The sequence below is a fragment of the Bos grunniens genome, chromosome 1 (assembly GCF_055505025.1).
Source record: "Bos grunniens cultivar Pamir isolate PY7600 chromosome 1, Bosgru_T2T1.0, whole genome shotgun sequence".
NCBI lineage: Eukaryota > Metazoa > Chordata > Mammalia > Artiodactyla > Bovidae > Bos > Bos grunniens.
In genome coordinates this window covers 144,105,708-144,177,796 of record NC_141165.1, presented here as the reverse complement: position 1 = coordinate 144,177,796, position 72,089 = coordinate 144,105,708, and the positions used below count along the sequence as shown (strand labels likewise).

Here is a 72,089-nt window from a genome sequence, read left to right as displayed (position 1 = left end):
TCCTGAGGAAGACAGTAATTATTCCAGGGCTTTTAGAATTCAAAGTTTTTGATATAGAATATTTTATATTCCTAATATGTGTTAAATATTAAGTTTTGTTTTTTTATTTTCAAAACAAGAATCCAGCAAATGTTTTAGATTTAAAATTCCCTGTTCTGTATCTCCTCTGGATCAAATACTGTGAGAGATGTTAGAGTATTCAAATATGGCTCCTATAGATGGTGCAGTGAAGGATCAAGACTGAGTTCTAAAGACTATGACTGAAATATGTGAAATGTCCACTTTTTAGTTGAGTCGTATATTTTCTTGTGTGTGTGTGTTAGTCATTCAATCATGTCTGACTCTTCGTTACCCCGTGGACTGTAGCCTGCCAGCCTCCTCTGTCCACAGAATTCTCTAAGCAAGAATATTACAGTTGGGTAGCCATTCCCTTCTCCAGGGAATCTTTCCAAAACAAGGATCGAAACCAAGTCTCTTGGCATTGCTGGCAGATTCTTTACAATATGAGCCACTAGGCATCACTTTTATTTTAAGAGTTATTTGGATAATTTAGGTGTATTTCCAAAGTTTTTCCCAGTCTGAGCTTATATAGTCCCACACATCTACTTAAATCATCAACACAGTCAGCTTTACTTTTGCCAGTTCTGTCATTGCTCCTTCATGCTGTTCCCAGGGAAAACTGTGTCCTGTTATTACTGTGCCTCAGAAAGTCTGTCTACTGTGTACCATCCATCTCCATGACTGTATCAATCGAATGTCATCACATAAGCTGGAAATAAATCCTGGGATCGACCTCCTCTCTCCATCTGCTCAACAATGACCCAGGTCTGATGACATGACCTGCCAGCTTATCATTATATAGAATATCCATGATAAACCTGACTCTGACCGTTATGAAAAAAACTGCACTTCGAGCACCTAACCGGTTCTCTGTCAGGGCAAAGGGCTTACTTGTGTACTCCATAAACTGTAACTTCAATTACCCTAACTGACTACACTTGCTCAAGAAGGAGCTCTAGAGTAAGACAAAGATCCCAGTATCACTTATTTGTGGAATATAAAAAATGTGATACAAATGAACATATTTACAAAATAAATAGAGTCACAGATGTAGAAAACAAACTTACAGTTACCAAGGGGGAAAAAGGGGTAGGTAAATTAAGGGACTGGCATATACACACTTCAATATATAAAATAGACCAGGCTCCTCCATCCATGGGATTTTCCAGGCAAGAGTACTGGAGTGGGTTGCCATTGCCTTCTCTGGGATAACTAATAAGAACCTACTATATAGCGCAGGGAGCTCTACTCAACAGTCTGTAATGACCTATATGGGAAAGAATCTAAATAAGAGTGGATATATGCTATTTTTCACAGCAATCTTGATTCCAGCTTGTGATTCATCTAGCCCAGGATTTCACAAGATGTACTCTGCATATAGGATTTCCTGGGTAGTGCTAGTAGTAAAGAACCCACCTGCCAGTGTAGGATACATAAAAGACTCGAATTTCATTGCTGGGTCTGAAAAACCCCTGGGAGGAGGGCATGGCAACCCACTCCACTGCTCTTGCCTTGAGAATCCCATGGACAGAGGAGCCTAGTGGGCTACAGTCCATAGCGTCACAAAGAGTCAGACACAAATGAAGTGACTTAGCACATACACACACAGCACTTTGCATATAAATTAAATAAGTATATAAATTAAATAAATACAGCTTGTCATACTCTTTTCCCAATTTTGAACCAGTCAGTTGGTCCATGTTAGTTCTAACTGTTATTTCTTGACTCACACACAAGATCTGGTACTTCCATCTTTTGAGGAATTTTCCACAGTGTGTTATGATCTACACAGTCAAAGGCTTGAGAATAGTCAATGAAGCAGATTTTTTTTTTTTTTTTTTTTTTTTCTGGAACTCCTTTGTTTTCTCCACGATTCAACAAATGTTGGCTATGTGATCTCTGGTTCCTCTACTTTTCTACATCCAGCTTGTACATCTGGAAGTTCTTGGTTCACATACTACTGAAACCTAGCTTGAAGGATTTTGAGCATAACCTTGCAGAGGTTAAAGCGTCTTCCTACAATGTGGGAGACCCGTGTTTGATCCCTGGGTCGGCATTATCCCCTGGAGAAGGAAATGGCAACTCACTCCAGTATTCTTGCCTTGAGAATCCCATGGAGGGAAAAGCCTGGTAGGGTACAGTCAACAGGGTTGCAAAGAGTCGGACACAACTGAGCTACTTCACTTTCACTTTGCTAGTATGTAAAATAAGTGTGAGAGTATGGTAGGTGAACCATTCTTTACCTTTGCCCTTCTTTGGGATTGGAATGAAAACTGACATTTTCCAGTCCTGTGGCCACTGCTGAGTTTTCCAAATTTGCCAACATATTGATTGCAGCACTTTAAAAGCATAATCTTTTAGAATTTAAATGCTTCATCTGGTATTCCATCACCTCTACTAGCTTTGTTCACAGCAATGCTTCCTAAGGCCCATTTGACTTCACATTCCAGGATGTCCAGATCTAGATGAGTGACCATACCATCATGGTTATACATGACATTTTTTGTATAGTTCTGTGTATTCTTGCCACCTCTTCTTAATCTCTTCTGTTTCTGTTAGGTCCTTACTATTGCTTTTATCTTATCCATCTTTGGAGTAATGTTCCCTTGATGTCTCCAATTTTCTTGAAGTGATCTATAGTTTTCCTACTCTATTCTTTTCCTCTATTTCTTTGCATTGTCCACCTTTGAAGTCTTCTTATCTCTCTTTGCTAGTCTTTGGAACTCTGCATTCAGTTGGGTATATCTTTCCCTTTCTCCCTTGCCTTTTGCTTGTCCTTTTTCCTCAGCTATTTGTAACACCTCCTCAGATAGCTACTTTGCTTTCTCGCATTCATTTTTCTTTGAGATGATTTTGATCACTGCCTCCTGTACAATGTTACAAACACATCCTCCTCAATCAGTAGTTTGTTTGTTTTTTACTTTACAATATTGTATTGGTTTTGCCATACATCAACATGCATCTGCCACGGGTGTACATGTGTTCCCCATCATGAACCCCCCTCTCACCTCCCTCCAGGAAATCTATCTGCCAGATCTAATCCCTTGAATCTATTGCTCACCTCCACTGTGTAATCATGGGCTTTCCTTGTGACTCAGCTGGTAAAGAATCCATCTGAAATGTGAAAGCCCTGGGTTTGATCCCTGGGTTGGAAAGATCCCCTGGAGAAGGGAACGGCTACCCACTCCAGTATTCTGGCCTAGAGAATTCCATGGATTGTATAGTCCATGGGGCTGCAAAGTGTCCATGGAGTTGGACATGACTAAGTGACATTCATTTTCACTTCACTGTATAATCATAAGGAATTTGATTTAGGTCATTCCTGAATGGTTAGTGGTTTTCCCTGTTTTCTTCAATTTAACTTTGAATTTTTCCAAAAGGAGCTCATGATCTATGCCACAGTCAGCTCCAGGTCTTTTTTTTTTTTTTTTGCTGACTGTGTAGAGCTTCTCCATCTTAGGTTGCAAAGAATGTAATCAATGTGACTTCGGTATTAACCATCTGGTAATTTCAGTTCATAGAGTCATCTCTTGTGTTGTTGGAAGAGGGTGTTTCTTATGACCAATGTGTTCTCTTGACAAAACTCTGCTAGCATTTGCTCTGATTCATTTTGTACTCCAAAGTCAAGTTTGCCTGTTATTCTGGGTATCTCTTTCCTTCCTACTTACGCATTCCAATCTTTGGTGAAAAGGATACCATTTTGGTGTTAGTTCTAGAAGGTGTTGTAAGTCTTCATAGAACTAGCCACCTTCAGCTTCTCTGGCATCAGTATTTGGGATATAGACTTGGATTACAGAAGATATTGAATGGTTTTCCTTGGAAACAAATGGAGATCATTCTGTCGTTTTTGAGACGGCACCCCAGTACTGCATTTCAGATTCTTTTGTTGATCTATTTCTGCTTTATTGACTATGCCAAAGCCTTTGACTGTGTGGATCACAATAAACTGTGGACAATTCTGAAAGAGATGGGAATACCAGACCACCTGATCTGCCTCTTGAGAAATCTGTATGCAGGTCAGGAAGCAAGAGTTAGAACTGGACATGGAACAACAGACTGGTTCCAAATAGGAAAAGGAGTTCGTCAAGGCTGTATATTGTCACCCTGTTTATTTAACTTATACGCAGAGTACATCATAAGAAACGCTGGACTGGAAGAAGCACAAGCTGGAATCAAGCTTGCCGGGAGAAATATCAATAACCTCAGATATGCAGATGACACCACCCTTATGGCAGAAAGTGAAGAGGAACTCAAAAGCCTCTTGATGAAGGTGAAAGTGGAGAGTGAAAAAGTTGGCATAAAGCTCAACATTCAGAAAATGAAGATCATGGCATCTGGTCCCATCACTTCATGGGAAATAGATGGGGAAACAGTGGAAACAGTGTCAGACTTTATTTTTCTGGTCTCCAAAATCACTGCAGATGGTGATTGCAGCCATGAAATTAAAAGACGCTAACTCCTTGGAAGGAAAGTTATGACCAACCTAGATAGCATATTCAAAAGGAGAGACATTACTTTGCCAACAAGGTTCATCTGGTCAAGGCTATGGTTTTTCCTGTGGTCATGTATGGATATGAGAGTTGGACTGTGAAGAAGGCTGATCGCCAGAGAATTAATGCTTTTGAACTGTGCTGTTGGAGAAGACTCTTTAGAGTCCCTTGGACTGCAAGGAGATCCAACCAGTCCATTCTAAAGGAGATCAGTCCTGGGATTTCTTTGGAAGGAATGATGCTAAAGCTGAAACTCCAGTACTTTGGCCAGCACATGAGAAGAGTTGACTCATTGGAAAAGACTCTGATGCTGGGAGGGATTGGGGGCAGGAGGAGAAGGGGAGGACAGAGGATGAGATGGCTGAATGGCATCACTTACTCAATGGACATGAGTCTGTGTGAACTCCGGGAGTTGGTGATGGACAGGGAGGCCTGGTGTGCTGCGATTCATGGGGTTGCAAAGAGTTGGACATGACTGAGAGACTGATCTGATCTGATTTGATCTGATGAGGCCTACTCCATTTCTTCTACGGGATTCTTGCCCACATTAGTAGCTTAATGGTCATCTGAATTCAATTTTCTCATTTCTATCCATTTTAGTTCACTGATTCCTAAGTTTTCAATGTTCACTCTTGCCATCTCCTGTTTGATCACTTGCAATTTACCTTGATTCATGGACCTAACATTCCAGGTTCCTATGCAATATTGTTCTTAACAGCATCAGATTTTACATTCATCACCAGATACATCCACAACTAAGTGCTGTTTCTGTTTTGGCCTACCCACTTTATTGTTTCTGGAGCTATTAGTAATTGCCCTGTACCCTTCCCCAGTAGTATTTTGGAAGCCTTCCAACCTGGGGGGCTTATCTTCTGATGTGTCATATCTTTTGCCTTTTCATGGGGTTCTCCAGGCCAGAGTACTGGAGTGGGTTTGCAATTTCCTCCTCCAGTGGGCTAAGTTTTGTCAGAACACTTCACTATTACCTGCCCATCTTGGGTGGTCTTGCACAGCATGGCCCATAGGTTCAATGAGTCATACAAGCGTCTTCACAATGGCACAGCTGTGATCCATGAAGGTATCTGTATCACCTAATCTGATGACAATTCATTATAGTGTGTTTCATTTTTGATTCTATTTTGTAATTCTGTATTTTTTTTTTACATTTCTTAGTTGCTTGTTAATATTCTCACTATGTTAACATAGTCTTTTCCCTAATTCATTTGGTATTCTTATTACAAAAGCTTTGAAATCTTCATCTGCTGAATTGTTTATTTCTGTTTCATTGCTAGAGCCTTTTTTCCAGATTTTTTTTTCTTGTTCTTTAAATTGAAATGAATTCCTTTGTCTTCTCTTTTTTGCTTAAATTTTCCTGTCTCTATGAAATTAGGCAAAACAGTTAACTCTTCTAGTCTTAAAGGCATGCCTTCGCATGGGGGCATCACTATACAGACTATGTATATCATAGAGCTGGAACTGACCTGAGCACAAGGCAGATCCTTCTAGAAGTGGTGCTGGCAGCAATCAGTCTGGTAGGACATGGGGCTGCAAATAGAATGCCTAGAGCCAGAAAAGTATGAGCTAGGGCTTCTTTTCTCGGTGGGTAACTCCTCTCTGTTGGGGATGGGGTCAGGTCCCAAGTTGCTGGAGCAGAAGACTTGAGAGTCAGGTCCAGGTTGACTCCATTCCTTCCAAATGCTGTTCTTTCTCCACCCAGCACTGGCACCTTCTTCCCAGAAGCAAGTATTGCTGGAATAAAAGAGGCTGACATAGGGTTCTCAGCATGAATCTGGGTGTGGGCTGTGGCAGCCCCAATCCCAATCAGTGTCCCAAAGCATTACTCATGCAATAATCACCAGTATGGCTACCCTTGCCCAACTGAGTCAGGGGTCATCATGGATCTGGGCTGGCACAGTATCTCACAACCAAGCACTTTCCTTAACCACAGCAGCCCTTTCTTTAGCAGGAAGTTGTGTAACTGAGCAAACAGGACACAGCAGGGACTCAGTGCAGGCTGGGGTATGCCAGACCAGTTGAGGAAAAGAGGCCAGGGTCCCAGGCAGTTTCCATTTTTTTTCCCCTGCCTTATTTCATAAATAAGCAATGTATGCACACTCTCCATGAACAGATTCTGGGTTTCCTACAGCCTTCTTGTTAGCCCACTGGTTTTCTAATGAGTTAAGTGGATTCAATCTCCGGTATCAGACCCCAGGGCTCTTGTGCCCAATATGTGACTCAAACAGTTCACTCCCCAAGGAGAATCTCTACTTTTACAATCCCACCACCTTTTGTGTCCCTTTCCAGGGAAACAGACTTCAATCTGCTTGCTTCCCTTCCCTTCCTACTCGGTTATGTGTGGCTCTTTCTTATAGCCTTGTTTGCATAGCAGTCTTTCTGCCAGTCTCCCATTAGTTTTCGGTGAGAATGACTCCACATGTTGATATATTTTTGATATATTTGTCAGGATAGGTGAGTTCAGTGTCCTCCTCCTAAACCACCTTAATCTCTTCTTACAAATGTAGTATTTTTGATACATTAAGAATAACATCATGGTGTATCTACACGGGATTTCCTTGGAAGGAATGATGCGGAAGCTGAAACTCCAGTACTTTGGCCACCTCATGCGAAGAGTTGACTCACTGGAAAAGACTCTGATGCTGGGAGGGATTGGGGGCAGGAGGAGAAGGGGACGACAGAGGATGAGATGGCTGAATGGCATCACTGACTCGGTGGACGTGAGTCTGAGTGAACTCTGGGAGTTGGTGATGGACAGGGAGGCCTGGCGTGCTGCAATTCATGGGGTCGAAAACAGTTGGACACGACTGAGCGAGTGATCTGATCTGATCAACACAGATTGATTTGCATATATTGAAGAACTGAAAACAAAGCAATTGGCAAAGGTTTAATCTCCCAAATAAATGAGCATCTCATAGAGCTCAATATTGAGAAAACAATCCAATCAAAAAAGGGGGCAGAATACTTAAACAGATATTTTTCCAAAGAAGACATACAAATGGCCAAGAGGCACATGAAAAGATGCAAATCATCACTCAGTATTAGAGAAATCAAAACTCCAATGAGATTTCACCTCACACTAGCCCAGAGGACCATCATCAAAAAAAAAAAAAAAAAAAAATCCACAAACAATAAATGCTGGAGAGGGTATGGAGAAGACAACCCTCCTGTACTGTTGGTGGGGATGTAAACTGATAAAGCCACTATGGAGAACAGAATGAGGGTTCCTTAAAAACAACAACAACAAAGCTAAAAATAATACTACCATATGATCTAGCAATCCCACTACTGGACATATACTGTGAGAAAACCACAATTCAAAAAGACATATGTACTCCAATGTTCACTGTAGCATTATTTGCAATAACCAGGGCATGGAAGTAACCTAGATGTTCATGGGCAGGTGAATAGATAAAGAAGACACGGTACATAATATACAGTGGATTATTACTTAGTCATAAAAAGGAAAGAATTTGAGTCAGTTGAGAGGTGGATAAGCCTAGAGTCTGTTATGCAGAGTAAAGTAAGTCAGAAAGAGAAAAATAAATATATATTAACACACAGATATGAAATCTAGAAAAATAATACTGATGAACCTATTTGCAGGGTAGAAATGGAGACACAGACACAGAGAACAGACTTATGGACACAGCAGGGAAAGGAGAGGATAGGATGAATTGAGAAAATAGCATTGACATATAGACACTATCTGTGTAAACTAAATATCTAATGGGAAGCTGCTGTTTGACACAGGGATCCCAGCCTGACACTATGTGACAACCTAAAGGGGTAGGATGGGAGAGTGAGAGGGAGGCTCAAGAAGGAAGAGATATGTATATCATTATGGCTGATTGTTTTACAGCAGAAACCAACACAACACTGTAAAGCAATTATCCTCCAATTAAAAAATAAGTTAAATCCCAGGAATACTTTAGAAAAAATGAATAACTATCATTTCATCTCATGATTGAGCTATTGTCTCATGCTTGATAGTTAAGGAACCTAAAATTATCTTAGACATGCATCAAAATAATTTTTCACAAGTCTTTTTCTTGTATTCTTTCTATATATGTGATTGTATACAAGCACATATAATTTATAAGGACTGCTTTTATTCCAGTGTGAGTAAAATATCATGTGTGTTTGTTAACATTAAATAGAAAAGGAAAACAAATTATGAGCTTTGTTCCTTGGTAGAAGTTTTATGTAATAAGAGTCATCTGCTTCATTACCTTTGATGTATATGAATACATAGTTTAATTAGTGCAAACTCAAAGTAAATAGTCAGCACTTTATCAGTATGGGAAAAAATAAATTGTGCTTGGCTTTAGTCATTCAGTGATGATGAAATTAACAAGGCCAACTCTGTTCATAAAGTAGTTGTGCTTTAAGTTAATAGAAAACTTGACTGCAAATAATTAAAATATTTTGAATTGAAAAAATGATTTATAAATTATTTTTAATACTTTAAAGACCAAAATAATTGCTATAAGTTGCAAAACAGGACATAAAACAGTATACTCTTAAATTTATATTTTGAATTCTGTGGTGAACATAATGTCTTAAAATAATTTCTCATTAAGATAATAAAACTTGATTTTGCCATACATCAACATGCATCCACCACAGGTGTACACGTGTTCCCCGTCCTGAACCCCCTCCCAACTCCCTCCCCAATACAATATTGTAAAGTAAAAAAAAAATAATAATAATAAAAAGATAATAAAACTTGAGAATAAAATATACAAAAAAAAAAAAAACTATTTTAAGACATTCTGAAATGGAAGTAAACTTTTAGAGTCTGAACTCTAAATGGCAAAATAAATGTTATGAGGTTAGCCTTGGGAGATCTGACTTTCACCTTTAGATGTCTTGATAAGCTCTGATCCTGACAAATATACTAAGTGAGGCTGAAAAATACCCTAGTACCCATGAGATATGTAATCTGACGAAGAACAAAAAATATTTCTGAGATCTATAATAGCTGCATTTTTGGTGTATATGTATTTGATATATAGTATCCATGCAAAAAAGGAAGAAAACAAAATTCAAGTTGAAAGGAAACACTATTTTAAAGGAAAAGCAAACATGGGTTCACCAAAAAAAAAAAAGTTACACAAGTGGATCTCAGAAAAGTATTTTCCCTCAAATTAACAACACACAGTGATTTTTTTTCTTTAATGAGCAAACAAAAATATGTTCAAAGCAGATAATTAAATTTAAAGCAACTTTGTTTTGGTTATCCTCTCACATGATCTGTGGAAACAACAGCAAATTCTTAAGAATAAAACTGCAAGTAAGTTTTCAAATAACCCACATTGGTTATGTTTTTCAAGAAAGAAATAACTTTTATGCAAAAATAACAATGCATATAGGGAAATGAGTCGCCATGAATGCAAGCAGAAAAAAAAAACACACAATATATTAAAAATACAACATTTCAGATATAGGAAAAATCAAATACTATGAAATAAACACAAATTTCATATATAGGAATTATAAAATAAACATTAAATTTGTTTAAATAAATAATTGAGAATCAAAAATAAGTCAGGTGAAAGTGAAAGTCGCTCAGGAGTGTCCTACTCTTTTCAACCCCATAGACTGTTGCCTACCAGCCCCCTCTGTCCATGGAATTCTCTAGGACAGAACACTAGAGTGGATAGCCATTTCCTTCTCCAGGGGATCTTCTGAACTCAGGGATTAAATCCAGGCCTCCCACATTGCCAGCAGATTCTTTACCATAGAGCCACTGGAAAAGTCAGTTACTAGAGTCTAAGAAGAATGACCCATTAAATGTCTCAAGATCCAAACAGAGCTTTTAAAAATGAAAACAAACAAACAAAAAATCCATAAGTGAATAAAATAGCATATTAAAAACAAATAAGAATCAGAAAACTAGAAGATATTGGTGAAGAAATTATGTAGGACAAAATATAGAACAAGACAGGGAAATTATGAGGGATTAGGCAATGTTGAGACTACAGCAAGAATGTCTAATATACATCTATTTCAGAATTCCTAAAAGAAATAATATAGAGTTAAGGTAGGGTGATAATTAGAGAAACAATGGTTGTCTACTTCCAATAACATGTATAGATAATAAAATTGCAGTTTTTGAAGCCATATAACAATCTTAAGTAATAAAATAAATATAAATCTATATAATTAGAGTAAAATTAGTAGTAAGTCAAGGACAGTAGAAATTTTAAAAGCATCCAAAGAATAAAGACATTATCTAAGACAGAAAACAAATGTAATGACAGATAACTTCACACAAACACAACACACAATACACATAGACAATAATAAAATGTCATCAAAATAGTTAAAGAAATTAACTGTCCTCACAAAATTCTATAAGTAATCAAATTATGTCTGATAAATGGAAAGACAAACTTTTTTTTTTAATTATTTTATTTTATTTTTTTATAGTTATTTCTTGTATTTTTTTCTTTTTTTTTTCTTTAATAGAAAATTATTTAATTAGTATACATGTGTTCCCCATCCTGAACCCTCCTCCCTCCTCCCCCCCCCACACCATCCCTCTGGGTCGTCCCAGTGCACCAGCCCCAAGCATCCAGCATCGTGCATTGAGCCTGGACTGGCATCTAGAAAGGAAGACATGGCAAATATGTATAGTGCCTAATAAATAAATATTAAGTAAAAAATAAAAATAGTAATAATAATTTTGTGTAAGGAAAATAACATACCTAATGCACTGGAAGATGTAATTGGAAAAATGAAATAAACAGTTTTGAAGATTAGAATATGCTACATTTTCAAGTTCAAGTTTCACTCAAAGTATTAGACAAGACAGCAGATGCAATGCTAACTCCTAAAGAAATAAGCACAGTGAGTAAAAATTCCAAATAAGTAAATGTAAAAGCAAAAGCACTCAAAAAGAAAGCTCAATTCAAAAGAAGGCAAGAAAGGAAGAAAATAAGGAAGACATAAAACTCTGTACAAAAAGAAAGACAACATGGAGATTTATATTTCCATTAATATAATATTAAAACATTAATTGACATATGATTAAAATATTCATTGACAAAATATGATACACTGATTTTTTTTAATTATAGAATAATTTAAAATATTGGGACACAAAGAAAAGCATGGAGAAATGAACAGTGAACAAATAACAATAAAAAATAGCATAGCTATATTGTTTAGATACTTAAGGCAGAAACATTTTGTAGTCATAAAATATATTATGATAAAATAATTAAATTCAGAAACAACTTGTAATTATTACATGTGCATAATTATATGGTCCAAATAAGCAAGTCTCAAATTGTCTGGAGTACAGATTTTCAGAAAAAAAGAATTGAGAAGAATACACTACTGAGATACACAGATTTACTATAAGAAATTAGCTCATACAAGTACAAAGGCTGGCAAATCACAAGAGCAAGAGTCAGAGAGCTGGAGACCCAGAAGACCCAGGAGAAATGATTACATAGTTTCAGTTAGATAGCCTATAGGCTCAAGACCAAGGAAAAGGTGAAGTTGCAATTTGAATATGAAGGCAGAAAAGAAAAGAAAAAAAAAACTTAAGGTCCCAAATTGATGGCATCGCACATTAAGACATTCTGTCCTGCTCTATCCTTTTGTTCTTTCCAGATCTTGAACTGATTGGATGAGGTTCAACCTCCTTTGGGAGGGCAATCTGCTTTACTCAGTCTACTAATTCAAATGTTAAGCTCGACCACAATCCCCTTCACAGATATACCCGAAAAAATATTTAAATAAATATCTAGGCACCACATGGCCAGTCAAGCTAATGTGTAAAATGATCCATCTCACTCTCTATGATATTTTAAAGAAAAGCAACTTAACTGGATGATCTTAGTCAGTTAGGGAGAAAAATACTATAGAGTGACTGGGTAGCTTAAATGACAGGCATTCATTTCTCACAATTCTTGAAGCTGGAAGTACACTTTCAATGCACTGGCAGATCTGGTATCCACTGAGAGCCACCTTCTTTTAGTATTCTCATGTCTGATATGTACAGCAGAGAAAGAATGGGAGAGAGATTGATCTGGTTTATTTGTCTTTTTATAAAGTCACTAATTCCATTCATGAGGTTTTCTCCCTCATGTCCTTGTTACCTCGCAAAGAACTCAGCTCCAAATAACAAACCACTGGAAATTAAGCTTCAAATGTAAATTTGAGGTTGGGGGAGGAAAGGAGATACAAGCATTCAGCACACATCAAAATATAAAGAAAAAAATTATATAATAAAACTTTATGGGGTTGATGGCAAAATGGATAGACCATTTGAAATTAAGTGTAGATAAACAACATAAAACAACAAATATGAATCTATTTATAGTTCTATATGAAACCCACTCCTGTCTTATTGCCTGGAGAATTCCATGGACAGAGGAGCCTGGCTGGCTACAGTCCATGGGGGCACAGAGTCAGACAGGACTGAGCAACTAACACACACAAATACATACATGCATACACACTTTACATATAATTATGATTATATACGAGCTTCCCAGGTGGTGCTAGTGGTAAAGACCTGCCTGCCAAAGCAAGAGACAAAAGAGATGCGGGTCAGATCCCTGGCTTTGGGAAGATCCCCGGGAGGAGGTCATGACAACCCACTCCAGTATTTTTGCCTGGAGAATCTCCATGGAGAAAGAAGCCTGGAAGGCTATAATCCATAGGGTTGCAAAGAGTCAGAAACAACTTAAGCGACTTAGAATGCACACACATGATTACATATACTTATAATTTTAGATAACTTTATACAATTAAGATTCTGATAGAGATAACAATTGAAATAAATGACAGGATACATATTTTCCAGTAAATGACATTGCAGCACTTGAATAACCATTTGGACTACAATTTAACTATATAGTTTTTCATAAATTATCATAAAATGTAAACAAAAAATATATATAAATGCTGAGTTACCAAGTTTCATTTCATATTAAAATACAGACTTTAATTTTGGGAAAAAAATGTAAAGATGGATTAAGTATTTGCATTTAAGAAATAAATATACAATGGGATTAGAATAAAATGGCTATATGAGGATTAAAAAAATCCTTCATAAGTATGATATTAATGTCTGAAATCATGGAATGTTGGATCAACAAATCACTAAAATTTTTTAATGTGCTATTATTGTATGTTATGTATGAATGTAGTGTATAATTATTGTTCAGTTCAGTTGCTCAGTCATGTCTGACTCTTTGGACCCCATGAACTGCAGCACTTCAGGCCTCCCTGTCCATCCCAAACTTTTCCCAAACTCATGCTCATTGAGTCGGTGATGCCATCCAACCGTCTCATCCTCTGTCGTCCTCTTCTCTTCCTGCCCTCAATCTTGCCCAGCATTGGGACTTTTCCAATGAGTCAGCTCTTCCCATCAGGTGGCCAAAGTATTGGAGCTTCAGCCTCAACATCAGTCCTTCCAATGAACACCCAGGTCTGATGGTCTCCTTTAGGATGGACTGGTTGGACCTCCTTGCAGTTCTAGGGACTCTCAAGAGTCTTCTCCAACACCACAGTTCAAAAACATCAATTCTTTGGCACTCACCTTTCTTTAGAGTCCAACTCTCACATCCATACATGACTACTGGAAAAACCATAGCCTTGACTACACGGACCTTTGTTGGCAAAGTGATATCTCTGCTTTTTAATATGCTGTCTAGGTTGGTCATAACTTTCTTTCCAAGGAGTAAGCGTCTTTTAATTTCATGGCTGCAATCACCATCTGCAGTGATTTTGGAGCCAAAAAAATAAAGTCAGCCACTGTTTCCACTGTTTCCCCATCTATCTGCCATGAAGTGATGGGACCAGATGCCATGATCATAGTTTTCTGGAGGTTGAGCTTTTTTTTTTTAATTTTACTTTATTTTTAAACTTTACATAATTGTATTAGTTTTGCCAAATATCAAAATGAATGTTGAGCTTTAAGCCAACTTTTTCAGTCTCCTCTTTCACCTACATCAAGAAAGACTCTTTAGTTCTTTTTCACTTTCTGCCATAAGGGTGGTGTCATCTGCATATCTGAGGTTATTGATATTCTCCCTGCAGTCTTGATTCCAGCTTGTGCTTCTTCCAGCCCAGCGTTTCTCATGATGTACTCTGCATATAAGTTAAATAAGCAGGGTGACAATATACAGCCTTGACGTACTCCTTTTCCTATTTGGAACCAGTCTGTTGTTCCATGTCCAGTTCTAACTGTTGCTTCCTGACCTGCATATATGTTTCTGAAGACAGGTCAGGTGGTCTGGTATTCCCATCTCTTTCAGAATTTTCCACAGTTTATTGTGATCCACACAGTCAAAGGCTTTGGCATAGTCAGTAAAGCAGAAATATATGTTTTTCTGGAACTCTCTTGCTTTTTCCATGCTCCAGCAGATGTTGGCAATTTGATCTCTGGTTCCTTTGCCTTTCTCAGAACAGCTTGAACATCTGGAATTTCATGGTTCATGTATAAGGAACAGAGGATGTGCTTTGGTGGAGGAGCCTTGAAGAGATACCACACCTCCAAGGTAAGAGAAACCCAAGTGAGATGGTAGGTGTTGTGAGAGGGCATCAGAGGGAAGACACACTGAAACCAAAATCACAGAAAACTAGCCAACCTGATCACAAAGACCACAGTGTTGTCTAACTCATTGAAACTAAGCCGTGCCATGTGGGGCCACCCAAGATGGACGGGTCATGGTGGAGAGGTCTGACAGAATGTGGTCCATTGGAGAAGGGGATGGCAAACCACTTCAGTATTTTTGCCTTGAGAACCCCATGAACAGTATAATTATTGTGCAAACAATAATTATAAGATATTTTTAAAAGTATATTTGTTACATATACATGAATCAGTGAAAGTGAAAGTAAAAGTCATTCAGTCGTGTCCAACTCATTGCTATCCATTCCATCGCCAGAACACTGGAGTGTGTAGCCTTTCCCTTCCTCAGGGGATCTTTCCAACCCAGGGGTTGAACCCAAGTCTTCCACATTGCAGGTGAATTCTTTATCAGCTGAGTCACAAGGGGAGTCCAAGAAAGGTGGAGTGGGTAGCCTTTCCCTTCTCCAGCAGATCTTCCTGACCCAGGAATCACACTGGAGTCTCCTCTGTTAGAAGGCAGATTCTTCACTAACAGAGCTATCAGGGAAGCCCATGATGAATTAGTAACACACTATTTATAGTAAGAGTTCTAATAAAATACAGTAAAAAATAACCCAAATAATAAAGCAATCTCGATTAAAAAATAGGCTGAACTTTGACACCTCACCAAAAAAAGATAGATTGCAAATACACACAAGAAAAACTGCTGCTCATCATATGTCATCAGGGAAATATAAATGAAAACACCAAGGGGATTCTACTGCACACTCATTAGAATGGCCAGTATCCAGAACACTGAGAACACAAAATGCTGGTTAAGATGTGGATTAACAGGAGCAGTCATTTTTGAGAGTAGCTCTGGCTACTTCTTACAAAAGTAAACAATTCTTACCTAGAGATCAAGGAATCTTGCTCCTTGGTATTTATCCAAAGGAGGTTACAACTTATGTCTATTCAAAACTTTCACATGGATGTTGTAATAACTTACTCAAAATTGCTGAAATTTGGAAACAATGAAGATGTCCTTCGGTAAGACTTTCAGTAAGACTGAGTACATTGTGCTGCCTCCAGAAATGCTATATAATTGAGCTATCAAACTATGAAAAGACATGGAGGAACCAGAAATGCATATTGCTATGCTAAGTCACTTCAGTCGTCTCCGATTCTGTGCGACCCCATAGACGGCAGCCCACCAGGCTCCCCCATCCCTGGGATTCTCTAGGCAAGAACACTGGAGTGGGTTGCCGTTTCCTTCTCCAATGCATGAAAGTGAAAAGTGAAAGTGAAGTCGCTCAGTTGTGTCCGACCCTCAGCGACCCCATGGACTGCAGCCCTCCAGGCTCCTCCGTCCATGAAATGCATACTACTAAGTGAAAATAGCCAATCTGAAAAGGCCGCAAGCTGTGTGATTTCATTTATCATTCTTGGAATGGGAACCCTGGAGACAGTGAAAAGATCAGTGGCTGTCAGAAGGCGGGAAAGAGGGAAGGATGTGTAAGTAGAGCACAGAGGATTTTAAGGTATTGGGAATATTATTTGGAAACATATGTTGGATACATGTCATTATATGTTTGTCCAGGTCCAGAGAAGGCACAACACCAGTAGTGAATCCTAAAGCGGACTGTGGGTTTGGGGTGATTATGATGTATTAATGTGGATTCATCAATTCTAGCAAAATAATTGGTTTGGTACCAAATGCTGACAATAGGGAGTTTGTGGATGTATGAGGCCAGGAGACTGTATGTTCCCTGTATGTCCCTCCCAATTTTGTCAGAAACCTAAAACTACACTTAAAAAATGTACCTCTTAAGTTAAAACAAACAACGAAACTCATATAAGAGTGGAATGGCAATCAATCCACAACAGGAAAAAAAAAAATTCATAGCTCAGACACACTTTACAAATCAAATTGTAAAAAAGATTTGAAAAACAGGGTTACTGCCATAATTTTAATGGGAGTGTAAATTTAAATATTTTTCTAAGAGAAATGTAACTCCATGTGTCAGTGTGTCATTAGATATGAAAACCCACCTTCTAATATATATGTGTATATGTATGCATGTGTGCGTGTGTGTGTATGTGTGTGTGTGTGTGTGTGTGTCCTGTGTTAGTTGCCCAGTCATATCTGACTCTGTGACCCCCATAGACTGTAGCTTGCCAGGCTCCTCTGTTCATGGGATTCTTCAGGCAAGAATATGGGAGTGAATTGCCATTTCCTACTCCAGGGAATATTTCTGACCCAGGGATTAAGCCCACTTTTCCTGTGCTGAAGGCAGATTCTTTACCATCTGAGCCACCAAGGAAGACCATTTCTATGCCTTATAAATTATCACTTATAGAGAGGTATATGCAGGAGCATTTATATCAAGAGGCTTATAAACTACTTCTGCAAACCGAGGAAGGACATAATAAGAAATTAGAATATTACTTCTGCAGAATATCATTCACACTGTCTCAACTCTCAACAAATTGAACAAGATTATAAAAGATCAGCTCTTTTTAATAATTGAAAATTAAAGACCTTATAATGATGCAGTAATGTGCTTTAGTTAAGTTACTTATGACTTACTCTTTTATCTATGATGTAGAGTCATCGTGTGTCTCTCATAATGGTGAGCCCTAAGCATGGCCTACATGGATCTATGTGTTTCCAACTCTGCAGTTCTCTCAGCTGCACATTATGTTATCTTTCATTTCATTCCCCAAACTGTCATTCTTTTCTGCCTTAAATTACTCTTAAATCTTAATCTTTTTCCTGATTCTGGGGCATAGCATTGCTGTTTCCTTTGACCAGAAAATTATTTACTTTCTTTTTCCTCCGACTAAATCTTCTTGATCTTCTAAAAATGTTCAAATGTTCAACTATAATGAATGGTTATAATGTCTTCTCCTAATGCAGATATATTTAATTAGTTATTAAAATCTCTGGTACTTGAAATGCTCATTATATATTCAAATATAATTGGATAATGAAAGACATTTGTTTCACATTATATATTTATAGCAGTTAGAGTTCAACTCCTAATGTCAAGGACCACAGAAACTACATATGCATTACTTGAAACATAATTTAATACAGAAGAAATTCATAATATGATGTCTTGCAAAATAGTCTGGTCAGCCTTTCTTGGAAAACTAAAAAAAATATTATATCATTTGGAGCCATCCAGTACTGCTTTTGAATATAATATCTTGCCCCAAATCTACATGTACTTAGAAATTTACTTAATGTCATTGAGTCACTATCCTCACCTACAGTAGGAGAACATCAGGCCCCTAGATTGAGACATTTTTAACTAATACAGAATATCTCCTTTTTTTCTACAGTGGGTGGATGTAGTGAAGGTTAGCCTACCTAACTTACCTTTAAGTGAAAAGTCTCTCAGTCGTGTCCGACTCTTTGCGACCCCATGGATTCTAGCCCACCAGGCTCCTCCATCCATGGGATTTTCCAGGCAAGAGTACTGAAGTGGGTTGCCATTGCCTTCTCCAGAGGACCTTCCCGACCCAGGGATCGAACCCGGGTCTCCTGCATTGTAAGCAGACGCTTTACCATCTGAGCCACAAGGGAAGCTCTATAACATACCTTTAGCTACAATTAAATATATTTACCATCTGAGCAACCAGGGAAGTCCAAATATATTTATATATTTTCTGATTTATTTCATTATACAAGCTTGTTTGAATCCCATTAACTTTTTATGGGATTCTAAAGAATCCTATAAAGTTAAGAATTTATAAATTCTTAACTGTGTTTCATTAATACTTCCATGCTTTATTCTTTAAAAAAATATATTTGAGATTTCAGTATTTTATCACAAACGCTAAAGCCTGTTTTTAGGCTTAGATGCAAAGACTAGTGACTTATCTTTGAATCCCAGAGTGAAGGGGTCCATGGAGGTTTGGATATGCAGTTTATCTGGGATCTGGGTTTAGAGATCACAGCTTTCAGGTGGTTTAACTATTGTACCAGTTCCCTGGGGCTGTGTTAACACAGCACCGCAAACTGGGTGGATTGCACAATTCAGTTCTGGAGTCTGGAAGACTGACATCAAGATGTTATTAAATTTGGTTCCTTTGGAGGGCTGTGAGGGAGAAATTGTTCCATACTGCTATCCTAATTTCCAACAGCTACAGGCCTTCCTTGATTTTGTAGATAGCATTCTCCCTGTGTCTTTATATCATCTTCCCTCTGTCTGTGTCTTTCTCTATATTTCTCTTCTTAAGAGGATACCAGTCATACTGGATTAGGGTATAATAATCTTATCTTGAATTGCTCATTTGCAAACACTCTTTTTCCAAGTAAGGTCACATTTACAAGTACTGAGGATTAGTATCTCAATGTTTTGGGGAGTACATAGGCATTGTCTTCTTTTTTATTTTTTAACTTACTTTATTTTTTAATTGAAAGATAATTACTTTACAATATTCTGATGATTTCTGCTATACATCAACATGAATGAGCCATAAGTATACATATGTTCCCTCCATCTTAAGCCTCCCTTCTTCCTCTCTGCCCCACCCCTCTAGGTTGTCACAGCACACCAGCTTTGAGTTTCCTGTGTCATATAGAAAATTCCCAGTGGCTATCTACTTTACATATGGTATTATATATGTTTCAATGCCACTCTCTCAAATCATCTCACCTTCTTTCTCCCTCATTGTGTACAAAAGTCTGTTCTCTATGTCTGCCTTTCAGTTGTTTCCCTGCAAATAAGTTCATCAATACTGTCTTTCTAGATTCCATATATATATGTGTTGATGTACAATATTTGTCTTTCTCTTTCTGACTTACTTCACTTTGTATAATAGGCTCTTGGCTCATTCACCTCATTTGAATCCACTCAAATGTGTTCATTTTTACAGCTGAGTAACATTCTATTGTGTATATGTAGCACATCTTTATCCATATATCTGTAGATGGACATCTAGGTTGCTTCCATGTCTTAGTAATTATAAATATTGCTGCAATGAACATTGCACACATGTATCTTTTTCAATTATGTTTTAGTAGAAAACAATTTTAATTGTAATAGCCATTCATTGCAAGGATTTTGATAATAATGACATGTTTCTGAAAAACACAAATTTAAAAATGGTACTAACCCATGATATGTTCTTTAAAGGAAACTTCAATTACATAGTTACATACTCTAAAGTGATGTTGTTGTTGTTGTTGAGTCACCCAGTCATGTCTGACTCTTTGTGACCACATGGACTGCACCACATCAGGCCTTCCTGTCCCTCACCATCACCTGGAGTTTGCCCAAGTTCATGTTTGTTGTGTTGGTGATGCCATCCAGTCATCTCATCCTCTGATGCCTTTTTCTGCTTGGAGTCTTTCCCAGCATCAGCAACTTTTCCTTTGAGCCATCTGTTTGCATCAGATAACCAAAATACTGGAGCTTCAGCTTCAGCATCAGTCTTTCCAGTGAATATTCAGGGTTGATCTCCCTTAAGATTGACTGGTTTGATCTCCTTGCTGCCCAAGGGACTTTCATGAGTCTTCTCCAGCACCACAGTTTGAAGGAATCAATTGTTTGGTGGTCTGCCTTCTTCATGGTCCAGCTCTCACAACCTCACATGACCACTGGGAAGGCCATAGCCTTGACTATACAGACCTTGGTTGGCAGAGTAATGCCTCTGCTTTTCAACACACTGTCTAGGTTTGTCATCACTCTAAAGTGATAGGCAGTGCTAAAATGCTAATTAAAGAAAGGAAGTCTAATTTCACTTGTTTAAAATGTGATTAGGATCTAGAATTTAATTGCTTGGAAACCAGAATGGCATAATCATAAGATTCAGTCTTTTTTTTTTTTTTTAACTTATAATTTAAAAACAAAAATATCTATGTTAGCCCATTTAAAAGAGTCTCCAAATATTTTATTGCAGTGAAATCACATAAAATAGTGTTCTACAACTGGTTGCCACTGAGAAGCATGAATCAGAAAAGCACATCCATAAAACTGAAGAAGTGCCAAAAACATCTGGTACTCACTATCAGAGAACATAAGTAACTGAAACTTGAAGCAAGAACATTGTGGAAAGAAAATGAACAAATTGCAAGGGGGCAAAGTTATGCTACTTTTATATTGGGGATTTTTTTCTCCTAAATCTCATGATAAGGCATTAAGCCCTTATAGAAACTCAGCTTGAGATATTGTTTTGAGAGAGGCAAAATTTTGTTTTCAGAAGTAATAATGCATTCAGTATGTGAGAAATAGAAATCTTAGAGAAAAATGACAGAGAAGTGATCCAAAAATTCTGAGTGCTTTAGTACTGCAGATTATCAGTAAATCCTAAAAAACGCAGAAGGAAGAGGCCAAGAAATCAATCAGAAAGAAATTGCTAAGTAACTTAAAAAGCCTAGGAACTTTCAATAGTCTTATGTTGCAAGGGAGACACAATTGTACTGCAAGATAGGAGAGAAGAGAGCAATAAACACATGTATTCAGTTGCCACTTCTAAATAGCTATGTCCTAAAATAAAATGTGTACCAGATAAAGATAAGCTTTACAACACAAGCTCAAAAAAATATAGGTTGTTTATTGAGAAATGTTAATATGCACTTACTTTAACTACTGGCATGAAGCAACTTAATTCTTTCCTAAAAGAAAATACAATTATTTAGAGCTGGTTAAATTTTTCATGTTGAGTGTAACATGCAATAAAATATCCCCGATATAAAAATGGGACAAAAATTCAAAGACTAAAAACCAAGGGAAAACTTACAAATGAAACTGATCCACAAATATACAGACAATTGAGACAGACATAGAGTTGAAAAAAAAAAATCTGATTAGTATATTTAAATATTTTCAAAACAATAGCCTGATTAGGAATTACAAAAAAGAAACTTAAAGCCGGATCAGCTATCTGATCATTTCAGATGAGTTCTGCTACCAGACCAGCAGAGAATAGAAATTAGCATATGGACAGGGATAATCTGCCCTAACCACTATGTGTAGGAAGGTCACCTTTTATGTAATGGGGGTGGAGAGGAATACACTGATGCTCAATGAAGGGATTTGTGGTTTTCCATGACCAGCATTATCAGTAAATGAGTGAGTACCACGAATAAAGTCTAATGAAAATATGAAGGAATGTCAGATATGAAGTTCTGTATTGACCAAGATGGCAAGCCAATTTTGATCAGCAGAAATGTTAACTAAATGGAAAGTGTAACTACAGTGAAGAGTAGAAAATGGGGATCCTGATTATCAATTATGGTCTCAGGACAAACTGCAAGAACAGGAACTGAATTTGTCACATTAAACCTCCTTTGATAATTTTTCCAGGAATTGTAATTAAAAAAACAGGAGAAGTAATGGAATCTGTGTAATCAAAAGAGTTGATTATGTTGGATACAAGCATTCACCAGTTTTCTTTACAATTTGACATAGCCATTTTATAATTTCAGTCATTGTTGAATAAATAAATCTGTAGCTCTCTTCATAATTCCTAGAATATTTTCTTCTATGGTAAAGTATGTATTCCTCAGCTTCCTTGTGATATCAGTTGGAAGTTAGTCTCAACCAAGGTCACATTTTTGCTTAAATTATTTACTCTGATTTTTTTAATGAAATAATCTCTCCTTCCAAAACTATAAGGCTCAACTGCCAAAATATCTGATATAAAACCACTTCCCAACTTGTTCCACTACCCCAGGATAAACTTAGCAAAAAATTCTGATGAGGACTTTGAGTAAAAGAATATTATAGGCTAACTTCTTTCAAGAATACAGGTAAAAAAAATATAAACAAAAGTCAATCAAATTTACTAACATCTGGTGGTTCAGATGGTAAAAAAAATTTGCCTGCAATGCAAGAGACAGGGATTTCATCCCAGAAGATTCTCTGGAGAAGGGAATGACTACTCACTCCAGTATTCTTGCCTGGAGAATTCCATGGACAGAGGAGCCTGGCAGGCTATACAGCCCATGGAGTTCAGAGTCAGACACAAAGGAGCAACTAACACTTTCATTTTCAAACACATAATAATCACAAGTTGGATTTACATTAGAAATTTAAGAATGATTTAGAATTCAGAAACAATAAATGCATATCTCTATATCAGTGGAAAACATAAGACAAATGTGATATTCTCAATAACTAGAATAAATAATAATTTTCTTCTTCCACATATTAAAAAATGGCATTTTATCTCAAGATAGAAGAAAAACAAGCTTAGGTGTAAAATATTACTTCTATTTGACAACTTCTGTTAATATTCCTAGTCACTGAAATAAGAAACAAGAAAGTGGTAAGGTTTAGAAATGGCAAAATAAAATTGTAAATGGCAATAACAAATTATCCATCCAAAAAAATCAAAAGCATCTTCAGATATTAAAATAAGTCATATTTTACATTATAAATATATAAGCTATGAGACAGTATAATTTCATATTATTATTCTAATGATATGCTTACCTTAGTGTATGATGAGTTATCCATGAGAAATCAGAAGAAAGTGAATTTATTTTAAAATCTTTTATTTATATCACACAAAATCCACACATATAATCAATTTTCTTGATTATATTCTTCCTGTATCCACTAACTTACTTTTTCATTAGTAAAAATCATTTTACCTGTAAATGTTAGGGCAGATTCTCAGCTATGTATTTAGAGTGTAAAATATGCACAGATCGAGAGGTTTGTGTAACAATACACTTAACCATAAATTGGGTCATACTTTACTAATTTGTTTTTTTCAGAGAGTTGGGCACACAGTTGTTTTCTGCAGTAAACATGCTGACTTAATTTAGCGGCCTTTTGAGTATAGACCCACATCTCATTTTATTGCTCTGATAAAATGTCAGCAAAAATGTATGCATTCTTCAATAGCCTCTAGAGAAAGTCAACCTAAAACAGAAAACAGTAACCATTATGATAAAAAGCATATGTTTCAAGTATCTTGGGTATAATAATATGTATCTGCTGAGGAGACAATTTGTATTGAATATTCTAAGAGTAAGTAAAAATCGATCTCTAGGTAAATATCTCAAGTGATTAAAAAAAAAAAAAAGGCTTGTTCAGTGAATTATTTCATCTACTGACACCAATGGTTCTTCTCTGTGAGGCTAACTTAGTATATCACAGAAGAGTTTAGCTTCTTGATTTTGACAGCGTATGATAAAGCTGTGCATAGGCAAAGTGTCCTATGAATGCAACAAATAATTTTAAAAAGAATAATTTTTAAAATGAACTGAAATTCACTCAGTAGTGTCTGACTCTGCTACCCCATGGACTATACAGTCCATAGAATTCTCCCGGGCAGAATACTGGAGTGGGTTGCTGTTCCCTTCTCCAGAGGATCTTCTCAACCCAGGGATGCAACCCAGGTCTCCCGCATTGCAGGAGGATTTTTTACCAGCTGATCTACCCAGAAAGCCCAAAATTTTTAAAGCTCTCAGTTAATTGATGTGAGAATTAAAGCCTAATACATATTTCAAAAACAAAATAAATCTATACTATTAAAATGTTAATTAATATATCTTCCAGTGAACATTTAGATGGAGACATGTTAATCATTTTATAACCACCATTACAATGTGAATTCTAAATTATAGACACAAAAGTTCTACAGCTAAATAGATATACAGGAGTGTGAATTTTTTATTAGGGCCTATCAGTATTGATGGAGAAGGCAATGGCACCCCACTCCAGTACTCTTGCCTGAAAAATCCCATGGACGGAGGAGCCTGGTAGGCTGCAGTCCATGGGGTCACTAGGAGTCGGACACGACTGAGCGACTTCACTTTCATTTTTCACTTTCCTGAATTGGAGAAGGAAATGGCAGCCCACTTCAGTGTTCTTGCCTGGAGAATCCCAGGGATGGGGGACCCTGGTGGGCTCTCATCTATGGGGTCACACAGAGTCAGACACGACTGAAGTGATTTAGCATAGCATATCAGTATTGACGTTTTCTCTCTATGATGTAGACTTAACTTATATACAGCACTCTCTGCATAATGAATTAATTTCTTATAATTTTGAACTTCCCTATCAGTAATTAATTTTAAACAGAAAATTATCATGAGAAAATCCAGCAATGTAGATTAAGAATATGTTTTTAAAGTTGTGTTTAGAGAAACCACAAACCAGTGGAGGGAAAGTAATCATAAGAGTTAAGAAATTTTCACATGTACAAATAGGAAAAAAAGAACACAGCAAAAACAACAACAAACATTTGATAATTGAAATATGACCTTTAGAAAGAAATCTTAAAAATTAGGGCAGATATAAATGCAAAAGAAACAAAGGAGACCATAGCAAAAATCAACAAAGCCAAAAGCTGGTTCTTTGAAAGGATACATAAAATTGACAAACCATTAGCCAGACTCATCAAGAAACAAAGGGAGAAAAATTAAATCAATAAAATTAGAAATGAAAATGGAGAGATCACAACAGACAACACAGAAATACAAAGGATCATAAGAGACTACTATCAGCAATTATATGCCAATAAAATGGACAACGTGGAAGAAATGGACAAATTCTTAGAAAAGTATAACTTTCCAGAACTGAACCAGGAAGAAATAAAAAATCTTAAGAGACCCATCACAAGCACGGAAATTGAAACTGTAATCAGAACTCTTCCAGCAAACAAAAGCCCAGGTCCAGATGGCTTCACAGCTGAATTCTCCCAAAAATTTCTCTTCCAGAAATTGCAGAGGAAGGTAAACTTCCAAACTCATTCTATGAGGCCACCATCACCCTAATACCAAAACCTGACAAAGATGCCACAAAAAAAGAAAACTACAGGCCAATATCACTGATGAACATAGATGCAAAATTCCTTAACAAAATTCTAGCAATCAGAATCCAACAATACATTAAAAAGATCATACACCATGACCAAGTGGGCTTTATCCCAGGGATGCAAGGATTCTTCAATATCCGCAAATCAATCAATGTAATACACCACATTAACAAATTGAAAAATAAAAGCCATATGATTATCTCAATAGATGCAGGGAAAGCATTTGACAAAATTCAACATCCATTTATGATTAAAAAATAAATAAATAAATAAAACCTCTACAGAAAGCAGGAATAGGAGGAACATACCTCAACATAATAAAAGCTATATATGACAAACCCACAGCAAACATTATCGTCAATGGTGAAAAACTGAAAGCATTTACCCTTAAGCCAGGAACAAGACAAGGGTGCCCACTCTCACCACTACTATTCAACATATTTTGGGAGTTTTGGCCACAGAAATCAGAGCAGAAAAAGAAATAAAAAGAATCCAAATTGGAAAAGAAGTAAAACTCTAACTGTTTGCAGATGACATGATCCTCTACATAGAAAACTCGAAAGACTCCACCAGAAAATTACTAGAGCTAATCAATGAATATAGTAAAGTTGCAGGATATAAAATCAACACACAGAAATCCCTTGCATTCCTATACACTAATAATGAGAAAATAGAAAGAGAAATTAAGGAAACAATTCCATTAACCATTGCAATGAAGATAATAAAATACTAAGGAACATATCTACCTAAAGAAACTAAAGACCTATATATAGAAAATTATAAAACACTGGTGAAAGAAATCAAAGAGGACACTAATAGATGGAGAAATATACCATGTTCATGGATCGGAAGAATCAATATAGTGAAAATGAGTATACTACCCAAAGCAATCTATAGATTCAATGCAATCCTTATCAAGGTACCAACGGTATTTTTCACAGAGCTAGAACAAATAATTTCACAATTTGTATGGAAATACAAAAAACCTCGAGTAGCCAAAACAATCTTGAGAAAGAAGAATGGAACTGAAGGAATCAACCTGCCTGACTTCAGGCTCTACTGCAAAGCCATAGTCTTCAAGACAATTTGATACTGGCACAAAGACAGAAATATAGATCAGTGGAACAAAATAGAAAGCCAAGAGATAAATCCACTCACCTATGGACATTTTATTTTTGACAAAGTAGGCAAGAATGGATTAAAGACAATCTCTTTAACAAGTGGTGCTGGGAAAACTGGTCAACCACTTGTAAAAGAATGAAACTAAAATACTTTCTAACACCATACACAAAAATAAAGTCAAAATGGATTAACGATCTAAACATAAGAGCAGAAACTATAAAACTTCTAGAGGAGAACATAGGCAAAACACTCTCCGACATACATCACAGCAAGATCCTCTATGACCCACCTCCCAGAATATTGGAAATAAAAGCAAAAATAAACAAATGGAACCTAATTAAACTTAAAAGCTTCTGCACAACAAAGGAAACTACAAGCAAGGAGGAAAGACAGACTTAAGAATGGGACAAAATAATAGCAAATGAAACAAATGACAAACAACTAATCTCAACAATATACAAGCAACTCCTGCATCTCAATTCCAGAAAAATAAATGATCCAATCAAAAAATGGGCCAAAGAACTAAATAGACATTTCTCCAAAGAAGACATACAGATGGCTAACAAACACATGAAAAGATACTCAACATCACTCATTATCAGAGAAATGCAAATCAAAACCACAATGAAGTACCATTTCACGCCAGTCAGAATGGCTGGGATCCAAAAGTCTGCAAGCAATAAATGCTGGAGAGGGTGTGGAGAAAAGGGAACCCTCTTACACTCTTGGTGGGAGTGCAAACTAGTACAGCCACTATGGAGAACAGTGTGGAGATTCCTTAAAAAAACTGGAAATAGAACTGCCTTCAGTTCAGTTCAGTTCAGTCACTCAGTAGTGTCCGACTTTTTGTGATCCCATGAATTGCAGCACGCCAAGCCTCCCTGTCCATCACCAATTCCCAGAGTTCACTCAGACTTACGTCCATTGAGTCAGTGATGCCATCCAACAATCTCATCCTCTGTCGTCCCCTTCTCCTCCTGCATATAGGTTTCTCAATATTAATACTGAAATTAATTTTTAAAAGAATTGAGACTGATTAATAGTTAAAAGTCAATCTACATACAGTAAGACATGTTCAATTACTTTGATATTCATTACCTATAACATAACAAAAGGTAGTTACTCAATTTCCTCCCTAGTTGCAAAATTATGCTAAATAAATAAAACTTGTTCTGACAGCTTTAGCTCACTGTTTGGCCAAATTAACCTACTCTTACTCGGATATGGTTTTCATCATGGAAAAATTATTTTTCTCTTTTCTATTAAGAAGCAAATAATGATCAGGAAACAATTACATATTTTTTCATTAAAATAAATGAAAGGTTCATTTCAGTTCAGTCACTCAGTTGTGTCCAACTCTTTGTGACTGAAGCATTCCAGGCCTCCCTGTCCATCACCAACTCCTCTAGCTTGCCCAAACTCATGTTTCAATTGATTGAATTTAAAAAAAAATCACTAGTATTATTTCTCCAGCTTCCAAATATTCATCTCATATGCATAACCCCAAAGAAAAAAATATAATTTCTGGACTAAAGAAAATCCAATATAACTAATGAAAGAACACCAACTCTTAAATTTTAATTGGGTTATAAAACTAATCATCCAACTCTATAAAACTGTTATCCCTATTACAAGCATGCATTAATGTTCCATATATGGTTAATTATGTCCACTCTCTTTTAATACTATAATTTTGAAAATGAAGCACAAATTGAGAAAATAATACATTAGGTATATAAGATTATATAGCTTGCATTTTCTATTTTATTTAATAACCAACAACATGCATCTAATAAAATTTATTTGCTCTGCATTCCTATCAAGTGTCATAAATAATTCCTCCCTCCTGAACCAAGATGTTTATTTACAGTACTAAACCAAGAAATGCCCTAAAATAAAACATCGAAAAAATTACGATAATAAAAAAGGTGAAGAGAGTAATGAATTTAAATGTTTTGCCATTAATTGTAATTCTTCCTTCTAAATATCAAAATCCTATGCTAAATAGTGAATTCAGTTTACTTTTTTTCCAAAGTGTCATCATACTTACTATTCAATAATCCCATAAAACTACAATGTGAATGAAAGGATGTTCATGACAGCTTAAAAGTATAGACAGTAAGCCTCTACAGATCAATGTGCTAGAAATTTCTGTTGTTCTTCATTTAGTTCTTCTAGTAAGTGTAGATAATAAAAACTCTTGGAGCAGTACTTTGCACCTTTATTCACCATAAGTCCCTTTATGCTATTTCCATTATTTTGCTTATGGGGGACTGTAGTTCAGTTACTCATATTACTCCACTGAAATGTGTGCAACACTGTTTTATCTGACTATAACAAATTGCAGTCACAAAGAATGTTTCCTTTTTGGTGGTAATGGGATCACAGGCTATCGATGATGGGGCAGATTCTGTTGGTAACCATTCTAAACATACTTCTGCTGCATTTCTGTCTGTCAATTATTTTCTCTATTGTTTTCCATTTTCAGTTTTATTGATTTCTGCTCCGATGTGTATTCATGACTTATTTGAATTTACTTTCAGTTTATTCTGCTCGTCTTGTTCCAGATTCTTGAGGTAGAAAATTAGGTTTTTATTGAGATCTTTCTCCTTCTTTTCTAATGTAAGTCTTTAGTGCTATAAGTTCCCTCAGCACTACTTTAGGTGTATCTTACATATTTTAATGAATATATTTCTGCACTCTCAAGATTTGGAGATGAAGAGGTTTTCCTGGTTGTTGCTTATTTACCTATTTGAGGTGGAGGGGGAGCACTTCCTGGGGTAGGCATTTATTATCAGTAGGTTAGGATCCCCACTGCATGTTTCCTTCTCCAGTCACTTCAGGGTCTTAGTACAGAAATGGAGGGTTCTGACCCCAAAGAGAAAAAAGTGCTCCTCTCTTGGCTTTTGTTAGCAGAGTTTGTGATTAATTGCCCTTATCAGTGAATCCAGGCTTGCTGAATCTTGGCAGAGAGAATCCTGACACCTACCTGAGTGTCTTCTGCTGCTAATTTTAGACAGGAATGCCAAAATTGAGGGTATATGGAGCTTCAGATATCCTCCCACTTTGATTCTCCTCCAGTAGTATATTCTCACACCAGTCTTCCTTCCTCTTACTACCTGTCAGCATCGTTCTTTGGTTGTCTTTCACATTATTTAAGAGTATTACATAGTTTAAAGAGTGAGAGAGAGGTGGAAGAAACTGGCCTATACCATATTGTCCAGACCAGAAGTCCCTTTTAATTCTTTCTGAAGTTTCAAGTCCTTTCCTATATATTATTTTGAGAACTTCCTTTAACTATTACTTAAGATTATGTTTACTAGCCGCATATTCTCTTGGTTTTCCTTTGTCCGAGAATGTCTTGATATTCCTTTGATTCCTGAAGATATTTTAGCTAGATATAGAATTTGGAGCTGGCAATTCTTTTCTTCTAACACTTGAAAAATGCTGTGCCATTCTTCAGACTTCCATGTTTTCAGATAAGAAAGCGATTGTTATTCAATATGGTTGTTCCCTTTAAGGTAATATGCCATGTGACTCTAGGTTCTTTCCATAGTTTTTGACTTAGTTTTCAGGATTCTAATTATGATGTATTTTGGTGTGGATTTCTTTAGATCTCCTATTTTGCTCAGTATCTTGATCCTATAGTTTTATAGCTTTCATCAAATTTGGAAAGTTTTCTGTCATTATATCTTTGTATATTTTTAAAATTCTGCTTTCTCCTCTTCCTCTCAGTTTCCATGATATAAAAAATGAGCTATTCTACTTTTGTCCCACTGTTCCCTTAAACTGTTATTTCAGTCAGCTTTTTCTCTATTTTTCAGATTGTGCTTAGTTGCTCAGTCGTGTCTAACTCTTTGTGACCTCATGGACTGTAGCCCACCAGTCTCCTCTGTCCACAGAGATTGTTCAGATTAGGTAAATTCTATTGAACTGTCCTTAAATTTTTTACTTCTATCCTTTGTCATCTCAACCCTCCTATTAACTTCATCAAGCAAGTTTGTTTTTCTTGTACTCTTCAATTTTATAATTTCTATTTGGAACTTTTGACATATATTTCTCCATTGAGTTTTTTTTTTATTTTCTTCTTTTCATTTGTTTGAAGAGAATTTTTAATTGCATGTTGGAATTTTTTATAATGATTGTGTTAAAAGATTTGATAAATAATTTCAACATCAAATTCTTCTCCCTGTTGGTTTCTGTTTATGATTTTTTTCTCACTCAATATATGATTTTCTTCATCTTGGTATGAAGAGTCATTCTGGAAATATAAATTGCATTTTAAAAATTGTGGAATCTAATTTTAAAGCTGGCTGTACCCCTGTTGAGGCATACCACTATAGTTGCTTAGGTGTTTATTTTAATTTCCCATTGGGCTCCACCAACACCATCCTGGAAAATGTGGGTCATTGGCCCACATCATCTTCTTGTCTCCAACTTGGAGAGCGTGCTTACCTCTCCACTGGCCTCACAGAGTTAAGAAAAAGGAGAATTGGATGACTGACAGATACTACCTTAATGTGCATGGTAGAGTTCTAGCTTAGTACCTCATGTTTTCCGCTGACATAGAGGGCCAGGGAAGCAAGTGCAAACAAGTCCTACTGTGCAACACCTTAATCTGTCTCCTTCATTGCAGGTGGATGGTGGGCTTGCCACTGGGCTTTGCTACTCTATAATGGAAGGCACTGAAGTGCCCAGGAGTCCCAACTCATAATGCCTCACTGAGTATCATTGCTACTTCATAGGTGTTGAGATTTATCTATTCTACTGGGCCACACTGACCACAGGTATGTATGAAAAGTAGAATTCTGATTAGTTTGGGCTCTCACTGCCTTGACCCGGTCTCCTTGACATTAGGTGATGATGGTAGATGAGTTGTAACTATGAATGGTCACTAGCTCATCTCAGTACTGCCTTGTTAAGTTTCCTTGCTTCATTGTGGGAGTTGAGGCACAGCTTGGTAGCAGACCTCATGGATATTACCTTGGTTGGGAAATTGGAGTACCAGCAACTTCCTCAAGATTGAAGACAGAACATAAGCTTTTCTCTCACATCAACACGACCTCAGTAGAAGAATTAGAACACTACCTATCTCCATGGACAGAGAAAACAAGATCAACTCCCTGAAAAGATTCCAACAACACTGCCAAATGGGGCAATCAGAGTGCTGCTGTCTGATTCTACAGAGCATGCAAAGGATGGGGTGGAGGTCCAGCTACTTGATTAATCACTTGTTACTCACAGTATGGGATTACAGGTGATGCATGAAGGAGGATGGACAGTTACATATAGTAAGAAACTAGCCCTCCCAAACATGTCTATGTGCTAATATCTAGAATCTTTAATATGTTACATGGAAAACAGAATTTTTCAGATGTAATTAAGGTTATGGGCCTTCAATGGAGAGATTAGATTAGACAGGCGGGTCCAATATGATCACATAAGTCCTTAAAAATAGAGAATTTTTCCTGGCTAAGGTGTGTCAGATGTAGTAGAAGAAGAAGAAAAAATGCTATAGCTAGGAATGTCATATCTATTCCAGTTGAGAGAACGATTTGATTCATGATTGCTGGCTCTGAGATTAAAGGCATACATTTAAGGGCCAGAGAGAAATGTATAGTGATGTTTCTGAAGCTTTCAATCATTTTTCTCTTGATAAAAGCAAGACTCAAATATTTTCTAGTTTTAAAACTGTATCAGTCTCCTTTAATCATAGAGTTTTGAGTTCTTTATAGGGTCTCCTGCATTGCCAGGCAGATTATTTACCACTGCACCACCTGAAAACTTCTAATATCAACTGACCCATCTTTAAGTTCACAAATAATTATTTCTGCCAGCCGAAATTTCCTTTGAATTGCTCTCATGAATTTTACATTTGTTTTATTTTCCAAGTCCAGAGGTTCTTTTTTGTTTGTTTAAATAAAATTTCCAGCTCTTTATTCCCATCTTTATTTAATGAAACATTGTTCTTATACTTTCCTTTTTCAGGGAAAAGATAGTTGCACTGTTTATTTTTTAAAAATGTCCTCAGGAAAAGATTGCTCACACAGAGGAAGTTCTGTGTCAAGTCATATACATATAAGCCTTGCAATGAGGATTTCTGGGGGAATTGTCAGAGATGTCAAATAATTACAATTCTCTAATAATTTTGCTTTAGAGGCATACTAATGTTGTTTTGTACCTTCCAGTGGCTGCCAGGCTGTTGGTTTACACTGCAGTTGTGGGATTTTTGATTTTTATAGTTTCTGCAAAGTTGGGTAGAGAGAGTTGGGAATAAGGCAAGTTAAAGTGTCACTGCCATTGTTTAGTTGCTAAGTCATGTCTGACTCTTTGTGACTCCATTGTCTGCAGCATGTCAGGCTCCTTTGTCTTCCATTATCCCTCAGTTGCTCAAATTCATGTGGAGTCGGTGATGTTTTCTAACAATTTCTGCCTCTGCCACCCCCTTCTCCTTTTACCATCATTATTTCCCAATATCAGGGTCTTTTCTAATGAGTTGATTCTTCACATCAAGTGCCTAAATAGAGTGCCACACAGATAACCAATCCAGCCATTTTTCTTGAATAAATACTTCCCAGGTTGTTGTAAGTCACTGGTTAATTTTCAGAATTCTGGAGCTGAGTGTTGATAAATTTGTAGTGTTTTTGTTGCTCTTATAAAATAATTTTTGGTGGTCCTTACTCCATCTTCCTTGCCCACCTTTCCTTTCAGTGCAGCACATATATTAGACTGTCTTTCCTAACTCAATCATTTTTAAGTAGTGAAGCATATTCACATTGTTGTGCGACAGGTTTCTAGAACTTTTCATTCAGCAAAAACGAAACTCTATACCCACTAAATAACAACTTTTCTTTTCTCTTTTCCCCAACCACCTGGGAAACACTATTCTATTTTCTGTATCTATATGTATATTTATAGTAAACAATGTCAATAATATGAGGTGATATCTCCTTGTGGTTTTTATGAGTGTTGTTGAGTATCTTTTTATATGCTTCTTGGCCACTTGTAAGATCATTTTTGGAGAATTGTCTATCCAAGTCCTTTGCTCATTTTTTATTTGATTTATTTTTGTTTTTGTTGAGTTACAGGCATTCATTATATATTCTGGATATTAAAACTTTAACAGATCTATAATTTACATCTTTTTCCCATTCTGATGGATGCTTTTTCACTTTGTTGATTCTCTCCTTTGATATATAAAGAAACCCCATTTCTCTATTTTTGCTTTTTCTGTTTATGCTTTTGGTACCACTTCCATGAAATCATTGCCAAATTCAATGATATGAACTTTTTGCTTGTTTCCTTCTAATAATTGTATAATTTCAGGTCTCATGTTCAGGTCTTTAGTCCACTTTGAATTAGTTTATAGGTGATTTTGAGTTCAACTTCATTCTCTCACCTGTGAATATGCAATTTCTCGTCACTATTTGTTGGAAGAAATTATCATTTCCTACTGAGACAACTAGTCAATGATCATCTGATCACCTATGTATGGATTATCTTATTCTTTTTGATGCTACTGAAAATTAATTTTTTTTCTTAATTTTGTTTTTGGATTGTTCATTTTTAGTGTGTAAAAAGGAAACTGATTTTTATGCTGAATTTTGATTTTTGCTGAATTTGTTTATTAGTTCTAATAATTTTTTTAATCTTTAGAGTTTTCTACATAAAGATCATATCATCTTAGAAAAGAGGTAATTTTAATCCTTTCTTCTTAATTTAACTTTCTAAGATTTATTTAATTTATTTTTCTTACCTGTTTTCTCTAGCTAGGTCTTCCTGTACTAGGTTGAGTAGAAGTGGTCAGAGTTGGCATCCCTGTCTTGTTCTTTCTTGATCTGAGAAGAAAAGTTTTAATTTTTAACCACTGAATACGATGTTAGTTGTTGTCTCTTCATATACAGTGTTTACTATGTTGAGGAAATTTCATTATATGCTGGGTTGTTAAGTGTTTTTATCATGAAAAGATGTGGAATTTTGTCAAAAAATTTTTTTCTGTATTTCTGTATCAATTAAGATGACCACATAATTTTTGTCCTCACTCTATTAGTATGGAACAGTGCATTCACTGATTTTCACATGTTGAAAAATCTTTTCATTTTAGGGGAAAAAAAATCCCACTTAATCATGGCACAAAATCTTTTAAATGCTCTGTTGAATTCAATCTGCCAATGTTTTATTGAGGTTTTATATTAATATTAATTAGGGATGTTGATTTGTAGTTTTATTTTTGTATGATATCCTTGTCTGGCTTTGATGTCATGGTAATGCTGGCCTTACAGAATAAGACTGAAAATGTTTACTCCTCTTCAACTCTTCTGAAGAGTTTGAAAAGAATTGTTACATTTCTCTTATTGATAGCATTCACCAATAAAGTACCTGGTCCTGGGCTTTTCTCTGTTGGATTGTTTTTGATTGCTGATTCAATATCTTTAAAAGTTACAGGTCTACTCAGATATTATATTTCTTCATAATTGAGTCCTGGTAGGTTGTGTGTTTTTAGAAATATATCCATTTAGTTTTTCTACTTTGTTGCCACACAGTTGTTCACAGTATCATGTTCTACTTTTTATTCTTTTTTATCATGTTCTACATCTTTTATTGCTATGTCATTGGCTGTAATTGATTATCTTTAATTTCTGATTTTAGTTATTGTAGTATTCCTTCTCCAATTTTTCATTGTTTTTTTGCTCCTCTGAGTTGATAATGTGAAAATGCTGCACTCAAAATGCCAGGAAATTTGAAAAACTCAGCAGTGGCCACAGGACTGGAAAAGGTCAGTTTTCATTCCAATCCGAAAGAAAGGAAATGCCAAAGAATGCTCAAACTACCACGCAAATGCACTCATCTCACATGCTAGTAAAGTAATGCTCAAAATTCTCCAAGCCAGGATTCAGCAATACATGAACCGTGAACTTCCAGATGTTCAAGTTGGTTTTAGAAAAGGCAGAGGAACCAGAGATCAAATTGCCAACATCCACTGGATCATTGAAAAAGCAAGAGAGTTCCAAAAAAACATCTATTTCTGCTTTATTGACTATGCCAAAGCCTTTGACTGTGTGGATCACAATAAACTGTGGAAAATTCTGAAAGAGATGGGAATACCAGACCACCTGACCTGCCTCTTGAGAAACCTGTGTGCAGGTCAGGAAGCAACAGTTAGAACTGGACATGGAACAACAGACAGGTTCCAAATAGGAAAAGGAGGACATCAAGGCTGTATATTGTCACCCTGCTTATTTAACTTATATGCAGAGTACATCATGAGAAATGCTGGGCTGGAGGAAGCACAAGCTGGAATCAAGATTGCCAGGAGAAATATCAATAACCTTAGATATGCAGATGACACCATTGTTATGGTAGAACCCAAAGAAGAACTAAAGAGTCTCTTGATGAAAGTGAAAGAGGAGAGTGAAAAAGTTGGCTTAAAGCTCAACATTCAGAAAACTAAGATCATGGCATCTGGTCCCATCACTTCATGGCAAATAGATGGGGAAACAGTGGGAACAGTGGCTGACTTTATTTTGGGGGGCTCCAAAATCACTGCAGATGGTGATTGCAGCCATGAAATTAAAAGACACTTACTCCTTGGAAGAAAAGTTATGACCAACCTAGACAGCATATTAAAAAGCAGAGACATTACTTCATCAACAAAGGTCTGTCTAGTCAAGGCCATGGTATTTCCAGTAGTCATGCATGGACTGATGTTGAAGCTGAAACTCCAATAATTTGGCCACCTGATGAGAAGAGCTGATTCATTTGAAAAGACCCTGATGCTGGGAACGGTTGAGGGCAGGAGGAGAAGGGGACGACAGAGGATGAGATGGTTGAATGGTATCACTGACTCAATGGACATGGGTTTGGGTAGACTCCAGCAGTTGGTGATGGACAAGCAGGCCTTACGTGTTGTGGTTCATGCGGTCACAAAGAGTCGGACATGACTGAGCAACTGAACTGAACTGAGTTGATAATTTCAAATAACTTGTCTTCAAGTTTGCTAATAATTTATTCCTTGTCAAGTCTAACTTTGAGCAAATTTAGTGATTTTTTTCAACTCACTTATTGTATCTCTCAGCACCAAAATTTCTGTTTGATTCTTTTTTTATATTGATAGTTTAAATTTATTGAAATTATCTTTTTGTTTATGCAATATTTTCCTGATTTTGTTTAGGTGCCTAAAAACATAAATCTGTGCCCTCATTGAACATTATTTATGCAGAAGTTTTAGTTTCTTTGTTCAGTAATTTAGAGATACATATTCTGTAGATCAGTCTGTGGAGATTTACTTTGCTTTTTTAGTTGTTTCATATTTCCCTATCTGTACACATATGATTCATGATATTAATAATAATAAAAAAGAGGGTCTTCTCCTAGTCTTTACAAACCATGTTTTTGCAAAATGAGTCTCTTCACCAATCAGCACAGCTAGAGTTTCCATTACCTCTCAAAACTTTTCTAGTCATGTGTCTTCCCTGAATGTGAACATCTGTTTTTATTCTGGCATATACAGCTACTTTTAACTACCTTCATTTCCCTGTTCATTTCAGTTCTGTTCATTTCAGTCCCTTAGTAGTGTCCAACTCTTTGCGTCCCCATGAACTGCAGCACTGCCAGGCCCCCCTGTCCATCACCAACTCCTGGAGCTTACTCAAACTCATGTCCACCCTACCATCTAATCCTCTGTCATCCCCTTCTGCTCCTCCCTTAAATCTTTCCCAGCATCAGGGTCTTTTCAAATGAATAAGTTCTTCCCATCATGTTCCAGCTTCAGCATCAGTCCTTCCAATGAATATTCAGGACTGATTTCCTTTAGGATGGACTGGCTGGATCTCCTTGCTCTCCAAGGGACTGTCAAGAGTCTTCTCCAACATCACAGTTCAAAAGCACCAATTTTTTGGTGCTCAGCTTTCTTTATCATCCAACTGTCACATCCATATGTGACTACTGGAAAAACCATACTTTGACTAGACGGACATTTTTTTGGCAAAGTAATGGCTCTGCTTTTTAATATGCCTTCTAGGTTGGTCATAACTTTTCTTCCAAGGAGCAAGCATCTTTTAATTTAATGGAGCAGCCAACACCTGCAGTGATTTTGGAGTTCTTTTTCACTTTCTGCCATAAGGGTGGTGCCATCTGCATATCTGAGGTTATTGATATTTCTCCCAGCAATCTTGATTCCAGCTTGTTTCACCCAGTTCAGCATTTCTCATGTTGTACTCTGCATATGAGTTAAATAAGCAAAGTGACAATATACAACCTTGACATGCTCCTTTCCCAATTTGGAACCAGTCTGCTGTTTCATGTCCACTTCTAACTCTTGCTTCCTGACCTGCATACAGGTTTTCTCAGGAGGCAGATCAGGTGATCTGGTATTCCCATCTCTTTAAGAATTTTCCACAGAGTGTTGTGATCCACACAGTCAAAGGCTTTGTCATAGTCAATAAAGCAGAAGTAGATGTTTTTCTGGAACTTTCTTGCTTTTTCGATGACCTGACGGATGTTGGCAATTTGATCTCTGGTTCCTCTGCCTTTTCTAAATCCAGCTTGAACATCTGGAAGTTCACAGTTCACATATTGTTGAAGCCTATCTTGGAATATTTTGAGAATTAATCTGTTAGCTTGAGATGACTGCAATTGTGCAGTAGTTTGAGCGTTCTTTGGCGTTTCCTTTTTTGGGATTGGAATGAAAACTGACATTTTCCAGTCCTGTGGCCACTGCTGAGTTTTACAACTTTGCTGGCATATTGAGGGCAGCACTTTCACAGCATTATCTCTTAGGATTTGAAATAGCTCAATTGGAATTCCATCACCTCCTCTAGCTTTGCTCATAGTGATGCTTCCTGAGGCCCACTTGACTTTGCCTTCCAGGATGTCTAGCTCCAGGTGAGTGATCACACCATCATGATTATCTGGATCATGAAGATTGTCTTTGTATAGTGCTTTTGTGTATCCTTGCTACCTCTTCTTAATATCTTCTGCTTCTCTTAGGGACCATTTTGTCCCTTATTGTGCTCATCTTTGCATGAAAATTTCCCTTGGTGTCTTTAATTTTCTTGAAGAGATCTCTAGTCTTTCCCATTCCATTGTTTTCCTCTATTTCTTTGCATTCATCACTGAGGAAAGCTTCCTTATTTATCCTTGCTATTCTTTGGAACTCTGCATAAATGGGTATATATTTTCCTTTCTCTTTTCCCTTTTCTTCCCTTTTCCTTTTCTCCTTTCACTTTTCTTCTTTTCATGGCTATTTGCAAGGCCTCCTTAGATAACCATTTTGACTTTTACATTGCTTCTTTTGGTAATGGTCTTGATCCCTGCCTCCTATACAATGTCACAAGCCTCTGTCCATAGTTCTTCAGGCATTCTGACTATCAGATCTAATCCCTTGAATTTGCCTATTACTTCATGGCAAATAGATGGGGAAGAAGTGGAAACATTGGCAGATTTTATTTTCTTGGTTTTCAAAATCACTGTGACCATGACTGTAGCCACAAAATTAAAAGATCCTTGTTCCTTGGAAGAAAAGCCATGACAAAACTAGACAGAATGTTAAAAACAGACATCAATTTACCAACCAAGGTCTATATAGTCAAAGGTACGCTTTTTCCAATAGTCATATATGGGTGTGACAGTTAAGCCACAAACAAAGTTGAGCACCAAAGAACTGATGTTTTCGATTTGTGGTGCTGGACAAAACTCTTGAGAGTCCATTGGACAGCAAGGAGATCAAGTTTGTCAATGTTAAAGGAAATCAACACTGAATATTCATTGGAAGACTGATGCTGAAGCTGAAGCTCCAATGTTTTGGCCACCTGATGCAAAGAGCTGACTTATTGGAAAAGACCACGATTTTGGAAAAGATTGAGGGATGGAGAAGAACTGGGCAATAAAGGATTAGAGAGTTGGACGGCAACACCGACTCAGTGGACATGAGTTTGAGCAAACTCAGGGGGATAGTGAAGGACAAAGGAGCCTGGTGTGCTGCAGTCCATGGGGTTGCAAAGAGTTGATCACGACTTAGCCACTGAACAACAAAATGCTCACCCTCAGTAGCACTTGCCTTCCATTTCTATTGAGTTACTATATCTAGCATTGTTTGCTCCCTCCATCGCCTCCCTATAGAGCTTCATACTCCCTGCTGCTCTAATGCCCCATGTTACAGGTCTTCAAGGTCTAACCCAAATTACATCAATAGTTCCCCCAAGCAGTCCAACTCAAGTGATACATACAATAACCAGTCCTTTGGGCAGACACAAGAAACATTCAAAACATTAGATAAAGTTTCCACTTTTTCCAGGAGCCAGTAACTGGGAGGTTTCCTTCTGATTGTGTTGTACTACACTGGGTCAGGGGATTGGCAAAGATGAGCACATGCAAAAAACAAAACAAAACAAAAAACTCTTTATCGTCAAAATCCTTCTTAATTATTTAGTGCTTCATGCTGCTCCTGGATGAGCCCACCAACTACCTGGACCTCAATGCTTGTGTGTGTTTAAAAAGAACTAAAGGCTTTTAAGCACATCTAGGTCCTCATCTCCCATTCCCAGGACTTTCTCAATGATGTCTGTATCAACAACATTAAACACTTGTGGGTAATTGTGGTCAGTATGTGAGGACATGGCCGGAGGTGAAAGAGAATCAGATGAAGAGGTTTCACAGGGAGCAGAATCAAATTGCATACATGAAGAATTATACTGTTTGGCTCAGTCATGGCAATGCCAAGCTATTCAGCAGACACACGGCAAGGAGAAGACACTACAGAAAATGATGACATCAGGACTGACAGAGAGAGCTGTGAGTGACAAGACACTGTCATTTTATTTCTCACCATGTGGAATGATCCCTCCACCCATTATCATGGTGCAAAATGTCACTTCAAATAAACAAAAGACAGGACTTGCATCTTCAACAGTCTAAAATTACATGTCAGTTTTGACACATGAATGACTTTGGTGGGGCCTAATGGAACAGAGATGTCAACTCTTCTGAAGCTGATCAGTGGAGAGCTACTAATTGCAGACAGAATGTCCTGAAAACACTCTCATGTCAAGAGAGTACATTACCATCAGCATTTATAAGAGCAGGTGGACTTAGATCTTTTGCCTTTGGAGTACATGATGAATGCTATCCAGAGAACAAGGTGAAGAAAGAAATGAAGATGACTGTACAACTGGTCTCATTGGGAAACAGCAGGTCATCCCAGTCCAGAACCTATCTGATAGGCAGAAATCTTGAGAGTGTCTGGCCTGGCAGAACCCCCACATGCTCTTCTTGGATGAACCTGGATATTGATACCATTTGAGGGTTGTGTGATGCTGATCAGTCATGGTTTCAAACTCCATCAGCAAGCTGCACAAGAATTGTAGTTCTGTGAAAAGTAGACAATCACCAGGTGGCCTAGAGACATCATGGTCTACAAGAAGAACCTCAAGTCCAAGCTGGTGGGCAAGGAGCCCCAGCTCACAAGGAGGACCCACAACATGTGACCCCTTGCCGGCCCCTTAGGCCAGGCTTCTGGGGTTGTACTCCTGCATTGCTGAAATACTATTCCCCAGCCCCTCCCCTGCCAACATTAGCCTTAGCTGCACTCTGATCTTATCTACAGCTGGACAGTACCTGTCCATCTCCTGTCCTTCCAGATACATCTGTCCATGTCTGGGCTTGGCTGGCTGTTTGTGCCAGCTTTTTGCTGGTTCTGACTACAATGTAATTATTTAAGGGTGTAACTTTTAAACATGTGTGACATCTATAAAGCATCCCCCAGAAAAGAAAGAAAGATTAAAAAAAAAAGAAAAAAATCCAGTCAGAAAATGCTTGATAAGTGGTCTTGTATTCAAAAGCTTATCATCCAACATGTGAGATATAAAATTTTAGTTAACAAATATATACCTTCAAATATATTTTCTAAATGAGATATCTGTTTTTCCAATTAAAATTTCATATTGAGTATACTTTTTAAAAATAATTTTTAAAACATTTTTGAATTTTATAAATTTAAAATGTAAATATATTTTATTTAAACTTTAAACTTTTCATAAAGAATCATGTCTTTGATGTAAAGCTATTTTAGTTATAGCTGCACATATGACAATGTTAAAATAACATCCAGGAAATCAAGAAGCTATTTACTTGTCTTTTCATTTTAAACTTTTTAATGTCTAAATTTATACCTACATGATTTACTATATTCTGTGTTGATGGAGTTAACAAAACCCTTGTATGTTTGTAAAATTCAAAGAATCTACCTGCCAATGCAGGAGACTCAGGAGATGTTGGTTTGATCCCTGGGTCTGCAAGACCCCCTGGAGGAGGAAATGGCAACCCACCTGAGTATTCTTGGCTGGAAAATTCTATGGACAACGGAACCTGGAAGGCTCAGTCAGACATGACTGAGCACACACACATGCACAATTTTATACAGCTTTTCAAATATATTTTGAAATTATATACTTTCTTTAATTTATGAAAAAGCAGATGTATGATCTATCTTATTAATTACTAACTTTAGAATAGCATATGTTGATGCTAAAAGTAGCATTCTAAATTATATAACAGTTCCCTGGGTTGGGAAGATCCCCTGGAGAAGGGAACAGCTACACTCTCCAGGATTCTGGCATGGAGAATTTCATGGACTGTATAGTCCACAGGATTGAAAAGAGTGAGACACAACTGAGTGACTTTCACTTTTCTATTCCTCTCATTTTGCAAATGGCAAAATTTGGTGCTCTGAGATAAACATGCTTGTCTCTGTTAGTGGAAGGAACAGGGGTACAGGAGTTGGAAGATGAGTGTAGAAATAAACTTAGAGCTAAAACCTGACTTTCAGTGAGGTGAATCATCATTTCCAATTAGAAAGTAAAGATTTGTGAGAAAGATCAGAAACATAGTTTTTGTTTTTGTTTTTCTTTCTGTCAAACAACATTTCAAACCACTGGAGTAGTCTACATTATTTTGTTTTTCAAACTACTGGAATAGCTTACATTGCTATGACTTCAGTATGAGAACAGCCAAGATACCAATTGGACTCAGAACAAGCAAAGACCAAACCCACATTAAAACTGCTCTATATTTATTACACTCCTAGTTAACTATCTTACCAATAAAATTATAATGAAAGTATCCAGGCAAATAATCATAAAGTAATTGAGGAATGAGAAACATTTAGTCTGGATAACTCCATTATCAGGTTGGTAGAAAATCTTGAGGGCTTGAAATAAAGAAGAGAACTGAGGCCAAAAACTGCATTTACTTTGTTTTGAAAGTGTAAACTATAGGAAAGATGTATTTTTTCATGTTTTTCCCATTTCACTCTAAATTAGTATTAGGTAAGGAATATTGCCATGTTTACATAATTCCACCATTTTTTCTCAGATTGAAATACCAAATTGAGACATCAGAATGGAAAAACTAAACTTTGCCTCCTGGTGCTCATGATGATTTATCTCTCATTTATGATACAACACATTCTTCTTCTCAGTCCATCTTTCCAAGAACATTTTATGAAAATGTTGTTTAGATAAATATTCAAGATTTATGTTATGAGTATGTAAATGCTATTCAAAAATGCAACCACACAGCAAAACACGATTATTTATTTCCATGAAAAATGCTTATTTTCTTGGTACTAATAATTATCTTGCTTAATTTTATGTCTCTACCATAATTTCTATTCCAAACTCACTGACTACCTCACACTCCTCTGCTGCATTGAGATACATCAGTTCAGTTCAGTTGCTCAGTCATATTCAACTTTTCGTAACCCCGTGGACTGTAGAAGGTCAAGCTTCCCTGTCCATCACCAACTCCCAGAGCTTGCCCAAACTCATATCCATCAAGTCAGTGATGCCATCCAACCATATCATCCTCTGTTGTCCCCTTCTCCCCCTGCCTTCAATCTTTCCCAACATCAGAGTGTTTTCCAGAGTCAGTTCTTCACGTCACGTGCCAAAGGATTGGAGCTTCAGCTTCAGCATTAGTCCTTCCAATTTATATTCAGAACTGATTTCCTTTAGGATTGATTGGTTTGATCTCCTTGCAGTCCAAGGGGCTCTCAAGAGTCTTCTCCAACACCACAGCTCAAAGTATCAATTCTTCATTGTTCAGCTTTCTTTATGGTGCACCTCTCACATCCATGCATGACTACTGGAAAAACCATAGCCTTGACTAGACGGACCTTTGTCAGCAAAGTAATGTATCTGATTTTTAATATTCTGTCTAGGTTTTCCATAGCTTTTCTTCCAAAGAGCAAGTATCTTTTAATTTCATGGCTACAGTCACCATCTGAAGATAATGTATAAAATTTATCTTCCTAATAAAACATCTCCCAAGTCATATAATCTGCTTCAAATTTAATGGATTATTTCACATATCCTATATACAGTTGTCATCCTAATTGGCCTGTCCTGGGAACTCCCTTTATCTCTTTATTCTGTTTATTTTATCTCTTTTTCTTTGTTTACTTCTTTTGTTGTTGTGGCATTTTAATATTTATTTAATATATATTTGACTTCCTGGGTAGTTCAAATGGTAAAGAATCTGCTTGCAATCCAGGAGACCTGTGTTCAATCCCTGAGTCAGGAAGATCCCCTGGATAAGGGCATGGCAACCCACTCCAGTATTCTTACCTGGAGAATTTCATGGACAGAGGAGCCTGGTGGGCTTCAGTTTATGGGGTCACATAGAGTCAGACACGACTGAGTGACTAATACAACAGCACAGCAGTAATACACATTATAAATTGCCTATTTAATATACATTACAGAGAGAATAATCTATGTTGTATTAATACAATTTCACTATTATATGTACAACACATTCTATATTAGACTAATAGTTTATATTATTTCTGTTAAATACACATACACAACAAAATAGTCCATTATGTATTTTCTTCTAAAAATCATTTCCAAATGCATGCTGTACTTTAACCTATATATCACTTTGGGCATATACATCATCCAATAATTTCCTAAAGAAACTGTCTCAAAGTTACTCCTGTGAGAGTCTATATGTCTTAAACTGTTTTTATTCTACCCTCACAGTTGATTGGTAGTTTGGGCAGAGGATCATAGTTTTAAAATAATGAAATATCGTAGAACAAAGGAATTGAAATTTTGACCCTGCTTCGGACACTGCAAATTGACCCATTAATGCTTTAAAAGGTAATGAAATATTTACTTTCCTTTCTTAAATGACCTATTTGACTGGAATATAGAATATGATGCAAGATAAAGAAAGGGATTTGTCACTGAGATCAGCTAGTAGGTTGTTTTGATAATCCAAGTGAGAGAGGGTAGTGTCCCTGGACTAAGGTAAAAACAGCGTTGGAAATCTAGGCATCAATTTTAAACTGGCTGAAGTAAAGCAATGAGGAATAAATGCTTTATCTGTATAGGAACTACTTTAACAATCGCTGACCAGTGAAAAAGGGTTGGAGCTTGCTCTGCTTGTGGGGCACTTTTGCATTTACGTAAACATAATTTTAAAACTTCATTCCAACAAATGCAGTTAGAGTGGGTTTACACTGTAGCTGACTTTGGTTTTGTGAATTTCCAAAGGGTCAGAAAATTCCTTGCGACTATACAGTTCTCTTCAAAATTGAATTACCCACTTCTCTGTAGCAGTGTGAAAGTGTCATTTGCTCAGTCACATCCAACTCTTTTTGACTCCATGAACTGTAGCCCATCGGCCTCCTCTGTCCATGGGATTCTCCAGGTAAGAATACTGGAGTGGGTTGCCTAAATTCATTTCAGTGTAGTACTTACCCTTAAGATTAATAAACAGCAAGTTGAAAAACAGTTTTGTGTTATAGGATGGCAACTAAGTTCCTTTTCACAAGTAATCAATGCATCAGTAAGTTGGTGATTCTAAAAACGTGTTGCAAACCATCCTAAGGAGAATTGCCTATGGTGTTGGTTAAAAAGCAGAGACTTTTAATCCCCACCCCTAAAAGTATGTACTAATATTGTCAGGAAGCATTTAACAGGAGGCTTCCTATGTGCTGTTTTGGATTTGTCAGGAATTCTCTGTTCCTTATTAATTCCTGAATATTTAGGAATTAAGAGGAGAGGCAAGCCTCTCCAGGGACTGAGGAATCCAGGCATTTCCTTCCTTAGTTTTTCTATACAGTGATAAGTACCCTCTTCCTTTTTATGAACCATGTGGTAAAAGTGGCTATTTACAACTCTCTCTTTCATATGGATGACTTCATGTTTTCTTGATAACTTGTAAGTTTTGATTTTATCTCTGCTGAAAATAGGTATCTTGTAAGACAGTATGAATACCTACACAATGTTGAATAAAACATCTTTGCTCCATCAAAGCTCTGGTCCCCATATCTTTCTCTCTCTCTCTCTCTCTCTCTCCCTCTCTCCCTCCCTCTCTTTTTCAAGCTGATCTCCTGGAGCACAGAGGCTCTCTGAGTTCCCTTTCCTGCCTGGGCTTCTAAGACCCTCTTGAGAAGGTTCTCTGTGTGTTCACCCCATCAAGAGGGCGCCTGAGGCCTTCGTGAACAGAGCAAGCCCCATGCAGGGGCTTTATTGGCTTTCTGTGTAAACCAAGGAATATCAGCCTCTTTCTTATCATCGACTCTGGACCACCAGGTTCCAGTCTATTAAAGGACCTCAACATAATATAGTCTGATGGTTGACCCCAGGAATCTGCATTTTAAAAAAGCTCTCCTGGAGTGTTATGTACTGTAAATTTTGAGAACCACTGGGAATGTTTGGTAAGAAGCTAATACCTTCATTTGGAATAATTCAGGTTGATTTTGAAGTTGGATACAGGGATAATACACAATGAAACTGCATTGTTAATGAATGATCATTTCAATTTGATATTTGAGAGGCTAACCTTTTGGCACGAATCTACAAATGAATATTACAGCTGTTGTGTAGTTTTAATGGCATGGAATTATGTCCTAGAAGCATAACAAATCCAGACTAACCTGATAATTACTGAGGTGAAACAATAAAATCATAAAAAAATACCACTGTCTGAAGGAAATGGCAACCCACTCCAGTATTCTTGCCTGGAGAATCCCATGGACAGAGGAGCCTGGTGGGCTGCAGTCCACAGGGTCACAAAGAGTCAGACATGACTGAACGACTTCACTTTCTCTTTCATGATCAACACAAGTTACTGCCAGGACATAATTAAATTATGAAACGGTACTTTCTCTTTCAAAAGCAGAAAATGCATTTGAAGAATTATTGCATGACACCTTCCAATTTATAGTTAGGGTTTACAGATATTTTTAAAACTCTGCATCATTTATTGCTATTGTGAACAAGTTCTGGCATGACTTAAGGAGCGGTCTTGCATTCAGATAATACAGATGTTTGTATCAGGGAGTTAATAAACAAACCATTAATAAGTAATCCAGCAGTATAATGAAACCGTCATCTAACAAAAGTGACACAGTACATTGCTGGCTGTAGCAAGTAATTAAAATGAAACAAGTTTGTTACATTTAGGATAATAAAAGGAAATAACTACAAGCAGCTGAGAGGGCTTTTTGTTTGAAAAACCAGGAGCTTTCTGGTTGTGTTTTTCATCTGCATTACAATGCTTCCCTCCCTCGTGACCTTTCGACATCTTGCACTTTTAAAATGCATCATTTTTAAATGTTTCACTTGGGTAGTGGAGCAATGATGCCTTTCATTTATTCTGCAATGATGTTTGCATTTTTCCTGTAGGATTATATTTAATTCTTCTCTTATAGATTGATAATTCACCATATGATTTGGCAAAAGTAAAGCTTCCTTCAACCTCAAGCCAATAAAATGCAGCTGTCCTCTAGGGGCTTTGTCCCTGGATCATATTTCACTTTCATTAGAATTAGCTTGTGCAGGAAGAAAAGTGAAGGTACAGAATTCAGTAAACCATTTAAAATCATTCAGTACCTTTCTTTTTTTTTCCTTTATTTCATACTTATTTCATTTCCTTATTTCATCCTTATTTCATGATCTTCCTATTGGCAGTACAAAGGGAAGTTTTTCCACTCCCAAACAGTATTTCCTCCTTCACTTAATGAAAGATATAAGCCAGAAATATTGCAGACTTAAAAGGGAAATGTTGGTAGTCTGGCAAAGAAGTCTTAACTTCTAGTAGAACCAAAAACAAAGCTGGAGACAAGTTAAGGTTGAGAACTGAGTGGCTTTTCCTGGTTCCTTGAGTCAAACAGTGTGACTTCCTCATTTGCTTCCATTTCTAATCCTGAGAACTCCAGGTATACCCAAGATCAAAAAAAAAAATAAAAGAAAATAAAGAAAAAAAACACAAAACACCACGTTCCAAAATCAAATAAATGATTTCCTGATTATCTGGGTCTCTGTTCCTCTCCACTAACATGTATAATCAAGAGCTGATGATGCCATATATGATAAGTAATTCTTTGATGAAAAATTTGATACTTAATTTCTTATAGGAGTTTCATTTTTGTTTTTGCAAGGTTTAGTTCTGACAAGCCTATTTCTGAAGAATGCCATTTAGTCTTCTGGGTTTTCATTTGAAATACTTTTAGCCATTTAAGAAAAAGGAAGCCAAAGTCATGTTTCAGGGGAGAAAAAAAGAATCCAACCAGCAGTAACAGCTTAATCCAGGCTGGACAGCAGAATGCATGAACTCTGGCTGTTGAAATAACAATTTAGCAATCCTAAACTAGACTCCCATCAAAATGAAGCTTTCACTCATTCTCTGGCCCCTCACTGTACTCTTTTCTCTTTCATATAGCTTTTATAATGCACTTATCAAACTAGTCATTAAATTCACATTTGTATGCTGACCATAAAGTGTTTGGGCTTCCAAGATGGTCAAAATGAACTGCTTTGAAGCTAATAATCTGCTGAATTAGCTGCCTTCTTTCATGGTATTCCAGAACAAACAGATCCCCTTTAAAGAAGTCTCCACTCTTGTTTCAAGTGGTTCGAGTCGGTTATTCTTACATAAAGATGTTAGGGTTCTTCCAAGAGAAGTTCAAAGAGAAATTTAGGAATAAACTGTTAAGCAGATTAAAAGGACTTTGAATATAATGATCATGTCACTGAGTAAAAGATGAGGTTAAAATTGGCCATCACTTTATGGTGTAATCAGTTATGTGTTTTTCCTTAACTTGCATAGGAAGTCTCAAGTTAGCCCTAAGTTTTAGAAAGGAATGTCATCACTGGGACAAATATCAGTGTAATAATAGTCATTGAGCGCTTAGTCTACCACATGGGTCAGGAAGGTCCCCTGCAGAAGGAAATGGCAACCCATTCCAGTACTCTTGCCCGGAAAATCCCATAGACGGAGGAGCCTGGTAGGCTACTGTCCATGGGGTCACAAAGAGTTGGACATGACTGAGCGACTTCACTTTTCTTTACCGTCTGAGCCATAGGGAAGCCTGCTGTAGTACAGTGCAGAAAAATCCAAACAAACTTTAAGATGGACCTACACATTTGACTTTGTTATTCTCTAAAGACCATCTTTTTATTTTATTTATTTATTCTTTTTATCTTTTTAATATGTCCTTAAATGTTTCAGCATAATAATGTATTATCTATTATATTTACTATAATGATTAAGAGGAACTAGTAAGATAAGTCACATAAGGTGCTTGGGACATAGTAAAATCATAATAAAAGCTATGCATGCTAAGTCACTTCAGTCATGTCCAACTCTGCGTGACCCCATAGATGGCAGCCCACCAGGCTCCCCCGTCCCTGGGATTCTCCAGGCAAGAATACTGGAGTGGGTTGCCATTTCCTTCTCCAATGCATGAAAGTAAAAAGTGAAAGTGAAGTCGCTCAGTCGTGTCCGACTCTTCGCGACCCCATGGACTGCAGGCACCAGGCTCCTCCGTCCATGGGATTTTCCAGGCAAGAGTACTGGAGTGGGGTGCCATTGCCCTCTCTGAAAGCTATGCATATTATACCCCATAACACATACTATTTGATATACACTAAATATTTTTGTAACAATGGAAATAATGTGTATGAATCACATCCTAATGCCTTCACATAGCAGTCACAAGTAAATACTGTCATTCTGTATGCATAAATCACCAATAATTATCTGTGCCTATAAGTGAGGTGCAAAACTGGAATCCAATGCACCTAATAGTTGTGATATTTTGTAGAATATATAGAAATATTTACCTTTGAAAGGAAAGAAACTATATTTGCTTTATTCATATAAACATATAATGTTATAGTCATCTTTAAAACTGAATTAGCTTATTCTCATATACACAAAAATACTCTATAATTTATGACACCACATGAAGATCTTTATTTTCAAACATCTAGCCAGATGCACTGCAAATAACATGATTAGGGTTGAACAATTTGTTCTCAAGGAGTCATAATTTCTTGAAAGCTCTGTTAACCTTTCCAAGCCACTAGGGTGTCATTTAGTATAATGAGTGCTAGTTTCATAAGTGGTGTCCCAGTGACCCAAAAGATTTCTCCCAACTTCTAAAAGTGCTCCTTAGTCTCCATGGTACAGTTTACACAGTGGAAAAATATGATTCATTATCTCACAAACATACATTACAGGTAAAGAACTTAATAATTTCAACATTTTTTATGCTTAAACTGGGTAACAATAAAAGGAGTGTTTCTAAAAATAAAGTGAAAGTCACATGTAGAAAGTCAATTATTATGATCCAATATTTTCTCTTTTACTGAATTTTGTTTAAAAAATTCTTCTACAATCCAATTTTAGGACTCCTTTTAAGATGTAAATGAGTATCAGAAGGGAGCGGCTATCTCAGGCTAATTTCCTTAGCGCACTCACAATGATGATTTTCATCTTCTCCTATTGCTCTCCAAGGCCCTTTTCTGGTTCTTCAAACTGATGTTTTGCTCTTTTCAAGCTTGAATGACAATTGGAACATATTTTTTAGCTCAATGAATTTGTATCTAGGCAAGTTCCTAATTGCCTTATATAAACAGTTTCTTCAATTTTTCTGTAAAAAATATTCTTATACAAATCACTGCCTTTACAAAGAATAAAATTTAGATTTCTCTGAATGATAGGGAAAATGAGTAATGGAATGAATATCATATTATATGCAATATATTCCCATAACACTGCAGATATATCATTCTTACTTCTCCCTTGTGCATCATAAATATGAGTATACGATTTAAGAAAGAGAGGAAATCACTTATTTCTATTTCTCACTCCTAATCTGAGGTCAGAAATCCTTTTTAATAGTTATAATCATGTCTGAAACCACTACTTTAGAGATGGAAGGTTAGTTATTATGTTGAGAATTTCAACTTAAAATGTGGGATATTTCCACAAAGAGTATTAATGAATGATGAAGCAAGAATGTGTTGAACTTTGTGAAAATAAGTGGGAGAGTGCTGGGCAGAAGTTTCTCTTTTTACTTAAGTCCCATAAACATTTTTCTTTTTACAAATTTATGTAGAAAATTTTGGATGCAGAATCAAATTCATTATGACCTATTTTCATCTTAGTTATGTCAAAAGAAAAATATGAATTCTACTACAGGAAATAAGGTAGTATATCCCCAACTTTAATGCACCTACAGAAGTCACATGGACCCTCTTATCAAAGTGTAGATTCTGAGTTTGAGTTTGTTACGTTTTGAGTAGGGCCTCAGATTCTGTGTTTCTAAGAAGCTATTAGGGAATGCTACTGTGCCTGATAAATGGACCACATTTTGAGTAGCAAGGGAATAGAAAATAGAGTTATTCCTTTTTTAGCAGTTAGATTTTCAGAGATGCCTGAGGAGTTACATGATTAATGTCTACATATCAATGTAGTTCTTTAATTTAACTGAAAACCAAAGAGTAACCTAGTGCAGAGAAACGATTATAGAATGGCAATTCTGATACCATAATAACTATCATTTTATTCTGTGAATTTTTAGATTTATGATATAGGTTACCAGAATGCATATATCAGACACAATCTAGAAATTTTGGGGAGAAAGCAGTTTCAGTATGGAGACAATGTGAGTATATGGAGGTTTACAATTGTCTGAACACTTATTGAGGAAAAGGGCATAGTTGTTACTATGTAAAAATGAATGGGTTGATGTTCATTGTTTTCATGCAATCCCACAAAAAGTAGGAAAGTTTATTTATTAACATGATATGAAATAGATATAATTTGTATTGCATATCTAATAGGTTTGACCCTATAACCATATCTATGTGCAAGAAATGTTATTTTAGAATAAATGTTTGTTGAATAGTTGATACTTCCTACACAAATAGTTACATCACAAATGTTTTAATAAATAAAATATTAATAGCCAGCTATTTCATTTGTTATATGATTAATACAGGTATATTAGGTATTTCATTTATTATACAACTGATACAGGTATCGGAGAAGGCAACAGCACCCCACTCCAGTACTCTTGCCTGGAAAATCCCATGGATGGAGGAGCCTGGTAGGCTGCAGTCCATGGGGTCGAGAAGAGTCAGACACAACTGAGCGACTTCACTTTCACTTTTCACTTTCATGCATTGGAGAAGGAAATGGCAACCCACTCCAGTGTTCTTGCCTGGAGAATCCCAGGGACGGGGGAGCCTGGTGGGCTGCCGTCTATGGGGTAGCACAGAGTTGGACACGACTGAAGTGACTTAGCAGCAGCAGCAGCAGATACAGGTATAAGTTACAAATACCACGTTATGACCAAATCACAATTTAAGATATTCTATTTGAATAAAATAACCATTCTTTCTATACCAAAATTTGAGCAAGTAATATATTTATCTTAGGAACAAAAACTACTTTCTCACTATATTTAAGTTATTTTCCATAGCAATATTACATTCAAAGAAATTCCTGATTATTTGGAATTTAACAGGCTTAAGATCTTTGCAGGAAATCTGAGTAGATTATAAATTTTCTAAAGAGCTTTTTTTAAAAAGAACACTTCCCATCACACAGTACATAATCAGTAGTTCTTTTGCATTTGAGAAGAAAGGTGAGTAGTTATTATTTCAGTGCAAGTACTATAAATAGGGAATTTGGTAATAAGAGGAACATTTGTTATTTAGGGTAAAAATAATACATACATGAAATGTGTGTAGATGTTAAATGTAAGTTTATAGAACAAAAATAAAAAAAATGGTGAAGCTGGGATTGGAAGTAATAAAAATATAACAAACATGGTTTAAAAAAGAACACTTTACTATAATTTACGGTAAGTAGTAAAATGCTCAGCAATGTTGCAGTAGCGAAATTAGAAAAAAATATATTAAGTAGTTGAGTTCAAGAATAGTTTATTTCTCACTCTTAAGTGATCTGCACACATTAATATAAACCTTCTACATGCAGAGAAAAGGCATTGAATCTGTCTTATTCACCAGGCATGTCACTGATTCCTTCTTCCCACACATAGAACACACACATTTCCTCCTTACAGGAAATAAAGTCCTCTCTTGTCACTGACTGGTCTGCAGCCATTCTCAAATGCCACTGGGAAGATAGTTTTTGAAGGTTTCCTACTTGTAGGTCTGGAGGTGGGGGTTCCTGACAAGATCTGACAGTTCTCTCAGAAACCCTTATTCTACTGGTTCCTGTGTTGTTCTGCTCTGGGATTATTTATAGCTCACTATTTCTCATCTATATATCAGATGGGTAATGGGAAAGGTATCCTCCTGTAGTCTGCCAGACCTCTCAGTTCAGTTCCTACAGGAAAAAGCTTAGGGACCAAAGTTTTTTGTTGTTGTTGTTGTTGTTCATTGTTTTTCTTCTTAAAATCTCAAAGAGTTAAAGTTTTTTTTCCAATGTCAGGATTTTTGCCAGCAAAATTTCCTGAAAATTTTAGTTTCCTTCTCATCTATGGGGTTCCAGGATATTCCATGTGCTAATTACCACACTGAAAGTTCTTTTGAGACATATTTCTAAATACTGCTTTTGTTGGTGGTTGTTGTCTATTAGTCACTAAGTCATGTGCAACTCTTTATGACCCCATGGACTACAGCCAGACAGCCTCCTCTGTCCATGGGATTTTCCCGGCAAGAAAGCTGGAGTGGGTTGCCATTTCCTTCTCCAAGGGATCTTCCCAGATCAGGGATCAATCTCATGTATCCTGCATTTCAGGCAGATTCTTTATTATCTGAGCCACTAGCAAAGCCCATATACCAATTGACTTTTCCAACTCTGGCAGTAGTTGAATATTTCACAGGTTTTGCTTGCAACAGTTTTTAGCTTATTTTATGATACTTGTGTTCCTAGAAAAAAGTTTGCTTGAAGAACTCCCCTTACCTTTCTGTGTTATAGGAAAGAAAGGCTCGCTGCAAAGAACACCCTTACCCTTATGACTCAGGCGAAGACTTAACGGTAACTCCCACTATACACACACCTTGTTTACTCGTGCAAAAGGCAGCTAGAATCTACAAATCCCATTCTTTACCTTATGAAAGATAGGTAATGTAACTTGTTTGTCATCACTTGTCAATCAACACAAAGTGCTTGTTAACTGACTAAACCAAACTTTAGTGAAGTTTCTGTCTTTATAGGACTCTGAACATTGACTCACCCTTAGCCAGAGGGAGCAGACAGCCTATCCTTAGGAATTTTTTCACAAATTTGGGAATCTACTGACCCCAAAGAAAAGCATTTCCTCATTTATTTTGCTCCCACACTTGGTTCTTTTTACCCTTGTTTACTCCTCCTGATAAAAGGAAAGCCCCGTTTGCCCTACTTTCAAGATGTTTGCAGATCTCCTAAGTGGAATGTTCTAAGAGTCACCTTTCCAACCACTGCAGTAGTCCCTTTCCTGCCTCTTGCAATAAACTTTTCAAATAAAGTCTGAAATTGTTTTCATTTGAACACTTACAAATTGACTAGTAATTTTTAGAAACTGTCACTTTCTTCTGAGACCTTGATAAATGGAAGCCATAGCTATGCCCACGCCCCATTAACATGTTTCTAACTTCCTCCCCTAGAGCTACAAGTTCATAGGCATAGAATTTCCCTTCCAGATGATTTCAGGCTGTAATTTCCCACATGTTTTGGTACTTCTAAGATGAACCTCCACCTCTTTATGCTTAGATATTTCCCTAGTGGCTCAGATGGTAAAGAATCCTTGTTCGACCCCTGGGTCAGGAAGATCCCCTGGAGAAGGGAATGGCTATACATTCTTGCCCAGAGAATTTCATGGACAGAGGAGGCTGCCTGGCTACAGTCCATGGGGTTGCAAAGAGTCAGACATGACTAAGCGACTAACACACCCAAGCTTCCTTACTTTCCCAACCCAACCACTAAGCCAGGACCATACAATTAAGTTCATTTTTGTGCTTATTTGCTAAGTTTTGGCAGCATTTCATTAAAGATCTGGTTTCTATTTTTGTCAGCATAACATTAGACATTCTATAGTGTTAACACAAGAATTAGAAAATTAAATCTTTTAGTGCTTGTTCATTCAGAGTTCTCTAAAGGCAAGTGACTCTGCTCCATCTTCAAGGGCCTCTAGGGAAATGACTCCTCATCCAGGAACATACACACATCACCTCAATTCATAGTCTACATCAGTCAGGGTCAGTTACATGATGCCACCAAACTACAGTAAGAACTATGAATATTTGGGGCAACTATTAGTGACTCTCTCTGCTGTGTGCTAAAAAGGACAAGAGACATAAGATCTATGTCACAAAAGCACCTTCAAAATTTAAGATTAGTTTAGTTTCCCTTGATGATATAATACCAATTCAATTGACATATGCATACCCTGCCCAAGAAAAGGCTTTGTTAGAGTGGCAAGGTCCAGTAAGACTTAAACATTTATTCCCAGAAGTTCAATTCCTCTTTCAAACAACATGTTTATAATCAACATTCTTTCACTAGTTATTCCAATTTTACTCTCTGTAGCATTCCTAACAGTAATTGAAAGAAAATTCCTGGAATATATACAACTCCTAAAAGGGAGTAAACACCTCCAATCCCTATGGATTATTGTAACCCATTGCTGATGCAAACTAATTATTTATTAAATAACCATATGACCATAAATACCATCAATTTGTGTATTTGTTGTTGTATCAATTTTAGCTTAACCCTGTTTTTATCTATATGAATTCCTCTTCCCATATAATAAAACACTAATCAGCATAAGCCTAGGTATACTATATAGGGCTTCCCAGGTGGCTCTAGTGGTAAAGAACCCACCTGCCAGTACAGGAGATGTAGGAGACATGCGTTCGATCCCTGGGTTGGGAAGAAACCCTGGCGAAGGAAATGACAGCCCATTCCAGTATTCTTGCCTGGAGAATCCCATGGACAGAGGAGCCTGGCATAGGATCGCAAAGAGTCGGACACGACTGAAGCAACTTAACACAAATACTATATATACTAGCTGGGCTTTTCAGGTGGCGCTAATGGTAAAGAATCTGCCCACCAATGCAGTAGACATGAGATGTGGGTTCGATCTCTCTGTCAGGAAGATCCCCTGGAGGAGGACACAGCAACCCACTCCAGTATTCTTGTTTGGAGAATCCCATGGACAGAGGAGTCTGGTGGGCTACAGTTCACGGGGTCACAGAGTCCGACACAACTGAAGTGACTTAGCACATTTGTACTATCTATATCAAGCCTGGCTGTTTACTCCATTTTCTGAGCTGAATGAGCTTCAAATTTAAAAGAAGTACTAATAGAGTTCCTTGGGGAGTAACCCAGACAATCTCATATGAAGTGACATTAGCAGTTATTCTCTTATCAGTCCTACAAATAAATGGATCATTTACACTTTCAGTACTAATTATTACACAGGAACACCTATGATTAACTTTCCCACCCTGACACCTCACCATAATATGAGTTATCTTTATTTTCACAGAAATCTTTTGATTTGACAGAAAGTAAATTGGAATATGTACGCATAGAATGCATAGCAGACTCTTTCATGGTGTTCCTGGCAGAGAATGCCAACATCATCATAAGAAACGTTTATTATTTTTAGGAGCATTTAATAACCCTTACATATATGAAGTATACAGAGATTATCTCATCATTAAAACACTCCTTTTAGTAATTTTTTCTCTTTTTTATTTTTTTGTTGTTTAATCACAAAGTCGTGTTCTACTCTTTTTTATGTTTGTTTGTTTTTTATTTTATTTTTTAATTTAATTTATTTAACTTTACAATATTGTATTGGTTTTGCCATATATCAAAATGAATCTGCCACAGGTATACATGTGTTCCCCATCCTGAACCCTCCTCCCTCCTCCCTCCCCATACCACCCCTCTGGGTCGTCCCAGTGCACCAGCCCCAAGCATCCTGTATAGTGCATTGAACCTGGACTGGTGACTCGTTTCATATATGATATTATACATATTTCAATGCCATTCTCCCAAATCATCCCACCCTCTCCCTCTCCCACAGAGTCCAAAAGACTGTTCTATACATCAATGTCTCTTTTGCTGTCTCGTATACAGGGTTATTATTACCATCTTTCTAAATTTCATATATATGTGTTAGTATACTGTATTGGTGTTTTTGTTTCTGGCGTACTGCACTCTGTATAACAGGCTCCAGTTTCATCCACCTCATTAGAACTGATTCAAATGTATTATTTTTAATGGCTGAGTAATACTCCATTGTATATATTTACCATCGCTGTCTTATCCATTCGTCTGCTGATGGACATCTAGGTTGCTTCCATGTCCTGGCTATTATAAACAGTGCTGCAATGAACATTGGGGTACACGTGTCTCTTTCAATTCTGGTTTCCTCAGTGTGTATGCCCAGCAGTGGGATTGTTGGGTCATAAGGCAGTTCTATTTCCAGTTTTTTAAGGAATCTCCACACTGTTTTCCATAGTGGCTGTACTAGTTTGCATTCCCACCAACAGTGTAAGAGGATTCCCTTTTCTCTACACCCTCTCCAGTATTTATTGCTTGTAGACTTTTGGATAGCAGCCATTCTGACTGGTGTGAAATGGTACTTCATTGTGGTTTTGATTTGCATTTCTTTGATAATGAGAAATGTTGAGCATCTTTTCATGTGTTTGTTAGCCATCTGTATGTCTTCTTTGTTTTTTTTTTTTAATTTTATTTTATTTTTAAACTTTACATAAATGTATTAGTTTTGCCAAATATCAAAATGAATCCGCCACAGGTATACATGTGTTCCCCCTTTAGAGAAATGTCTATTTAGTTCTTTGGCCCATTTTTTGATTGGGTCATTTATTTTTCTGTAGTTGAGCTGTAGGAGTTGCTTGTATATTTTTGAGATTAGTTGTTTCTCAGTTGCTTCATTTGCTATTATTTTCTCCGATTCTGAAGTCTGTCTTTTCACATTGCTTATAGTTTCCTTTGTTGTGCAGAAGCTTTTAAGTTTAATTAGGTCCCATTTGTTTATTTTTCTTTTATTTCCAATATTCTTGGAGGTGGGTCATAGAGGATCCTGCTGTGATGTATGTCAGAGAGTGTTTTGCCTATGTTCTCCTCTAGGAGTTTTATAGTTTCTGCTCTTACGTTTAGATCTTTAATCCATTTTGACTTTATTTTTGTGTATGGTGTTAGAAAGTGCTCTAGTTTCATTCTTTTACAAGTGGTTGACCAGTTTTCCCAGCACCACTTGTTAAAGAGATTGTCTTTAATCCATTGTATATTCTTGCCTCCTTTGTCAAAGATAAGGTGTCCATAGGTGCATGGATTTATCTCTGGGCTTTCTATTTTGTTCCATTGATCTATATTTCTGTCTTTGTGCCAGTACCATATTCTCTTGATGACTGTGGCTTTGTAATAGAGTCTGAAGTCAGGTAGGTTGATTCCTCCAGTTCCATTCTTCTTTCTCAAGATCGCTTTGGCTATTCGAGGTTTTTTGTATTTCCATACAAATTGTGAAATTATTTCTTCTAGCTCTGTGAAGAATAACATTGTTAGCTTGATAGGGATTGCATTGAATCTATAGATTGCTTTGGGTAGTATACTCATTTTCATTATATTGATTCTTCCAATCCATGAACATGGTATATTTCTCCATCTATTAGTGGCCTCTGATTTCTTTCACCAGTGTTTTATAGTTTTATATATATAGGTCTTTAGTTTCTTTAGGTAGATATATTCCTTAGTATTTTATTCTTTTCGTTGCAATGGTGAATGGAATTGTTTCCTTAATTTCTTTTTCTATTTTCTCATTATTAGTGTATAGGAATGCAAGGGATTTCTGTGTGTTGATTTTATATCCTGCAACTTTACTATAGTCATTGATTAGTTCTAGTAAGTTTCTGGTGGAGTCTTTAGGGTTTTCTATGTAGAGGATCATGTCTTCTGCAAACAGTGAGAGTTTTACATCTTCTTTTCCAATTTGGATTCCTTTTATTTCTTTTTATGCTCTGATTGCTGTGGCCAAAACTTCCAAAACTATGTTGAATGGTAATGGTGGAAGTGGGCACCCTTGTCTTGTTCCTGACTTTAGAGGAAATGCTTTCAATTTTTCACCATTGAGGATAATGTTTGATGTGGGTTTGTCATATATAGCTTTTATTATGTTGATGTACGTTCCTTCCATTCCTGCTTTCTAGAGAGTTTTTATCATAAATGGATGCTGAATTTTGTCAAAGGCTTTCTCTCCATCTATTGAGATAATCATATGGTTTTCATTTGTCAATTTGTTTATGTGGTGTATTACATTGATTGATTTGCAGATATTGAAGAATCCTTGCATCCCTGGGATAAAGTCCACTTGGTCATGGTGTATGATCTTTTTAATGTGTTATTGGATTCTGATTGCTAGAATTTTGTTAAGGATTTTTGCATCTATGATATTGATGCATCTATGCATCTATGATCTTTGATATTTTGCATCAGTGATATTGGCCTGTAGTTTTCTTTTTTTGTGGCATCTTTGTCAGGTTTTGGTATTAGGGTGATGCTGGCCACATAGAATGAGTTTGGAAGTTTACCTTCCTCTGCAATTTTCTGGAAGAGTTTGAGTAGGATAGGTGTTAGCTCTTCTCTAAGTTTTTGGTAGAATTCAGCTGTGAAGCCGTCTGGACCTGGGCTTTTGTTTGCTGGGAAATTTCTGATTACAGTTTCAATTTCCGTGCTTGTGATGGGTCTGTTAAGATTTTCTATTTGTTCCTGGTCCAGTTTTGGCAAGTTGTACTTTTCTAAGAATTTTACCATTTCTTCCACGTTGTCCATTTTATTGCCATATAATTGCTGATAGTAGTCTCTTATGATCCTTTGTATTTCTGTGTTGTCTGTTGTGATCTCTCCATTTTCATTTCTAATTTTATTGATTTGATTTTTCTCCCTTTGTTTCTTGATAAGTCTGGCTAATGGCTTGTCAATATTATTTATCCTTTCAAAGAACCAGCTTTTGGTTTTGTTGATTTTTGCTATGGTCTCTTTTGTTTCTTTTGCGTTTATTTCTGCCCTAATTTTTAAGATTTCTTCCCTTCTACTAACCCTGGGGTTCTTCATTTCTTCCTTTTCTAGTTGCTTTAGGTGTAGAGTTAGGTTATTTATTTGACTTTTTTCTTGTTTCTTGAGTTATGCCTGTATTGCTATGAACTTTCCCCTTAGGACTGCTTTTACAGTGTCCCATAGGTTTTGGGTTGTTGTGTTTTCATTTTCATTCATTTCTATGCAAATTTTGATTTCTTTTTTATTTTTTCTGTGATTTGTTGGTTATTCAGGAGCGTGTTGTTCAGCCTCCATATGTTGGAATTTTTAATAGTGTTTCGCCTGTAATTGAGACCTAATCTTACTGCATTGTGGTCAGAAAAGATGTTTGGAATGATTTCAATTTTTTTGAATTTACCAAGGCTAGATTTATGGCCCAGGATGTGATCTATCCTGGAGAAGGTTCCATGTGCACTTGAGAAAAAGGTGAAATTCATTGTTTTGGGATGAAATGTCCTATAGATATCAATTATATCTAACTGGTCTATTGTATCGTTTAAAGTTTCTATTTCCTTGTTAATTTTCTGTTTAGTTGATCTATCCATAGGTGTGAGTGGGGTATTAAAGTCTCCCATAATTATTGTGTTATTGTTAATTTCTCCTTTCATACTTGTTAGTATTTGTCTTACATATTGTGGTGCTCCTATGTTGGGTGTATATATATTTATAATTGTTATATCTTCTTCTTGGATTGATCCTTTGATCATTATGTAGTGACCTTCTTTGTCTCTTTTCACAGCCTTTGTTTTAAAGTCTATTTTATCTGATATGAGTACTGCTACTCCTGCTTTCTTTTGGTCCCTATTTGCATGGAAAATCTTTTTCCAGCCCTTCACTTTCAGTCTGTATGTGTCCCCTGTTTTGAGGTGGGTCTCTTGTAGACAACATATGTCAGGGTCTTGTTTTTGTATCCATTCAGCCAGTCTTTGTCTTTTGGTTGGGGCATTCAACCCATTTAGGTTTAAGGTAATTACTGATAAGTATGATCCCATTGCCATTTACTTTATTGTTTTGGGTTCGAATTTATACACCCTTTTTGTGTTTCCTGTCTAGAGAATATCCTTTAGTATTTGTTGTAGAGCTGGTTTGGTGGTGCTGAATTCTCTCAGCTTTTGCTTGTCTGAGAAGCTTTTGATTTCTCCTTCATATTTGAATGAGATCCTTGCTGGGTACAATAATCTGGGCTGTAGGTTATTTTCTTTCATCACTTTAAGTATGTCTTGCCATTCCCTCCTGGCTTGAAGAGTTTCTATTGAAAGATCAGCTGTTATCCTTATGGAAATTCCCTTGTGTGTTATTTGTTGTTTTTCCCTTGCTGCTTTTAATATTTGTTCTTTGTGTTTGATCTTTGTTAATTTGATTAATATGTGTCTTGGGGTGTTTCGCCTTGGGTTTATCCTAATTGGGACTCTATGGATTTCTTGGACTTGGGTGATTATGTCCTTCCCCATTTTAGGGAAGTTTTCAACTATTATCTCCTCAAGTATTTTCTCATGGTCTTTCTTTTTGTCTTCTTCTTCCGGGACCCCTATGATTCAAATGTTGTAGCATTTAATATTGTCCTGGAGGTCTCAGAGATTGTCCTCATTTCTTTTAATTCATTTTTCTTTTTTCCACTCTGATTCATTTATTTCTACCATTCTATCTTCTAATTCACTAGTCCTACCTTCTGCCTCTGTTATTCTACTATTTGTTGCCTCCAGAGTGTTTTTGATCTCATTTATTGCATTATTCATTATATATTGACTATTTTTTATTTATTCTAGGTCCTTGTGAAACCTTTCTTGCATATTCTCAATCCTTGTCTCCAGGCTATTTATCTGTGATTCCATTTTGATTTCAAGATTTTGGATCCATTTTGCTATCATTATTCAGAATTCTTTGTCAGGTATATTCCCTATCTCTTCCCTTTTGTTTGGTTTGGTGGGCATTTATTCTGTTCCTTTACCTGCTTGGTATTCCTCTGTCTCTTCATCTTGTTTAAATTGTTGAGTTTGGGGTGTCCTTTCTGTATTCTGGTAGTTTATGGAGTTCTCTTTATTGTGGCGTTTCCTCACTGTGTGTGGGTTTGTATAGGTGGCTTGTCAAGGTTTCTTGGTTAGGGAAGCTTGTGTCGGTGTTCTGGTGGGTGGAGCTGGATTTCTTCTCTCTGGAGTGCAATGAAGTGTCCAGTAATGAGTTATGAGATGTCTATAGTTTTGGGGTGACTTTGGGCAGCCTGTATATTGAAGCTCAGGGCTGTGTTCCTGTGTTGCTGGAGAATTTGCTTGGTATGTCTTGCCCTGGAACTTGTTGTCCCTTGTGTGGTGCTTGGTTTCAGTGTAAGTATGGAGGCATTTGATGAGCTCCTGTCAATTAATGTTCCCTGGAGTCAGGGTTTGGACTTAAGCCTCCTGCTTCCAGTTATCAGTCTTATTTTTACAGTAGTTTCAAAACTTATCCTTCTATGCAGCACCATTGATTAAACATCTAGGTTAAAGATGAAAAGTTTCTCCACCGTGAGGGTCACCCAGAGAGTTTCACAGCGTTACATGCAGAAGAGAAGAGGGAGGAGGGAGTTAGAGGTGACCCGAATGAGATGAGGTGGAATCAATAGAGGAGAGAGCAGGCTAACCAGTAATCACCTCCTTATGTGCACTCCACAACTGGTCCACTCAGAGATGTTCACAGAGTTATACAGAGAAGAGAAGAAGGAGGAAGGAGACAGAGGTGGCCAAGAGGATAAAAGGAGGGAATGAAAATGCGAGAGACAGATCCAGCCAGTAATCAGTTCCCTAAGTGTTCTCCACCATCTGGAACACACAGAAATTCAGAGTTTCATAGAGTAGAGAAGGGTTAGGGAGGAGACACAGGCGACCTGGTGGAAAAAAAGGAGAGTCCAAAGGGAGAGAGAGCAGTCAAGCCAGTAATCTCGCTCCCTAGTAAAAAATGGGTACTGAAGATTGGATTCTTAAAGGTACAAAATTGGTAACAAATACCTAAAAGCAAAAATTAAAAATCTAGAGTTCGGAATTTCAAAAATACAATGTTAAAGAAAAGAAGAAGGAAAAGGAAGAGAGAAAAAGAAAAAAAAAGTCACAAAAATTATAAAGAAAATATAGGTACAAAATTGATAACAAATACCCAAAAGCAAAAGTTAAAAAATCTAGAGTAGAGTTTGGAGTTTCAAAAATACAATGTTAAAGAAAAAAAAAAAATCAAGGTCACAAAAGTTATAAAAAATATATATATGAAGTTTGCTTTTTTTTTTTTTAAAGGGTCTCTTTTTTTTGCAAAGTAATAGTAGGTTATAAAAGTGAAAATTAAAGGAGTAAAAATTTTAAAAAAAGAAAGAAAGAATGATCACAAAAATAGTAAAAATATATATAGGACTTTCTTTGATGTTGTTGTGGGTATTGTGGGTTCAGTTCATTTTTGGCTAGTTCCTTGTTCCGGCTTATATTTCTCAAGATCTATAGGCCCCTTCCTATGTAGTCGGTACTAACCATAGGGTTTTAATCTATTGTCTGTCGCTTCCAAGGCGGTTCTCTCTGTTATAGCTTCTTCTGTTTGCTGGTCTCTTCAGTGTCTGATTTCCACCCTGATACAAAGGGGGCGGTGGTGGACACCATTTTTTTTTTTATTTTTTTTTTAATGCTCACTTGTTCAGTCGTGCTGTGGGGAGGGAGGGACGCTGCAAATAAATAAGACTGGCGTGTGCTCGCAGTGCCTCAGCCACACTGGGCCTGCCCCTGCTTACGGCGTGTGTAGCCTTCCTGCCGACACTGCTCAGGCTCTAGATTGCTCTGCTGGGAACCATCTGCAGCCAGCCCTGGGCTGCTTGCACCTCCCAGGTCTAAGCCATTCAGGTTCAGGCACTCGGGTAGTCCTCAGAGGCACAGACTCGGTTGGGCCTGTGTTTTGTGCCCTTCCCAGGTCCGAGCAGCTCAGACAAGGAAGACAAGACATATACTTGTCTTTCAATGATGAGGTGTTTGGCGAGTGTGGTTGCTGCAGCTTATCGCCTCCCTGCCACTCGGTTATCTGGGTGTACAACGGGCACACCTTCTCAGGCGGATGTTGACTGTCCAGAACCCCAAGAAGTTTTAGTTAGCAAAGAGGCCTGCTTACAGTTTTGTAGATAATGTCTCTCTGGGGCTGCGATTGCCCCCTTCCAGCTCTGGCTGCCTGTCACCGGAGGGGGACGGTCTGCAGCCGGCTGTCTCTGTACAGTCCTTTGTTTCATGCATGGGTCTGGCGGTGTCTTAGGTTAGGGCTGGCTTTTTGCGTGGTACATATCCCACAGTCTGGTTTGCTAGCCCAAATTATTTCACTCAGGTAGCACTCAGGGTATTCAGGCCAGATCCTTACTCTAAGCAATGCAGCCCGCGCCGCGCCTCCCTGCCCAGCCCCCACTTGCTAATGGCAGATGCAGGTGTCTGCGCTGCTTCTCCTCTGGGGGAGTTACCGTAGGGCTCGTAATCTTCGGGTTTTAATTGTTTATTTATTTTTCCTCCCTGTTATGTTGCCCTCTGTGCTTCCAAGGCTCAGCACAGACTCGGCAGTGAGAATGTTTCCTGGTGTTTGGAAACTTCTCTCTTTTTAAGACTCCCTTCCTGGGATGGAGCTCCATCCCTCCCTCTTTTGTCTCTTTTATTGTCTTTTATATTTTTTCCTACCTCCTTTCGAAGAAAATGGGTTGCTTTTCTGGGTGCCTGATGGCCTCTGTCAGCAATCAGAAGTTGTTTTGTGGAATTTACTTGGCGTTTAAATGTTCTTTTGATGAATTTGTGGGGAAGAAAGTGTTCTCCCCGTCCTATTCCTCCATCATCTTAGCTCCTCCCCCAATAATCTCTTTTCTAAGAATTCTAAAACCTTACCCATGATTTTGATATGATTAAGCTACAGATCTTTTATATAAACAAAAATTGCCACTAACACTAGCTTTATGTACGTGATATATTTAACAAACTTCATCATATCAGGCACCCCATCACACATATAAGATATATGTCTGACAAAAGAGTTTCTTTGATAGGTTAAATAATAGCAGTTTAAACCCTCTTACTTTTATAATTTATAGGAATTGAATAGTGAATTCAAAATCCTTCATGCCACTATATTACACCACACTGTATAGCACAGTTACTAAATAAGTTATCAGACCCATACTCTAAAAACATTAGTTATATCTTTTCCATACTAATAATTCTACTGATTTTACTATCATTCTACTATTATCCTGGGACAATAATTAAACCTACAGGCCCATACTGGTTATTAACCTGAATTGAATTTGAAATAAAATACCAGCTATGGGCCCCATTCTAATAAAACATTTTAACCCACAAGCTATAGAAGCATCCACCAAATATCTTTTAACACAAGCCACTGCATCACTACTACCTTATAATGGCTATACAATTTCTAATTTAACATATTCCAGTCAATGAACAATTAAAAGAACCTTCAATACAATAGCATTCACCATCATAACAATAGTCCTCATCATAAAATTAAGACTTTCCCTATTTCACAAACAGCAAGCCTATTTCTATTAACTTATAATTGAAATGTTAGGGACCTTTCATATTAATGGACACACACTGCCTTTCAAAAATAATGACAAAACATATGTTATATGAATTACTTTCCATTTTGAAACATAAACCCTCTGAAACTAAGGGTAAGTTCAGTTCAGTTGCTAAGTCATGTCTGACTCTTTGCAACCCCATGAATGGCAGCACGCCAGGCCTCCCTGTCCATCACCAACTCCTGGAGTTCACTCAGACTCACACTCATCGAGTAAGTGATGCCATCCAGCCATCTCATCCTCTGCCGTCCCCTTCTACTCCTGCCCCCAATCCCTCCAAGCATCACAGTCTTTTCCAATGAGTCAACTCTTCGCATAAGGTAGCCAAAGTACTGGAGTTTCAGATTTAGCATCATTCCTTCCAAAGAAAACCCGGGACTGATGTCCTTCAGAATGGACTGGTTGGATCTCCTTGCAGTCCAAGGGCCTCTCAAGAGTCTTCTCCAATACCACAGTTCAAAAGCAGCAATTCTTCAGTGCTCAGCCTTCTTCACAGTCCAAATCTCACATCCACACATGACCACTGGAAAAACCATAGCCTTGACTAGACGGATATTTGTTGGCAAAGTAATGTCTCTGCTTTTGAATACGCTATCTAGGTTGGTCATAAATTTTCTTCCAAGGAGTAAGCGTCTTTTAATTTCATGGCTGCAGTCACCATCTGCAGTGATTTTGGAGCCCTAAAAAATAAAGTCTGACACTGTTTCCACTGTTTCCCCATCTATTTCCCATGAAGTGATGGGACCGGATGCCATGATCTTCGTTTTCTGAATGTTGAGTTTTAAGCCAACTTTTTCACTCTCCTCTTTTACCTTCACCAAAAGGCTTTTAGTTCCTCTTCACTTTCTGCCATAAGCCTGATGTCATGCATATCTGAGGTTATTGATATTTCTCCTGGCAATCTTGATTCCAGCTTGTGCTTCTTACAGCCCAGCATTTCTCATGATGTACTCTGCATATAAGTTAAATAAGCAGGGTGAAAATATACAGCCTTGATGTACTCCTTTTCCTATTTGGAACCAGTCTATTGTTCCATGCCCAGTTCTAACTGTTGCTTCCTGACCTGCATACAGGTTTCTCAAGAGGCAGGTCAGGTGGTCTGGTATTCCCATCTCTTTCAGAATTTTCCAGTTTATTGTGATCCACACAGTCAAAGGCTTTGGCATAGTCAATAAAGCAGAAATAGATGTTTTTCTGGAACTTTCTTGCTTTTTCAATGATCCAGTGAATGTTGGCAATTTGGTCTCTGGTTCCTCTGCCTTTTCTATAACCAGCTTGAACAACTGGAAGTTTCTCGTTCATGTATTGCTGAAGCCTGGCTTGGAGAATTTTGAGCATTACTTTACTAGTGTGTGAGATGAGTGTGGTAGCTTGAGCGTTCTTTGGCCTTGCCTTTCTTTAGGACTGGAATGAAACCTGACATTTTCCAGTCCTGTGGCCACTGCTGAGTTTTCCAAATTTGCTGGCATATTGAGTGCAGCACTTTCACAGCATGATCTTTCAGAATTTGAAATAGCTCAACTGGAATTCCATCACCTCCACTAACTTTGTTCATAGTGATGCTTTCTAAGGCCCACTTGACTTCACATTCCAGGATGTCTGGCTCTAGGTCAGTCATCACACCATCGTGATTATCTGGGTCTTGAAGATCTTTTTTGTACAGTTCTTCTGTGTCTTCTTGCCACCTCTTAATATCTTCTGCTTCTCTAATTCCATACAATTTCTGTCCTTTATCGAGCCCATCTTTGCATGAAATGTTCCCTTGGTATCTCTAATTTTCTTGAAAAAATTTCTAGTCTTTCCCATTCTGTTGTTTTCCTCTATTTCTTTGCACTGATTGTTGAGGAAGGCTTTCTTATCTCTTCTTGCTATTCTTTGGAACTCTGCATTCAGATGTTTATATCTTTCCTTTTCTCCTTTGCTTTTCACTTCTCTTCTTTTCACAGCTATTTGTAAGGCCTCCCCAGACAGCCATTTTGCTTTTTTGCATTTTTTTTCCCATGGGGATGATCTTGATCCCTGTCTTCTGTACAATGTCCATAGTTCATCAGGCACTCTATCTATCAGATCTAGTCCCTTGAATATATTTCTCACTTCCACTGTTTAATCATAAGGGATTTGATTTAGGTCATACCTGAATGGTCTAGTGGTTTTCCTTACTTTCTTCAATTTCAGTCTGAATTTAGCAATAAGGAGTTCATGATCTGAGCCACAGTCAGCTCCTGGTCTTGTTTTTGTTGACTGTATAGAGCTTCTCCATCTTTGGCTGCAAAGAATATAATCAGTCTTATTTCAATGTTGACCATCTGGTGATGTCCATGTGTAGAGTCTTCTCTTGTGTTGTTGGAAGAAGGTGTTTGCTATGACCAGTGCATTTTCTTGGCAAAACTCTATTAGTCTTTGCCCTGCTTCATTCCCTATCCAAGGCCAAATTTGCCTGTTACTCCAGGTGACTCTTGACTTCCTACTTTTGCATTCCAGTCCCCTAGAATGAAAAGGACATCTTCTTTGGGTGTTAGTTCTAAAAGTCTTGTAGGTCTTCATAGAACCATTCAACTTCAGCTTCTTCAGCATTACTGGTTGGGGCATAGACTTCGATTACTGTGATATTGAATGGTTTGCCTTGGAAACGAACAGAGATCATTCTGTCGTTTTTGAGATTGCATCCAAGTACTGCATTTCGAAGTCTTTTGTTGACCATGATGGCTACTCCATTTCTTCTCAGGGATTCCTACCTGCAGTAGTAGATATAATGATCTTCTGAGTTAAATTCACCCATTCCAGTCCATTTTAGTTCGCTGATTCCTAGAATGTCGACGTTCACTCTTTCCATCTCTTATTTGACCACTTCCAATTTGCTTTGATTCATGGACTTGACATTCCAGGTTCCTATGCAATATTGCTCTTTAAGGCATTGGACCTTGCTTCTATCACCAGTCACATCCACAACTGGGTATTGTTTTTGCTTTGGCTGCATCCCTTCATTCTTTCTGGAGTTATTTCTCCACTGATCTCCGGTAGCGTATTGGACACCTACTGACCTGGCGAGTTCCTCTTTCAGTATCCTATCATTTTGCCTTTTCATACTGTTCATGGGGTTCTCAATGCACGAATACTGAAGTGGTTTTCCATTCCCTTCTCCAGTGGACCACATTCTGTCAGACCTCTCCACTATGACCTGCCCTCCTTTGGTGGCCCTACATGGTGGCATGACTTAGTTTCATTGAGTTAGACAAGGCTGTGGTCCTAGTGTGATTAGATTTACTAGTTTTCTGTGAGTATGGTTTCAGTGTGTCTGCCCTCTGATGCCCTCTTGCAATACCTACCGTTTTACTTGGTTTTCTCTTACCTTGGATGTGGGGTATCTCTTCATGGCTGCTCCAGCAAAGTGCAGCCACTGCTCCTTACCTTGGACGAGGGGTACCGTCTGCATAAAGCACATTTATAACATATGGTTGAATCCCCGTTAAAATCCATCTTGAAGTCCAATCACTATTACTGCCTTTCTTTGTGAGACCAAGAGACTAATATGGTTATTTCCACAAAGATCCCATATTAGTAAAGATTCCAAAGCTTACAGTGATCTTGTGAAGAAAATCATACATGGAGCTGAAGCTAAAAATGTGGAATTAACTTTACTGAGTTGGAATTCAATCTTCTTGCACAAAATCAACGTGGTTCATATATATTGCTTCCAAACTAAGAAGCATTTCACTTTGCCTTGGTGTTACCTGTGATTTTCAAGCAAAGTATATGTTGTTCCGTGTGCATGGAGATGAGCAAAGGAAACATGGTTAAAGACAAGTTTAAACCAATTCATGAAAAAGGAGAACACTGGATATTGTGACATCATAATAAAAAATCCAACTGTATAGATGATTAATGTCTTGTAATTTAAAAATAAAATGATAAAGTTGTATGATAAAGTTTTAAACGAGCATAGATTTTGTTCACTCAATACTAAACAAATAGCATGTTACCAAGTGTATTTAGTTTCTATTTCTCCATCTTAATATTCTGAGTGAATATTATGAAGTCATCAATCAGACTTCATGTTCTTCCAGATTCAAAAGCTGAAAAAGAAAGACACAGTCTCTGCTTCACTTGTTCTTTATTCTGAAAACTTCTCATTTCCAAGGTTCCAAGCTCCCAAGCCTCTACCCTCTTCTAAACTGGATCTGCCTTCATCTGAGTCCTCACTACCTCAGACACTATATTTCAACCACACACATCATGTTATGAACAGCTCTTAACCTTGTCATCCTGAGTAACTTCCTGTAACATGCAAAATATTTCCACGTTTCAGATCCACGTTGTTTAATAATACCACTTCTTCAACTCACCTTCTCAAAACATGCACACATTTTCTAATTCCATTAAGGACTTTGCATTATAGTCACCTCATCAGCTATGATTCTGGGACCAAAGATGTGATAGAGTTTCACATTTCTCTCTGACTAAAATTGTTCTATTTCCAGTTAGCACTTTAACACTACTTAATACTTTAGCCATCTGAGGCAAAGAGCCAACTCAGTGGAAAAGACCCTGATGCTGGGAAAAATTGAGGGCAAGAGGAGAAAGAGGAGGAGGCAGAAGATGAGATGACTGTATGGCATCATCAACTAAATAAGCCTGAGTTTCAGCAAGCTCCAGGAGATAGTAAAGGACAGGGAAGCTGGGTGTGCTGCAGTTTCTAGAGTTGCAAAGAGCTGGGCATGACTTAGCAACTGAAAAATAATAACAATTAAAAAAAAAGGTTTTTAACTTTTATTTTCTATCTTCCCATAGAATGTCAACTCTATGGGTGCAAGAATTTTTTAAAAATATATTCTGATATAACTGTAGTTATTAGAAAAGTATATTACATGACTGGGGAGTCAATCTTCAGTTCCTTAAATAGTACCTGCTATATAGTCATTCCAATCCCAAAGAAAGGCAATGCCAAAGAATGCTCAAACTACTACACAATTGCACTCATCTCACATGCTAGTAAAGTAATGCTCAAAATTCTCCAAGCCAGGCTTCAGCAATACGTGAACCGTGAACTTCCTGATGTTCAAGCTGGTTTTAGAAAAGGCAGAGGAACCAGAGTTCAAGTTGCCAACATCCTCTGGATCATGGAAAAAGCAAAAGAGTTCCAGAAAAGCATCTATTTCTGCTTTATTGACTATGCCAAAGCTTTGGCTGTGTGGATCACAATAAACTGGAAAATTCTGAAAGAGATGGGAATACCAGACCACCTGATCTGCCTCCTGAGAAATTTGTATGCAGGTCAGGAAGCAACAGTTAGAATTGGACATGGAACAACACACTGGTTCCAAATAGGAAAAGGAGTTCGTCAAGGCTGTATATTGTCACCCTGTTTATTTAACTTATATGCAGAGTACATCATGAGAAATTCTGGGCTGGAGGAAGCACAAGCTGGAATCCAGATTGCCAGGAGAAATATCCATTACCTCAGATATGCAGATGACACCATCCTTATGGCACAAAGTGAAGAGGAACTCAAAAGCCTCTTGATGAAAGTGAAAGTGGATAGTGAAAAAGTTGGCTTAAACTCAACATTCAGAAAACGAAGATCATGGCATCCAGTCCCATCACTTCATGGGAATAGACGGGGAAACAGTGGAAACAGTGTCAGACTTTATTTTTCTGGGCTCCAAAATCACTGCAGATAGTGACTGCAGCCATGAAATTAAAAGACATTTACTCCTTGGAAGGAAAGTTATGACCAACCTAGATGGCATATTCAAAAGCAGAGACATTATTTGCCAACAAAGTTTCGTCTAGTCAAGGTTATGGTTTTTCCTGTGGTCATGTATGGATGTGAGAGTTGGACTGTGAAGAAGGCTGAGCGCCAAAGAATTGATGCTTTTGAACTGTGCTGTTGGAGAAGACTCTTGAGAGTCGCTTGGACTGCAAGGAGATCCAACCAGTCCATCCTAAAGGAGACCAGCCCTGGGATTTCTTTGGAAGGAATGATGCTAAAGTTAAAACTCCAGTACTTTGGCCATCTCATGTGACAAGTTGACACATTGGAAAAGACTCTCATGCCAGAAGGGATTGGGGGCAGGAGGAGAAGGGGACGACA

General features: G+C 37.2%; 1 pseudogene; it reads left to right on the top strand.

Annotated features, from left to right (window-relative positions):
• The first annotated feature begins 40,483 nt into the window (after nucleotides 1-40,483).
• LOC147380259 (ATP-binding cassette sub-family F member 2 pseudogene) lies at nucleotides 40,484-41,531 on the top strand (annotated as a pseudogene).
• Nucleotides 41,532-72,089: the final 30,558 nt, after the last annotated feature.